The sequence below is a fragment of the Ambystoma mexicanum genome, chromosome 11, assembly GCF_040938575.1.
Source record: "Ambystoma mexicanum isolate Mex_15411 chromosome 11, UKY_AmexF1_1, whole genome shotgun sequence".
Lineage (NCBI taxonomy): Eukaryota > Metazoa > Chordata > Amphibia > Caudata > Ambystomatidae > Ambystoma > Ambystoma mexicanum.
The window spans coordinates 260,660,217-260,732,305 of NC_090934.1; positions in this window are offsets into that span (position 1 = coordinate 260,660,217).

Here is a 72,089-nt window from a genome sequence, read left to right on the forward strand (position 1 = left end):
TCTTTGCAGGTTGATTGAGGAAGTGCAAAGTCAAGAGCAAGTCAGAGCTGTGGTCTTAAAGATGGACTGGGACAAGACTGCTTGTCAGAGAGCCGCGGTTGCAAGACCAGGGAAAACCTGCGTCTAGATAATAAAGTGGAATGCCACCACCCTGTGTCTAGAGCACTTGGCAGTTCAGGGTGAGAGATTTTGTGTGGGGATCCTTGAGACTTGTTAAAATCTGACTATACATTGACTGTTCCCAACTACAAATAACTTCAATGAATAAGACTGGTATTAGCCTACTCTATAAATACACTTTATTATACGATGGGCTGTATGCAAAAACCTAAGTGCCATGTCTTGGGACCTCTACAGTATGAATAAGGTGGGCATCTCTGCGAATGCAATGCCCCTAATTACCACTGAACTATGCATGGCACTCCCAGAATGCACTTGTGGGTGCAACGCTGATCCCAAAGATGGCGTGGCTATCAGGTACGGGAAAGATGTGGGCGCTGGCATCATTGATCAGGGCTATGAGGGAACATTCAAAGCCTTTCTTTTCAATCATAGCTCCGAGAACTGTGTGAATAAGGATTGTGACCCACACACTGCAGAGCCTGAGGAGACCCCAGAGATCAAACCAACCCATAGGGACACAGCAGGGCTCAGTTCCCATAGCTCCCTGGTGACACTTATGAGGGGGTAGAGTAATGTTGATTTTATGCCACCTCTGTCATAGCGCACTGGCCCAAGTGGACCTGACGGAGCCAGCTCTAGAGATGGGTTTTCTCTGGACCAGCACAAAGACTCTTGCCTAACGTCAGCCTTTGATACTGCCATCACCACCGAAGAAGGTCACACCCGAAGAAGGTCACACCCGAACGGGTTCTTACCTTGTGTAGAAAACCAGGATGCTCTATAGGATAGTCAACCATTTAAGGGGGATGAGCAGATCCATTATCAACTTCTTCTTCCACCCCAGTTCAAAAAATGGTCCTTGATTAAGGCCGTTCTCTCCTGTCCGCCGGTACCAGGGTATTGAAATAACCCAGAACGTGTCAGCAGGTTCTTTTGGCTCAGCATACATAAGGATATTCAAAAGTTCTGTTCAGAATGCCATATTTAACGACCTCCCAACAGGATGTGCCTAAGACTCCCCTGCAATTCTTCCCTATTATAGAAGAATAGGTATGGATATCATGGGACACCTTTCCCTGCCGAAATCAAGCCACCGATATGTCTTATTTATCCTTGATTACACCACTCAGTTCCCTGAATAATCTATGAGAATCAATATTACTCAAAGCATGATCAGACACTTAGTACCCTCCTTCTCCTGAGTAGGATATCCCAAGGAAATTACAGATTAGGGAACTCCTTTCATGTCCCGAGTCATGACCAAACTGAAACGCTTATTACAGATATTGACCCGCTTTACCTCCCTATGCCACCCCCAAACTGATGGCATAGTGGAGCACTTTAACCAGACTTCCAAGAACATTTTTCAGAAGCTGGTGTTGAAGGTGTAAGAAAACATAACAAGCTTGCCTGGACTCTGTACACCGCAAGGAAATCATCATTAGCCTTGACCAGCTACTTCACTATTCAATTGGTCTATGGCTAGGAACCATTTGATGTCCTTGATACCCTGAAGGAAGGCTGTGAAGGAGGCAATGACTAATGTGGAGAGTTCGGAGAGTTCACCCAAGCAACCCAGGAGTGGTTGCAGAAAATCTGACACCTCACCCTGTAGAGTCTGCAGGTGAACCAAGCAAAACAAAAATGGTATATGACTGGGCAATAGTGCTAAGATGCGAAAGAGTTGGACATTTGGTATTTTTCCTGCTACCCAGTTCAGAAAACAAGCTTAGCACCAAATTGCAGGTGTCTTATGAAATCCCCCCGGTATTCAATGGCCACCAAGGAGACACAAGACCAGTCAAAATGACCACATGAGCTGACTAAAAGCATGAATGAAACCAGTGGAGCCTGTCTTGATGTCTCTCGTACTACCTGATACCAATTTACCAGACTCCATAGAGCTGACCAAGCTATTTCTAAAAGCTCTTTTGGCTGAACAGAAGAAACATCTCCAGGCCTATGTCCAGAACTTCGTATATGTTTTCATATTGTCCATTAAATCAAAATCACCCGAGGGAAATCCAGTCTTTTTTGCATTTCACAAGACTTCTGTAACAGGCCCCACTTAAAATGCTCATCAAGGGGCACACCCTCACATGCTACAACTATGCAGTCACCAAACAGATCTTTAAAATTGCAACCGACAATTACACAGACATCATCCTCAAAAGATTACTTGCTCTAGTGAATAAATTGATGACCAGAAGCAACCTGAAATTCAACCAAAAAAGAAACCGAAATCCTGATCTACCCATCTGCTCACACAACAATCCCATAACCTACAGAGATGGACACTTGCCGGGACACGTCAAAAGTGAAATTTAGGAATTTTGGTGCACAGCAGACTAACCATTGATCCACTAATCGAGCAGCAAGGATCCCCCATACACAGACTACAAGCCAACAGGCAAAGACATCTCAAGCCCAACCATGCCCCAGACGTTTTTCAGTCGGTAGGGACGGAATTGGACCTCCTTTTCAAACCCAACAAGGATGGATGAGAATCAATCCTGATCTGTCCAACATGGTAATTGAAATCCAACTACTATTGCCTTGATAAGGACAGAAAGAGGTCGAAACACGTGTCGGCTGACCACTTACATTACTAATTAAATAATACAAATCCTACTGGAAACCAGAATCTGTATTCTTTTGAGCGAAAAGTATCCGGGTTCAACTAGCTACGATCCACTAATCAGCGCTGTGTTTAATCCTTATCACTTAAGAGGTTAAGAAGTGTTTAAGCACCTATTCTCGGTCAGATGGAAAATGCCCTTCATCACCTTCCCACATAAGAGCCCACAATCAAACCATTAGTTGCATCAATAATCAAATACATCAACAGCATATACCTTAGCATCCAGGGACATCGTGTCATGCCTGCGCCATGGGCGCCTTCATTGGCGATTAAGATGGACAAATTGGTATTCATTTATCTGTGGAAAACTGATATTCACTTCTTGGAATTTATTTCCCATTTGCGAAACTACACTTACCACAATGCACTTGGCTATAACCATCTATTCCTGGCCATTCCTATTCGTCATCTTCGGAACTACAATCCCCAGAAGCCCTAGGGATTTGCTCTGCTTCCACTAGCTCAGGAACAGAGAGGGAGGTGGCCGATTGTCTGCAGGTGTGCTTAGCCAGGTGCAACCAATTAGCCTGCCTCTGTGCTGGGCTGGGCAGTATAAAAGCTGCTGCCTGCAGGGGCTCAGTCTCTTGCATTAAGAGCCCTTCCTACACCTTTTTGCTTCGAGCTTTGTATCTTTGCATGCGATTCCTCTGCATAGCAGCCTATCACGGTCCGCTGCTACCTTCCGCCATTGCCTTCCAGGATTCAGCCTTGCAGCAGATCACGCTCCACTGCTAACTTTCGCCATTGCCTTCCAGAATCCAGCCTTGCAGCCGATCACGCTCCGCTGCTACCTTCCGCCATTGTCTTCCAGGATTCAGCCTTGCAACCGATCACGCTCCACTGCTACGTTCCGCCATTGTCTTCCAGGATTCAGCCTTGCAGCCGATCACGGTCCGCTGCTACCTTCCGCCATTACCTTCCAGGATCCAGCCTTACAGCCGATCACGCTCCGCTGCTACCTTCCGTCCTTGCCTTCCAGGCTCCAGCCAAGCAGCCGATCACGGTCTGCTGCTACCTTCCGCCATTGCCTTCCAGGCTCCAGCCAAGCAGCCGATCACGCTCCGCTGCTACCTTCCGCCATTGCCTTCCAGGCTCCAGCCAAGCAGCCGATCACGCTCCGCTGCTACCTTCCGCCATTGCCTTCCAGGCTCCAGCCAAGCAGCCGATCACACTCCGCTGCTACCTTCCGCCATTTGCTCTGGGCTTCCTTCCTTACAGCCCTGCTCCTTTTGGGCTCACTCCTGGCTGCCCGGCCCTTCTGTGCTCCTTGCCGTGCAGCCTGTTTCACTCCGCTGCCCTAAGCCCTATTCCTCAGGGCTTCCTTCCTTACAGCCCTGCTCCTTTTGGGCTTGCCCATTGTTTTCCCTGCTTTTCTGAGTGTCTACCTTGTACCCTACCATTCCCTGCTATCCACATCAGTTTACATTCATTATTTACTTTCAGTTATTACAGTTCCTCTGTTCCCTGACTGCTACTCCCTTGCTATCTTCCTTGTTTTCAACCCTCAGTACTTTCTTCCTATCCAATCCTGTTATATGGCTTTCCCTTCATTTTCCTTCTGCTAGTTTGCTATTCGACTTCCTTTTCCCTGGATTTATCTGTTAGTGTCTTCTCTTGTACTGTTTGTAAGAGCTTGTCTGTTGGTTTCCGTCAGGCAGCCTCTGCCCCCTTCCCTTGTCTAGATTCTACTTTTCAGACACCCATAGCTGTTGTTCCAAGCCATGAGCAAACAGCGTGGGCCTCTGGTATAGCAAACTGTGCAGAAGGTTAGAGTTTTCCTAAGGTTCGTGGAATACTCTTTTCCTATATCTGCATACACCCCTAGAGGGAATCTATCCTGTACCTTTTCCCTTACTACACTTGCCTTCTCTTCGCTCTCCTTTCTTTCAGCTGTGTGTGAACTTTTCTGTCCACTTTACTTTCGCACAACCACCCAATACCTTCCTGGGTGTCCAGTGCCACTCTTAATAGAGTGCCATCCTGACCGAATGCAAGAGCCAAAAATGTCTTGTTCCATAGGCAGAAAAGGCACACACAGACCATGGCTGCTTTCCTTTCGGGTTAAGAAACCTTTGCAAAAATCTACAGTTTCCCTAAAGACAGCAAACAAGAACTTTAGTTTAAAGAACAGTCTTGCCTTAGTAAACAAAGATTTACAAGCACGGTACTACACTCACTGGCTTGCTGACCCTTCTTCCATGTATAACTATTATGACATTTGCGACTATGATCCGCAGTCCTTATCTGTTGAAGAGCTACAACAAGATAATGAATTGTTGCAACTTTGTTAGCCCAAACAGTGGAAATCACTCCTGCGCCTTCTGGCATTTCTTGTAACACTGCTATAGTCAAAGACATTGCACTCATTGTGACTGACCCTCAACCAGAGTACGTTGTTGCCCAAGTGAAATGCTTAAGATCAGTTTGGAAAGCTGCACAATCTCCCCAGACCACTGATAACACTCATTTAACAGGCCAAGACATTCAGTATCCTGAGGTTAGTGCTGCTGGTCCTGGGTACAAAAGACCAATACTGACCATTGGTTGTCTTAATGCTTCCCCAGTAACTACTAACCACGATAACACTAAGGTCAGTCTTCATATCGTTACACCTGGCCTTTCTACTATCCCAGATTCTAAAGTTGTAGAACTATCTCAAGGAACATACCAGTTACAAGAGCAGCTCTTACGCCTTAAAAGACACACCGAAGACCTCTATGATGATTTCGTCTATTTGCATTATAAGAATTTAGCAAAGGGACACAATTTACCAGACCATCTGACACTATGTCCTACACCCGACATTCTGTCTTTAGAGATCGACATGATAAGGCCTGGAATGGCAACGCAGAAAAGGATACAGACTTATACCAAGCAGATGGAAGACCTAAATTTAGCATATGCATCCCTTCTAAAGTTTGACACAGCTCATTCACTTACTAGCCACAGTAACTCAGGCTGTTGTTCAGATAGTGAAAAGTTAACTCCTTCGGTGGGCCAAATCACTCACTCTGCCATTACACCACAAATCAAGTGTAATCTTCTGACTGGAGATCCTGCTGAGTCCAAGGATAGTTCCATTCTTACCCTTGAAGACTATCCTTTACTCACACTTACAGTCTCTACTAAAGTGACCAAATCAGAGATGTACTCTGCTTCTAGGGGGTTTTGTACACCAGATCATGAGTCAGATCCTGAACAATACCCAGTACCTGTCAAGAATCCAGCTTTTCCAACAGTGTATACCTCAGACCCACCTAGCAACCTGAGCACACCAGATTTTGAAGGCCAGTCATCAGAAGGCCTACCTTATCCTGACCCCACATCTGTCATGCTACCTGTTACAGTATCTGCTAGCCCAATCTCTGCTGCTTCTCCTGCTAGTACTTCTGAATCTGCTACTGATGCAGCATCTCACATCACTCTTACTGCAGTAGAAGCATCCCCTTCCTCTCTGCCTGCAAGGACAGTACCTGTCACTAAGCCAGTTAGCAGCTCTTCGTTTAAGACTACAGCTCCGGTTGTTCCTGCTGGTGCCTCTGCAGCACTTAAACTACCAGACTCTATTCTATCAGTCTCAGGTGCGTCCCTGCTCGCTGGTTCTCCTATGGCACCTACTCTCCCAGTTGCTAAAGCACTGGAGCTACCTACTCTCCCAGTACCTACTCTACTGCCATTCATGATCTCCCTACTGCTGTGGCTTCTGAACTTCCTGCAACTCATGGAGAACCCGCCGCTGTGACTCCTGAAGTCTCTGCGGCAAATCTTGACTTTGCCATTGCGGCTTCTGACGCCTTGGAAAACCTTCCTAGAGCAACCAATCCAGCTGTATCTCTGGTTCCACCTCTCAGTACTGTACCGCTGCCAGCCCTAAGGAAGACCACTACTTTCAAAGCAATATTTGCCATGGAGCCTGCAGTAGATCTTCACAGTTCCTCTGTTCTTGAACGCACTGTTGGGTTTTGTGCTCCAAAGACTTTATCTTTTCTGAATTCTACCTCAAAGGTTCAGAACATTGGTAATGTCTCCTCCCTTCAAGACTCTCACCTTTCAGCCTTAAACAGTTTTTGGTGCTTCATGATGTGCCTCTTTGGTATGAGACTCACGGTATGACGGACATTCCTCTTGTAGGTCAGTCTTCAGGGAGCCTGGAGAGGGGCCTGGAGGGGGGCATACGGTCATGCCTGTGCCATGGGCGCCTACATTGGCGATTAAGATGGACAAATTGGTATTCATTTATCTGTGGAAAACTGATATTCACTTCTTGGACTTTATTTCCCATTTGCGAAACTACACTTACCACAATGCACTTGGCTATAACCATCTATTCCTGGCCATTCCTATTTGTCATCTTCGGAACTACAATCCCCAGTAGCCCTAGGGATTTGCTCTGCTTCCACCAACTCAGGAACAGAGAGGGAGGTGGCCGATTGTCTACAGGTGTGCTTAGCCAGGTGCGACCAATTAGCCTGCCTCTGTGCTGGGCTGGGCAGTACAAAAGCTGATGCCTGCAGGGGCTCATTCCCTTGGATTACGTGTCCTTCCTACACCTTTTTGCTTCGAGCTTCGTATCTTTGTATGCGATTCCTCTGCATAGCAGCCAATCACGCTCCGCTGCTACCTTCCACCATTGACTTCCAGGATTCAGGCTTGCAGCCGATCACGCTCCGCTGCTACCTTCCGCCATTGCTTTCCAGGATCCAGCTTTGCAGCCGATCACGCTCCGCTGCTACCTTCCGGCATTGTCTTCCAGGATTCAGCCTTGCAGCTGATCACGGTCCGCTGCTACCTTCCGCCATTGCCTTCCAGGATTCAGCCTTGCAGCCGATCACGGTGTGCTGCTACCTTCCGCCATTGCCTTCCAGGATCCAGCCTTACAGCCGATCACGCTCCGCTGCTACCTTCTGTCCTTGCCTTCCAGGCTCCAGCCAAGCAGCCGATCACGCTCCGCTGCTACCTTCCGCCATTGCCTTCCAGGCTCCAGCCAAGCAGCCGATCACGCTCCACTGCTACCTTCCGCCATTCCCTCTGGGCTTCCTTCCTTACAGCCCTGCTCCTTTTGGGCTCACTCCTTGCTGCCCGGCCCTTCTGGGCTCCCTGCCGTGCAGCCTGTTTCACTCCGCTGCCCTAAGCCCTATCCCTCGGGGCTTCCTTCCTTACAGCCCTGCTCCTTTTGGGCTTGCCCATTGTTTTCCCTGCTTTTCTGAGTTTCTACCTTGTACCCTACCATTCCCTGCTATCCACATCAGTTTACATTCATTATTTACTTTCAGTTCCTCTGTTCCCTGACTGCTACTCCCTTGATATTTTCCATGTTTTCAACCCTCAGTACTTTCTTCCTATCCAATACTGTTATACGGCTTTCCCTTCATTTTCCTTCTGCTAGTTTGCTATTCGACTTCCTTTTCCCTGGATTTATCTGTTAGTGTCTTCTCTTGTACTGTTTGTAAACCCCTTGTACAGAGCTTGTCTGTTGGTTTCCGTCAGGTAACCTCTGCCCCTTCCCTTGTCTAGTTTCTACGTTACAGACACCCATAGCGGTTGTTCCAAGCCATGAGCAAACAGTGTGGGCCTCTGGTATAGCAAACTGTGCAGAAGGTTAGAGTTTTCCTAAGGTTCGTGGAATACTCTTTTCCTATATCTGCATACACCCCTAGAGGGAATCTATCCTGTACCTTTTCCCTTACTACACTTGTCTTCTCTTCGCTCTCCTTTCTTTCAGCTGTGTGTAAACTTTTCTGTCCACTTTACTTTGGCAGAACCACCCAATTCCTTCCTGGGTGTCCAGTGCCACTCTTAATAGAGTGCCATCCTGACACATCCATCTACAAAATAATCTGCAAAGAGTTCCGAACGTAGAAACACGAATGCTACTGAGAGTGACCAGAGAGACCACATCACACCAGTATTATGAGCGCCACACTGGCTACCAGTCAAAACAAGAATACACTTCAAAGCACTTTGCATCACCCACGTGCTCACTTAGGGCCATGGAAAGGAGCTCATCCCGGGGATCTTAACCACATACTACCCAATGAGACAGCCAAGATCTAGCACAAATATACTCCTAACAAATCCACCATAAATCAGAAAGAGACATGGAAGCTCTGCTTTCTCTAACATAACACCCAAACTCTGGAGCTCACTTCCAAAGGAAAGTTGCACAATCCGGGATCACCTTTTGCAAACACTAAACTTGGTTATTTACTGAACTGTAACAGCCCAAGGTCTCTCACAACTCATATACAACTGGCATGTGGGCATTATCTCGATTTGCAATTTAAGGTACAGGTTATCGAAAAATGGAAATTGGTATCATTAACAAACTTTAAAATAATGTTTATAAGTGTTTGTTGGGGAAATGTATGCTGGGTCATATGGGGAGTTTCGAGGAAAATTCGGTATGGAATATCGGGGTTGAGACGCCAACATCTGATCCAAGCAAACCTGGGTGAGCGCTGCACCGAACTGGATGGAAGTCTCTGACATACACACTCAGATTAACTCCAATGATACGCACTCCCAGATGGCACCCAAAGCTGTGGACCTCAGTGCTCTCCAACCGCACAATAGACCCTCAGCTAGACCAGCTACTAAGAACCTGCCAAACGTTCATGTCTGGACTAACTCTTGCACCACACTTTCTCACTGGACTGCTTCCTGAGACCCCAAAGCAGGTCCACCATATAGAACCCTTGAAAATGAACCATCTCAGAACTACACTTTATTCTGCATTTTTCTTTCTTTATCTGAACTTTTATTGAGAGGCCGATTCACTGCGAGGAGCTACACCAAAGGGACGCACTGTAAGGTGTTCCCTGACTGTTTATGTTGCTCCTGTAAGGTGATCCCCACTGTGCGCCTTATTCCTAGGTTTTGTGACAAGCTCAGGTGCCTGACTCCATCCCAAGGCATGGAGGGGAACTCTGAAGATCATGTACGCCGGTGTACCAGGGCCTCTGTGTCTGAGCAATGTGGCACCTGTAAACATGTAGAGGGTGGCACCTGCTGCTGAGGCCCCCGTCCAACTACAAATCCCCTCTTTAAGTCCAACTATGTCACGCCTAAAGACCAAAACTATGCCAAGGTACCTCTGTAGTTTTCCCTCTGCCTTTTCCCTAGCTTTCATATGCCAGAGGCCACCCTTGTGGAGGATCACAAACAAAAACCAAGAAGCAAACAAGCACTGGAAAAGTTACATTTTAGTCTGGAGTTCCAGAGGTTTCGTGGAAAGATGCAGAGTGGACCAAATACATGGAAATCTATTCGGTGCACTAGACATGGGCGTAATTTTAGGGGGGACAGGGGTGTTTGTCCCCCCCAACTTTCATAGCACACCATTTTGTCCCCATTCATTTAGCTGGGGCACCTTTTCTTCAGATGTCATGTCCCCGCCCCCCACCCTCCAACATTTTCAGCAAAGTTACTCCACTGGCACCAGACACTTCCTCTGGATCCTGTATGCCAGATGGGATTGCCATAGACACTCTGACATAGAGTAGAGATCCAGAGCATGGAGGACGTCAGACCTGTGGAAGCAATGGCAATAGTTGAGGGGGCCCCAAGCAGCAGAGGCAGAGCCTAGAGGGGAAGGCAGGAGAACTGGATGGTTTAAATATGACTGCGACGGGGTGGAAAGACATGGAGAGTCACAGACACACAAGTGATAAAGCTATTGGCACAATTACGCATTTGAGCCTATTGCAAGGCTCAGCACAGCCAAACCAGGACAATCCCCAATAGGGTGTAGGTGGGAGACCGGCCATTGATGGTAGAGGCCAATATAAGGCCTGGGTTAGAGAGGTAATTGACAGCATGCATCCAAAATGCAGTGAAACAGCAGGGCAGTGAGATCACAAGCCATAATACTCAGTTAAAGGAGCTGAGAGTGGACTGAGTCGGGATACACTGGCTGGCAGGTGTGAAGGAGCTTTAACCTGAGAAGAAAAAGATGACAAGCAAAGCTATTGGACTTTTGAGAGCCAAGAGAGGCTGCAAGGCCCAATAGAGCTGAAAGGCCTGTGGCTGCTACCAGGTAAGCAGGTAAATATATCACTAAAACGTGAGCTGGGCACTATATCCCTGAAGAGTGAACCTGGCGCTATATCCATGAAAAGTGATTTGGGCACTATATACACCTGTGGAGTGAGCTGGACACTACATCCATTACAGGCACCTGGGCTCTATGCTCCTGGGAGATGAAGGAAGTGAGCCATGCACTGAAACGCTGCATGGATTACAAAATTCAAGCTGGGTGCTAAATCCCTGAGACTGGATTTTGGCAGCAAGAAGCAGGCTGCAAGCTATATCCCTGAGACTCACTGTGGCAAAGAAGCGTGCTAGCCGCTGTAGCCCCTTGAGTCTGTTTGAGAAGCATGTAACACTATGGACATCATTACACGGTATGCGGTAACCATGGCGCTATTAGTGCCATGGTTGCTGCAGGTATTTTACTGTGTCCGCCTTGGTGGATGGCGGAATTACCGCCCTACTCCAAGGTGAGCGGGGGCGGTAATTCCCCATTCACCAAGGCACTTCCCCATTCCCATTTTTGCCCCCATAGGGCTCAATGGGAATGGGGAAGGAGCTAATTATGGTACCGCAAATTGCGGTACCGTAATTAGCACCAACGTCCCTTTGCAGGCCGTTCCTTAACGGCTGCTAAAACCAGCCGTGGAGGTCGGGTCCGGCAAAGGGACCTCGTAGTAAGGCGGTAAGGGTTTACCGGTACCGGTGCCTTTACCGTTACCGGTAAACACTTACCGCATTCCGTGTAATGAGGCCCTATATGTCAGAGACTTCGTTTTGGAGCAAAGAAGTGTGCTGGGTGCTATATCAATGAGCGTGCATCAAGAATCTTTACGGGAACTATATTCCTGAGACTGTGGGCCTCATTACGACCCAGGCGGTAAGTTACCGCCTGGGCCGTGACTTTACCACCATGGCGTAAACTACGTTTACGCCATGGTGGTTGGCGGACTTACCGCCCCATTCCGAGGTCGGCGGGGCGGTAAGTCCCCAATCCCCATTTACCCTTCCCCATTCCCATTTTTGCCCCATAGGGCATAATGGGAGTGGGGAAGGCGTTAATTACGCCACCGTAAATTACGGTGGCGTAATTAACTCCATGGTCCCTTAGCGCCATGGATTTTAACACCTGCTAAAAGCAGGTGTTAAAAGCACCATGGCGCTAAGGGACCTCGTAGTTGGCGGTAAGGGGTCGGCGCAGCTAACGCTGGCGTTAACCCCTTACCGCCAGGGTCGTAATGAGGCCCTGTGAGTAGAAATGAAAACCAGAGGGACAGCAATATCCCTAGTAGATCAAACACCGTAGAAGCACTATAGATTACCCCATCCTGCTACCTTTTCCTTAAGCAGTTTCAAGATAGAAACAGCCATTTTATCTGTAGCAAAACCCATAGGTCCATAGCCACTCCAACAAGAATAAAAATGCCAAAACCACATTGTTTGTGTCACATTTTCTATTGGTCTGCCACAGTGTGCACATATTGTAATTTTCTCACAGGTGTCCCTTGCTGTAGCTTGCTCCTGGATCCCACGCACCTCAAATTGTGATTTTGCTTCTAGGTGCTTCCATACGTTAATGTTGTTCCTTGGAGACCCCCCTCCCCCAGTGGAATGTAGGTGCCCTTCCCACACCTTCGGGCCTCCATCTACAGTAGGTGGTGGCAGGTGTAGGACAGGCGTCTGTTCAGTCAGTTTCTAAACTATGGGTCTCCCGGTGACCCCTCTAAGGAAGGCGGGGTTGACAGGGCACATCTCTTTAGAAAAGATTTACGCCAGGGGATTAGGAATAAGAAGGATAGGAATGTTTAAGAAGAAAAGTTATTGTTTTCATAAATAAAGTGGGGTCCCTGTTGGGATCCCTAAAGAATCCACCTCAGTGTCTGTGTCTCAAGAAGGAGTAAGGCAATGACTCAGGGTGCCCATCTCCTGTTAAAAGCTATTTTATTTTGCAGGTGCAGCACCCGTCCCTATGCAACTGGCCTTGGGGGTAGGAGTGGTTGTTTCTATGTGGACAGTCCTGTGCCTAGGGAGAGGGAAGTATGCACTCTTTACCCCCAGCTGGGCCTGAAAACAGGAGTTTGGGCTACATATCCCAATCCATTTGTTCAAACTTTTCGCAGGCTTCTATTCCCATCTGGTTTTGGCACTGAAGGTGTCAGGGGATTTTTGCCCTTTTATGGAGCTGAAGAATGTCAATACGTTATGTGATCTCAATGAGCTTCCAAATGGAGTTGCTCCAATTCATTGATATGGTGCTAGCCTGAAGGAACTTATAGCATCCTTATGTAATGTAAAGTGGTCTCATGTAGTGCCCTTCTGCCATTTTTGTGCGCCTCACTTTATGGGGCTGTGTAAAATAAGAGGGGGTGTTATTAGTGGGATAATGGCAGAGGCAGTTGCAAAACCTGTGGTGTGGATGGGGGCAGGTCGCCAGTATCTGAATCTTGACGTCCTCCGTGATTTTATGGATTTGGCGGTGACATTTGGGAATATATTTATCTGAAAGTGAAAGTCCAAGATCGTATAAGTTAAAACACTCTGGATCTGGGTAAGTCACTGATGTGGGCGGTTTGATAGCACTAAAGAGGTGAACTTCCTCAAAGTGTGTGTGCATAGTGTTAGGTGTTAGGAGATTTTAGAGGGGAGCTAGCTAGTCAAGCAGGAAAGAGGGGTTAGGCAAATGAGGGGGTACATGTAACGGGGAGAAGCGTTGTGCACCATCTTGTAGCGAGGAGTTAGTTACCTTCCGGACAGATGAATAGGGCAGTCTGCTGGATGTTTCATTCGATTCACTTTCAGTTTCATGGCGTCTGATCCAAATGGGCCCATTTTCCAGTCGTCTTTCATGGACAGATATGTTTTTGTTCCTGGTATGTTCACATCTTCTTATGGAGTGGGTTGAGGTTGGCAAGTGTAAATATACAGTTAGTTGGTTTTCGGTGCTGGTCTCATGCTGTCATTTGAGTAGGTTTAAGTGCTAGTTACGTGCTGGTGTTAGTTGAATAACTGGGGGTTCAGCTGTTTCCTGAATGTCAGGTGGTTTTCCTCTGTAAGCTGTTTGGGCAGAGAGTGCTAGATGTTGGGTGAAAGGAAGGCAAAGGAAGATCCCTCTGTCCCAATTCGAGTAGGCCTTCTACAGTTAGTAGTGCATCATTGCTGGATCAAAGCTCTATATCCCCACCTGTGTTAGGAAGAGACTCACCTAACTTCACACAGGAGTGGATGCTAAGGCTGGCCGGACCTCCAAGCAGGACTGCTACGATCTATGTGTTTATTGCAACCCCCATAATTACGACGACGGCCGAAAATTGTAACTTTAAAAAAAAGAAGCTTTACTCCACATACATATGCGGGGGGAGACCCCCCGCAACCCTTCTATATTACCATTATATCACATCCCCCCCATGTATATATATGGTGTAAGGGTGGTCTTAAAAAAAGTCTGCATTTTCAGCCGTCGTAATTGTAAGGGTGACATTTTGGGCCATTACCGACTGCACCTCTCCAGAATTGAGAAGTGAAGTCTACCCAATGGCCAACAGGAACATCCCAAGATCCTGAAGTGAAGCAGATGGCAGCCTATTGGTGGACAACAATAAAATGCAGTGGGAGAAGCTGTTTGGAAGACGCCTGTGGAATGGAGTGTAGTTAGTAGGGCTGTGGGAACATGAGAGTGATCATTAGTAACAGGCCCTATGCGATGGAAAGCCCCTCTTTCATCCCCAAGACTTGAGGAGACCTTAAACCACAGTACCTTCCAAAGAGGATGGTTCCAGCAGACAGCACCAGTAACAGGAGAGTGGAGCAAGCTTCCAAGCTGATGGCCTCTTAGGGTCTTGAGAAGGAAGTTTGCTATAATGGCAAAGCACAGGCAAGGGAAGAAGGAGAGAAACAGACAGTGTTACCATGGTCGAAGAGAAGTAGGCTCACAGAGGGAGAGGGGCAGCACATACACGTATCTGCTGTTCTGTGCACACAAACATATGACCTCATACAGCAAGGAGAAGGTCTGTGATGAGGGACTGTGCCAAAAGAGATGAACTATGATGAAGGAGGAGGATTCTGATGAAGGAGAAAGACTGTGAAAAAGGAAGAGGACTGTGACTAAGGAGGAGTACTGTGATGAATGGGAAAGACTGATGACGAAGAAGGACTGAAGGAGAAAGACTGGGTTAACGGACTGTGATGAAAGTGAAAATGTGTGATGAAGATGAAGGGCTGTAATGAAGGATTATGACAAAGAAGAAGGACTGTGATGAAGTGGAATTAATGTAACAAAAGAGTAGGACTGTGACTGATGAAGCAGAAGGACTGGGATGAAGGAGCAGGATTGGCATGAAGGTCAAGGCTGTGACCAAGGATTGTGAGTAAGAAAAAGGACTTTAATGAATTGGGAGGACTATGACAAAGAATAGAGATGAAGGAGAAGTACTTTGAAGAAGTAGGACTATGATAAAGGAGAATGACTGCAATGAAGGAGAAATACTGTGGCATCAGACTGTGACAAATGAGGACTGTGATGAAGAAGGACTGTGAAAAACACGAATGACTATGACAATAGGGCAGTACTATAATGGAAGAGAAAGTATGTGAAAAAGCAGAGACTGTGATGAGAACTATGATGAAGATGGACCAATGACTATGACGAAGAAGAAGGACTAGAATGAAGGAGAAGGACCAAGAAAAAGGACTATGAAGAAGCAGGACTGTGATGAAAGAGAAGGACTGTGGTGGAGGACTACGACGAAACGGAAGGACTAGGACCAAGGACAATACAAAAATATGATAAGTGGAAGGACAGAAGAAATCAAAATGTATGATGGAGTCAGCATTGCCAGTTGCTCTGCTAACCAAATATTCTGCTTTTTAACACCCTTTTTCTTCTTTCTTTTATATGTAGCATTGTTTTGGTCACTAGGTGGCCTAGCGCCTCCTTATGCACCTAAATAAAATACAACAAGATCGGTTGTGTAAAAAAAAAAGCTTGGATGCATGAACACCAGGAAAAAAAAAAGAGAGATGAATTACAATGGATTCTCACACTGATCCAAAAGACCATATCCACAAGAATACTTTGTGAAAGTAAAATTTGCCAATGTGCAGCCAAAACTAAAAACTGTTCATAAGGGTTGGGGGGATTTAAGTGGAATGCATTGTAATGAGGGAAGACGTTGCGAGGATTCAAGACACACAAAGTCATCTTGGCACACAAAATAAATGGGCCCTCATTCCGAGATCAGAAGTAAGTACCGGTATTTTCAAGCATGACGTAAAGTACAACACCGCCCTGGCGTCAGACCGCTAATTCCGACCTCGCGGACACGCGCTTTTCGCCATGCCGGAAAAGAACCGAGTGGCCTGCCGCTAAACGACCCGCAAACCCCCTACCGGCATGCTGCGACACATAAATAACAACACCGCCTTGGAAGCAGTAGCGTCAGTACATAACGGTGACCATAATTTACGGATACCGTAAATTACGGTCACCGCAAAAAAAGGAACCAGAAATTACGTCATTGCACAGGAACGGGAAGGAGAGCGGCGGCCATCTTTAAAAACACAATCCATTGCCATCCTCATCCGCCAGCACCCTTGGGAGCAAACTAAAGTTCGGAAAAGGACCAGACTACTACCAACATGCCAAAAGCTCCAAAGAAGGCTGCGGACCACATCCGCAAGAGGAGATTCAGCCCAGAGGAACTCCAAGCCATGGTGGACTTCCTGGCTGAGCATGCAGATATCGTTTTCAGCAACGACATGCGGAGGGAGTCTATCCTCCGCAAAAAGAACATCTGGGCTGAACTTGCCCAGAGGGTGAGCGCTGTAGGCAACACCCCCGCACCTCTAGGGACTGCCGCAAACGGTGGGATGACCTGCGGGTGCGGGGCCTCCTCTCCAGCAACCGGAGTCAGGCCATGCAGACGGGAGGCGGTCCAAGTACCCCTGTGCAACTAGAGCCGTGGGAGGTGACATGTGCAGCTCTGGTTGGCCCAGAATCGATCGAGGGCGTGGGGAACATGGAGTGCGGGGCAATGACTTCTGCCGAAGGAGGTGAGTGTCCACAGTGTACGCTGCCAATGTCCATTGCATGATTCAAACTGCCCCAAAGGCCATTGAAGGCACCTTCTCGTGTTGCCCTCCCCCCATCCCACTCACCCCCCATCCAACTAATGCAACGGCAAGTCCCACGCAATCAAAGGCCAAGTGCGAGTACATAACGCACATCAACCATAGTGCATTAACTTGCACATCCCATCATGCACACTGTACAGCCGTCTCGGCATTGTGCCAGCCAAACTGCACATAACCAGGCCATGATGAGTCACTCCTAAACATGCGTACATGACATACTCATGCACATGTACAACTGCTGTAGCTACACCCAAAAGGCCACAAACCGCAATTGACTGAAATGTGAATGCAGCCATGTATGCAAATAGGACATCTTACAATCACTCATGTTGTCCCTCTCTTCTACCCCCACAGGCACTGACCATGACAGCGCTGAGCCACAATCAAGCGGGCCAAGCACCTCCATGGGTAGTGGCAGGGTCAGGCGAATCCCTGCACCAAAAAAAACAGCCCCCCCCCGGCTCCAGAAAGGCCAATGGATGCTGCCCCACCACAATCCATCCCAGCATTGGCGCCAGCCACAATGCTAACCACAACATCGGCACAGTCGAGCATCTCTGGGGAGGCTGCTGCTACCGGCCCTGACGAGCGTGTGGACAGCCCGTCACCCATCTGTGGGGCGTCCGAGGATGAGGGCCAACACACAGTCCACACCCCGGAGCCCTGCATTGTACCCCTGGCCTCATGTAGTGACTGTGGAGATGCACCAACACCTGTCCATAGTCCTCAAATAGACCCGCAGGGGTATGATGATGATGTCCCAAGTCCACCAGTACAGCCCTCGCCCGAGCATGCAGGGGCAAGTGGTTTCAGCGATGGTTTTCCATCATTCGGCACACGTCGAGTGAATTCAGCTGGCAGACCTCATAACAGAGTTCATGGAGGACAACCGCCAGGCCAGGGTTCAATGGCATGATGGAGTAACGGAAATGCGGCAGGCACTCACCAACTGCACCAACCTGTTGTGTGACACTGTCACTGACAGCACAACCCGTCTGTGTCACATCCTTGGCCGCATAGCCAATGCCCTTGAGGCAGGCCATTCCAATACCCAGCCAGAGCAGGCGGACACGCCCGCATCCAGTAAGGCCACACAAGGCAGCCCAGCAAGACGCACTCTGCGTTCCATGCAGCGCAGGGATATGCCTCCCCCGGGCCAGGGGAACAAGAAACAATAGTCATTGCTGCCACATGTGGCCTTTACGTCCTACATGGGACCACTGCTGTGGAGTTGGGGGGGAGGGGGTTGGGAGGTGGGGGTTTGTTGTGGTGTTGGGGTTTAGGGGGGTGATGGTTTGTTGCGGAGTCGGGGGTGAGGGGGGGCTGCAGATAATGTTCTCACTAATACCTTTTTCACAATACACTATTGGTGTTGCAAAGTTCAACCGTTGTGGACATTCATCATTGAGCATGTGTATAATGACATCTGACAGTGCATGCTGTACAAGTATACACACATCCAGTGCCCTGTGTGCCCATGTTATGCCACCCTCTGCTGACTTGTGTTCTGGACATCTTGTCCACTCTTTTTTTGGCGCATTACATGTCCCTCAAGTGCACTGCCTCCATGATGCTTTCTTGCCACTTCCTCCTCCACCTTCAGCACATCGTCATGTGGTAGTAGCAGTACCATGTCGGGGGAGAGAGACGCAATTGTAGGGATGCACATTTTGTTCAGCTAAACATATGACATGGGGTTTTTGGACACCAGATAGCAGTGGATGGGTCACCCACCAGTCCTGCTTCGGCAACTAATATGTGCCTTACGCAAGCCAGGTGAGTGCTTCATCTGCACGCATGCACGGGTATGGCCAGTGTTTTAGTGCTGCCTGGGCCTGTTCTGTGGGTTACTGACAGGGGTCATGTACCATGGTGTCAAAGGACAGCCACCAACAGCTGCATGTCTAGCCAAATAAGGTGAGTGTTTGAACTGTCATGGTGGAGGACTGAACTTAGCTTACATGGCAGGGTTTCACTGATGGCCATATGCACATGTCCATGGATGCATTCCGCACATTCATGGACACAATATGTGTCCAATACAATGGAATGCTGTGGGGGGTTGCGTCTTCAAGATGGTCCGTGAACGATGGCATGGACATCTCGTGGTACATGTTCCGTTGATGCATGCTGCTGTCCTGATGTTAGATCCATGTGGTGCTGTGTACTGTGTAGAATCGTATTTGGGTGTGATGGCTGTAGTCAGTGGCTCATGGTCATCATCCTGCTCTGATACATACTATGGTGAATCCCAACACTCCTATGGGTGTGCCATGCCGGTGGCATGGTGTGGTATCCCTGCTGCCCTCAGTTCAATCCACTCCCAGGGATGGGTCTCCGATGTGGTGCCATGCTGGGGGCAGCCACATTGTGCATATGCAGTGTGTCTTCCTATATGCGCTTACAGTTGTGGTGGCCGCCAATGAGTGGTGCAAGTGTAGTGGGATTTGCCCTTGTCAGATGGTGGAGATGTAGTGTATTGTGAGTGCCTTATTCCATCGATGTGGTGATCTGTTCTCATGTGCCGTTGCACTGGTTCTGTGGCAGGTTGGTTGTTGGGGTGAAGATCGTACGATGGCTTCATCATTTCAATGCAGGCACCCACCTCATGGCACCAATGCACTTGCATGACACAGTCAGACGACTCAACAGGCAGCCAGGCATGTCATCCTGCATGTTGCACCATGTGGCACGCTAGCGTGGTGAACTGCTGGCCCTTTGAGTCATGTGTAGTTCTTTGATGTCGGGCCCACCCATGTGTGCGGTTCTTGGTTGCGTTGCATTCCATCTGCACGTAGGGGGAGTGGTATTGTTTGCAGTTGCTGTCCGCCACCTGCATGCCATGCTTGTCCACATACGACATGTGGGTGCTGTCAGGGGCAAGAATGTCATTTGGCATGCCTCCATATGCATGAGGTCCAGTTTTACTGTTGTGTATCTCCTGGGTGGTCCATGTTGGGGTTTGGTAGGCCCTTGTGTGCTTGGGGAGGTGAAACAGCACTTGTTTATGTGTCCGTTTAATGGACAGTTGTGACATGCCATGCATGGGCACCCCTGTGTGCTGGTAGGTGCCTGTGGCATGGGTGTGGGGAACAGGCAACACCGTCACTTGTGCCAGGTTAGCAGTGTATATTTGTATGCTGCTCGCTTATCTCGTTATGTCTCAGGCCAAATATGGTGGTGACGGTGTCACAGTCAAGGTGGTCAGGGGTGTCTATCTGTTAAGGGTTTTCCTTGAGTGGCCGGACATGCTGCGTGTGCATGGGGGCTGCTGGGGTGGTGACGGAGGCTGCACTGATGCTGCATGCAGGGCCTGTCTCCCCCCCCTTCTTCCCCTGTGTCTCCTCAAAGGGGGGGTCTGGTGTTGTTGCTGAAGTTTTTGTGGTTGTGCCCTTGCTGGTTCTATTGGTGTCATCTTGGTGTGGGAGGGGGTGTGGTGTGTGGGTGTGTTCGTTTTCTGCTGTGGCAGACTCCATTGCCTCCACCTGTGCTGATTGTGTGCACCTGTGGCTCTGGGAACCACTGCTCAGGGTTCTTTACTCCTTCTCTGAGATGCCTGTATGTACTCCGTGCCGGTAAGGTACTTTACGGGTTTGAGGAGGCTGTTATTTACGTGTGCTCCTTACTTGCGATCAGCTCCGGTTTACGCCATGCCGCTAATTTCGGCATGGCGTGGCGCGTGCAAGACCCAACACCGATAATTACGGCATTGTAGTTTACGGTACCATAATTAGCGGTCTGAGGGGACAGAATAGCATGTAGCGGTAAACAATGCCGGTAAATCATTACCGGCATGGTTTTAAGCTTACCTTCATGCTCGGAATGACCCCCACGGACTTTTATGTTCCTGAACTTCTCATGTTCTAGCAACATCATTAAAGCAGACACTAACCATCACCCAATGACATGAGGTTGTATAGACATGCTATGCAACTTTCGCTAATGAATATGTGATGCACACAGTATAGGACCCTTGTGGACTATTATATATGGGTGTAAACTACCAGAAATTGCAAAGTGTTTACTTGAACATAAATGTGACATACAGAACTTTAATTCAAAATCAAGCATTGCGAGACATTTTTATGAAAATAGCCATTCAGTTGCACAGCTAGAAGGTTACTTTTGGAAGTGGAAAAGACACAGGCAAGAAGACGTGATCGTGAACTGGGATTGGTGAAGCAAGAGACCTTTCGAATGCATTACCTGGAGTGTGAATCCTAGGATTAGAATATAACCATGCGGACTGGCACATTTTCATTTCTTGCTTTGTATGCACTTGGAACTGTGCATTGCCTAGGTCAATTTTTCCGTTTTTGGATAATTCCCAAACGAAATTTAATATGGTAAGGCTACTCTTTGTGTCTATGAGTCGGGCAAAATAAACTGTGACTTGCTACAATGTATCTTCTGTTGAGTATTCTTTTCACGGGATTTGTATGCCGATACCACAGGCTTGCTTAGGTTTAAACCGCGCATTGATGCTACCAGCAACGTAGTTGCAAAGAATTTCTGAGAGAACACACAAACGTCCTGGCTGAGCTCTTTTCTCTGCATTTTACAAGAAATATTTCTCTTAGGTTTACTTTCTCAATATAGTAGGCTGATGACTGCAATGATGTTCATTTGTTGCTTTGTTTTAGCATGTGGAAAGGATATTTTATGCCAAAACATTTAGTGGGGCAGGACAAGATAAATAATTGATAATTGGAGCACTGAGTCTGAGTTAAATATGGAATAATATACTATATAAATAATTCTCGGAGGCTGTCCGCGCATTAGCGACTGGGCATGCATTCAGTGGATAGATTTCAGGGCTGGAGAGATGCGGTCCCTGGGCTTGAGGCCAAGGATAAGTCTTACATTCCTTTTCTGAATAGATTGTAGAGGGCGAAGGGAGGAAAGAGGCAGATTGAAGAAGAGGCTGTTGCAATAGTCCAGCCTGGAAAGAACCAGAGTTCTGGAGACATTGGGTTTCTGGGGGCAGGTGAGGAAAGGTAGAATGCCTCAGAAGAGGTGAAGCTGATAGTGGGTCTTCTTGGCAAGGTCAGCGATATGAGGTGAAAAGGAGAGAGAGGAGTCGAAGATGACACCCAGGTTTTTTGCCTCACAGAACGGTGAGGGAAGGGGGTCCTAGGAGGGCAGCCAGAGACCCGGATGGAAGGAGGGGGCTGGAGTCCCACTGAAGAGGATCTCTGTCTTACTGGCATTAAGGCAGAGATCATTAACAGCACACCATGCCTGAATAACAGAGAGGAAGTAGAGTAAGGGAGCTTAAAGGAGAGCTGTCTGTCAGCAGCATAACACTGGAAACGAGGGGCAAGGTAAATGTTGAAGAATGAGGGACGCCACAGGCAGGGAGTGAGGTGGAAGAGATAAAGGGGCCCAGTTGAACCTGAGAGGGTTGATCAGAAAGGAAAGAGGTCAACCAGTCCAGTGCCCAGTTCATGATGCCAAGGATATCACTGAGCCGATTTATGAGGATGGCATGATTTCCAGTTTCGAAGGCAGAGGAAAGATCGAGGAGGATGAGAACAGAAGGAGAGTTTGAGTCCGGATAGAGAGCAAGTCTTCACAGGTGTTTGGGAGAGCAGCTTCCGTGCCTCTGGCTTCTCTAAAGCCAAACTGGTGGTGGTGGAGACAGCCAACAGATTCAGTATGGTGGATTAGTTGGGAGGTGGCCAACCTCTCCAAGAGTTTGCCCAAGAAAGGGGCAGTAGAGATGGGGCGGGAATTAGGAGGGGGTGCAAAAGAGAGTGCTTGAGGGGTAGTGGGAAGGAGCCAGTGGAAACGGAATGGTCGCAGAACTCAGCCAAGGAGGGAGCGAGGGAAGCAATGTTGTCCTTGATAGTTCTGGAGGAGACGTTCACAGAGCAGTCTGTCTTGGTGACCCCCTCAGGTATTGTGGGTGAGAAGGTGGAGAGTAGAGGGGAAGGAGGGAAAGGGGCCAAGGGAGGCCTGAGAACAGGTGGTGAGGAGGAGAGTGAGGACAGGATGTCCTGAGTTTTGGATGTAAAATGGCAGGCTAAGCCATGCAAAGGGCCTGGGAAGGAAGAGGAGAAGTGGAGACTGCAGTAGGATTGGCAAGTTCCTTACAAAATCTTTTGAAAAGTTCAGCCGTGTTGTTGGTGGCCCCAGAAATGCAGGCTTGGATATTGGCCCGCTTCTTGGAGCGGATGGAGAATCTGTATTGCCTTTGGACCAGGCGACAGGCCAGTTTGTCAGAGGATGTGCTAGAAGCCCACCACTTCCATTCCGCAACTCTACACTTGCTTTTCTGTGAGGCAAGGTCGGAATCATACCAAATACTGCACTTGGAAGCAGGTTTTACGCAGATCCTCATGGCAAGGGCAAGGGTGTCAAGATGTAGAGGTGAAGGTTAGCAAAGAATGAGTCAGTGCGAGAGTCTATAGCAGGGCTGGGAAGGGGAATGACAGAGGCAGCTAAAGCAGCTACTGACACTCGCTTCATTGGTCGAATGGTGGAGAAGGAGACTGGCAGTGCAGGAAGAGGCTTAGCCAGGGAGCCCAAGAGCTCCAGATGAGAGGAGAGGAGAGCATGGTGAGACCAGGTGAGAGGTGTAGTGAGAGGGTTACAAAAAGGTATGTCTGCTGAGATGAGTGCATCCAGGGTGTGCCTGGCTGAGTGGGTCGGTCCAGAAGAAAGAATGGTGAGGGAAAGAGATTCACAGAGGTTGCGGAAGAGTAAGGTGGCAGGGTCAGGAGAGTCAACATGAATATTGAAGTGTCCGAGGAGGAGAAGCTTAGAGGTGGAAGTCAGGAGAGAGGAGGCAACGTCGGCCCACTCTGAGAGGAAGAGGGAGGCCGGCCCAGGGGGCCTGTAGATAGTGGCGAGAGTGAGCGAGAAGGTAGGAGAGACACAAAGCTTGCAGACAAGGTTCTAAAGGAGAGGTAGGATCAAGTGGGTATGATGGAAGCAGGGACCCATTCAGAGAAGGGTCACTCCCCCGCCAGACAAGTTAGGCCTGGCCGAGGAGAGGATCTTGTAGCCCTTGAGAAGGAGAGTGTTAAAGCAGTGACAGCTGGCATTGAACCATGTCTCCAAGAGGGCGAGGGAGTCAGGGTAAAAGTCTTGAAGGAGATGACAGATGTTAGAGGAGTGTTTAACAGCAGAGCGAGTATTGAGGGTAGCTAAGTGAAGCTGGTTGCCGCCTTCAAAGGTCTTCCGAGGAGGGGTACAGGGACGAGGTACACCTGCCGGGAGGAGCGAACAGGCCAGAGGGGCAGGAGAAGGGAGGAAGTTAATGAGAGATGGAAAATGCCTGTTGACAAGGAGGAGGTTGGACTGAGAACCCTGGGCCATGATAGTGCCATTCCGGTAGACATTAATGATGCACCGGGGCAATGGGAAGTGTGCTAGAGCTCTTCCCATCTGTTTCCACCATTAATGTGCGAAGAAGAGAAAGGGGCGAGGACTGAGACCATATGGGGAGTCCATAGGTCTGGAGAGGGAACGAAAAAGAGGATGTCAGTAATAGTCTGTCTAGAGGAAGCATTAACATAGGTGTCAGCAAAGGGCAGGTCTGGGTTAGAGACTAGGAGACCCTTATTAAACATTTTCCTTCCAGGCTTCGAAAGAGCAGCGGCCGAAGTGTACGAAAAGAAGTAGTGGAGCTATGTTCCCTACTGGCCTGCACCCACTCCCCACAAGCCCAATTATCACGTCCCCTCCCACCCACAATACACACCACCAAACACGTGCACCTGCTGTTTAAGGGAACGTTCAGTGCAGAGCACTGAAAGGGCAAGTTTCAACTGCTTCCTACACTTTTATTTTAAAATGAAACCATTCCGGAACGGTTTCTTTTTAAAATAAAAGTATAGGAGCTGTAAAAGGTAATTTAAAAAAGTAGAGGAGCACAACTCCCGACCGCTCCCGCTCACTTCGACCACTGCGAAAGAGTGGGAGGATGGGTAATAGAGTAGCAATCAGAGTAGATCGGGGAGATGGAGAGCAACATATTGGGGTTGAGGGAGAAGGATACCGCATAGGAGTGAGAGAGCTAGAGAACTGCACAGTGCAAAAAATAACTCAACATGCGGCCTAGCAGCCAAACAGGCACAGGTGAATTTGGTCCTTCGAACAGAGTATAAACAAGCGCAGCAGATCTAAAAACACCTAGATTTGAAGTTCAAAATTTCAGGAAAATATCAACATTTCATCAAGGGCAGCAGATTTACTAACACCCAGATATGTAATTCCGAGATTCAGGAAAAATGCCAGCATTTATACCCGGCCAGCAGATTTAAGTATCAAATATGGAATTAAGGCATGGGTAGCAGAATTCTGAACAGCCAAGTAGATTGTCAAGAATGAAGAGTTCAGCGTTAGTTCTAGAATGCAGGCAAGGTGAAAGTCAAATGCCTGGCATAGATAAAGTTTGGTGCAGGCCAGTATACATATGGAGTTGGGCAGGTCCAGGCAAATCACACACACGAGGAATGCTAGAAGGTGAAAGAGCTGTTTAGAGTTGATTGATCCATGAGAACCAGTGGATAATAATCTGCTTGTGTCAGGCCGATCCAGAAGAGCACAACAAAACAGTCTCAGAAGAGGTTTGGAGCTGCAAGCATGATGTGAATAAAAGAGTGCAAGCGGTGGGCCAGACACGAAGAGGGGGGGAAGCGCTCACCTTCATGGCCAGGAGCGCTGAACTGCCAAAGGGCAGAGCTTCAGATTAAGCTTGGAGGCAGTCAGAAATAAAGCAAGCCAGAGATCCAAAATGCTGTGCATGGGCCACGGCTGGACAGGCCAGACAGGGGCCTTGAAGTGGGCCTTGAGGAGGGGCTGGCTTCGCCTGGCGGCTCCCTTGACTGGTCCTGATGAACACAGTGCAGCCCAATCAGGGTTGCGAGGCGGGCTCACGGCCCCAAGTGAGGCAGTGGCCCCCCAACAAAGGCGGTGGCCATCTTAAAGAGAATACACTTTCCTTGCTGGATACTGATCGGTTGGTAGGGCTCACAAACCTGCACATTTGTTACAGTATGCACAAATAATAATAGTTAACAAAATAATAGAACATTTATTTCAAACACAATTTTAGACCCTGCAGCTTTGTTCTCTGGTCCCTTTCAAGGTATGCTTGAACCCCGGAAAACCTATATAGAGGCTATATGCATCCCATTCATTTCCCACTTATGGAAATGCATTCTCAGTGTGATGGTGACATTTCTACAGGACAAACGGAATAACATTGTATTTCTGCAAATAGCACACAAGTAGCTGAGCTGGGGAATGCTGTTGTTAATGCTAATCTCATTCTACATATAACCATAAAACAAGAGCACACACCTCTTCATGATATCCATGTTTTTTTTCCTCATCACACTATTGTCAGCAACAGGTGGAATGGCTATAGCAAATGTGCACTCTAAAATGCAACTTTTGCCCATTCTATTTATAACCAATAAAAACACAGCAGCCGCCCCTTTAGGATAACTGTGTTTTATCTCTGGCTGCGATGCTGTCAACAAGAGCTTGGATGGCTATAGTAAATGTGCACCCAACAATGGAACTCTCGCTTACAGGAGAGACAGAAAGAGAAGAAAGAAAGAAAGAAAGAAAGAAAGAAAGAAAGAAAGAAAGAAAGAAAGAAAGAAAGAAAGAAAGAAAGAAAGAAAGAAAGAAAGAAAAAAAAAGAAAGAAAGAAAGGAGAGTATGAGAGAGAGAGAAAGAGAGAGAGCTAGATCAGCCTAGGATACACCAGGTGGAGCTGGTATGTTTACTAATTCCCAAACGTAGAACTACTACTATTATTTGCTCTATGTGAAAGTGAAATAGTACAGTGTGAAGTAAAGAGTCAATTTTAAACCAATTACATAGACATCAGCAATGTAAACCTAGCATAACAATATTTAGAAACAAGAATTATAATTTGTTTAATTGTGGCAAAACTGACTAGCCATTGTTTCAGTGGCGGCTGGTGAATTTTTTAAGTGGAGCGGAATACATATTTCTCACAGAAAAGCCATAGTGACTGAATAGCACAGGAGCCCAAACCAATCAAGTGGGGATTGCGGTGTTTCTCCCCCAAGAATTGTTTTAAAATAATGGGTTTTTTCACTTAGGAGCACACTGTTTTCTTTTAGAAAAATTGGGCCAAAAGCCAAACAGTTTACAATTGGTTTTGTAGGGTAACTCTTGAAAACATCCAATAGATGCAAGCCACCAACAGTGCGCAGGAACATTTCTCCAACACATTTTCATGATGCCTTTGCCCACAATATGCACCATTATACAGCATTTTCACACTGGCTGTGCCCATAGATTTCCATGCTAACTGCACCATTATACTCTAGTGTTCCCATATAATAACATACTCATGTTTGCTTTGTGCATAATGGCAATAATGCTACTATAAGAAAACATGTCAATGTTTGTTCTGCCAATATATGGCAGTATACCCACATAAGAACATACTGCAGTTGGTTTATCATTAAAAATGCATTCCACAATATAAAAACATGTCCAATCTGGCTGCACCAAAATGCCAGTCTAGCTACATTATAACACTTATCATGCTTGTTTTATCAAAGATGCCCAATACAAAATGGCATACCACAATAAGAAATGGCTAGACTGGCTGCATTGAAATGCTAGTCTAGTTACATAATAACACTTAGCACGCTTGTTTTATCAAAGATGCTCAATATAAAATGTCATGCATAGTAAGAATAATACCACTGATCATGCTTGCTTTATCAAAGATGCCCAATTCAAAATGTCATGCCATAGTAAGAAATGGCTAGACTGGTTGCATCAACATGCCAGTCTTGCTTCACAATAACACGTATCATGCTTGCTTTGCCAAAGATGCCCAATACAATATGTCATGCCACAATAAGAAATGGCTGCAATGGCTGCATTGAAATGCCAGTCTAGCTAGATAATAGCACGTATCATGCTTGTTTTATCAAAGACGCCCAATGCAAAATGTCATGCCGCAGTAAGAATAATGCCACTGATCATGCTTGCTTTATCCAAAAAGCCCAATACAAAATGGAATGCCACCGTAAGAAATGGCTAGACTGGCTGCATTAAAATCATAGTCTAGCTACATAATAACACTTATCATGCTTGCTTTATCATCCATTCCCAGTAAAAAAAAAAATTATGAATGTGACTATGCGCGAGTGTGAGGTGCTAGGGGTCCAGGGAGAAAATGTGTGTCAGGCGCTGGGGTCCTAGAGTACAACCATGGCATTTTTTACTGGGCATAAAGGCCCAGTAGAAATTGCCATGCCTGTCCCTTGGGGACTCATGTGCATCGCAGGCACAAAATCAATTGTGTGCATGTGAGGTGCTGGGCGGCCTAGGCATGGCATTTTTTACTGTGCATCTATCACAGATGCCCATTAATAAATGGCATGTCTTCTCCCTGGGCCCTCCAGAGTCTCACATGCAAAGATAATCAATGATATGTACATGCAAGCTGCTGGAAGGCTTAGGGGTCAGGCATAACATTGCATGTGAGGCACCAGGAAACCCAGCGGAATGGGCTGGAATTCCTTACTGGGCATACCCAGTAAGAAATGCCTCTCTGCCCCCTGGGCCCTAGTGCCTCACACGCACACAATGAATGTGATTGTGAATATGCGAGGCGCTGGAGAGCACAGGGGTCAGGCATGATATTCTTTCTATACATCTATCATAGATGGCCAGTAAAAAATACCTTCCCTATCCCCTTGGCCCCACAGTGCCTGACACACACACACACACACACACACAATCAACATGATTATGGCTGTATGCAATGTGCTGGGGGGTACTTTTTACTAGACATCTGTTAAGGGGGTGCCGAGGATCACTCAATCAGTCAGGAACAATACTCAATGATGGAGGATTCAGGTGCACGTCAAAACCCAGTTTTATTCAACAACGAATCCAAGCTGGGACAGCATACACATGTCATCTCGTAACTCTCGACTTTCTAACAATTACAAGCTGGTTTTGTTATGAAATTGCAACATCAATGTTGCCAAATTACATTATCAGTTTACAAAACCTATGGGAACTTGGTGTTGGTTAATAGGTTGAGCTACATATAGAATGTTTAGGGCTTAGTCAGGTGGATACCTATCTGATGGCTCCACCTGGGCCCATCCCACCTATAGACATTATTTCTAATACATCACTATAGTGCTAATTGATTGGATGGCACTATCCATCATAGGTGGTGTGGCAAGGGGATTTCCTATTGGTTGCCATCTAACTTATCAACCATGGACACATTGACAGGACATCAAGATACAAGTGAGACACAAGTGGGAGAAGACTTCCATGCACTGCCATATTTTCATGAAGCCATCCCATATTCTCTGAACTTGGCCCTGCGTGCCGTCTGGTGGCTGTGTGCATATTGAGGGAGTTCTGCATGTGTCCTATTTAAGTTTGACACATAATGAATAGGACACTGTTTTGCATATCTAGATCCCAGTTTGGGATACCGTGTTTGAGTGGATTTCCTTCTACTTATTACGGTTTTATTTAATTCTGCCATGCATGTTGTGTTCTTTGCAGCCACTCATGGTGCTGGTCAGTTACTTTCTATAAAGGATTTGGGCAGGCTGATCTCGCGCACCTGGACATCAAGGGTTGTTTTTGTGCTCTTATTAAACCTGATTAACTGGGATGTCCACCACATCTCATCCTGGGAAATGTTATCTCATGCCTGCATTTCATTCATCCACTACTTCCTTCCTAGCTTCTGACCTTGGCTCCAACTCATGAGCTACTGCTTGAGCTCTGCACGAGTTTCTATAATATATTTAACATCTTGGGTTCGGAGGCCTTGCTAGATTTTGAACCCTGCTGGGGCCTCTGCATTTAGGAATTGCTGTGCTTTGGTTCATTCTTCATCATGTTATGCCCTGCATCTTTTTACATGTTAATGGTTACAGGGTCTGCACCTATATGTGTATATGTTCATCGTACCAACGTGCACATATCTTTCGTGTCTGCTATGTGTACTTTGTGTATAGGTGTGTAGCCAATACCTGTCATTCTACTGGTCACACCATCTATTCTATTTATAATGACACTTGATGGTCCTAGTTAGTTTTCCCTTTCACCCAAGACTCATGGGGCAATAGGGCTGTCTCAACTGGTATTGTTTTTCATGTAGAAGATACTGGCGAGGGGTAGGAATAGGAAGTGGTACTTGTATACTCATCTGAGTTGGGGCAGTAAATATTAATTGAGCATTCATCTGCCTCATTACACCCTCCCTCCCTCTGATCCTGTCATGGACAATCTCAATATTTCTGCCTGTTCAGGGATAGTTCTCTTTGGGTATTCATATTTTGCTCTCCCACTTCAAGCTGCCTCCTTGTGCCATATATTCTTCAGGACCACAAGTCATGAAGCAGAAATCCCCATCAGCTTCACAATCCACCCATTGTCCGGTATAATTGTGGGGTCAACGGGACATTGAGGCACTATCTTAGGAGATCCAATAAGGCGGTCTATAAGGTAAATTCTGGATAGTTCATCTGTTTGTGTATACTTATGCACTTGAGTATCCACGTTTATTGTTATGGTCATTTCCAGTGCCTTTTGCCCACCTTTTTACATTGGTTCAGTGCTATTTTCAGGACACAAATAGCTATCAGGACCAGTGTCAGGGCTGATGTATGGAGCATTGATTTTGGAACCCTCGGAAATCTAGATATTGTGCTACCCCTGTGTGACTTACAACCCAGGGCAGGAGTGCTACTTAACACACCCCCTCGGGTATCAAGAACTGATGGAATCAGGAGCTACAGATGAGACAGGATACATAAATTGTAAAAGCCATATAAAGGTAAGGCAAGAGAGAACACTAAGTTTGTACACACAGAAAGATAGCAATTTTCTTACCTATGAGTGTGCGACTCCTAACCAGGCATACCAATGAATAATCCAGGCCCTAATCTAATTACTTAACATAAATACCTGAAATCTAGAATCAATGGATGCATGTGTTCAGGTCCATAAGATATCCAACTGTAGTGAGAACGGTGCTACTATGAATTCCCTTGCTTTTTATAGTGCCGCGTCAGAATGTGACATTAGAGAAAAGGACCCTGTAGCTCTGATAGGTCGCATGCCCTACATCATGACCGCTCATGTGGAAACGTAAAGTATTCATAGATGCCATCCGGCGTCTCGCAGCTGCAAAGGTGGGTGTATCTGTCCATGAAGGCACCCAGGGCCTGAACTCGGCGACAGAAAGCCGTCGCAGGGGCCGGTAAGAACGAAACTGGGGACAGGCGCTGTGAGTGCCTGCCTCCAGTCCTAACAACCAGTACCAGTATGGATAGTAATATTTTAAATGTGTTTATCAACCAGGTGGGTACCCATCAGAATAGGTAATCGAGCTAGTCATCATCTTCAATGTCTTCTACCTCTGTGTCAGAATCCATGGTAGTTTTATTTTATTTGGATTTATAGAGCGCACTGCAGCCCACAGGCAACAATGCGCTATGAGGAACGTAAGAAGGCTTGATTCAGGGTTACAAAAATGCGGCCCAACAGGGAAATGTTTGGTACAAAAGATTACGTTGCATAATACATTTGATGATGGTTAATTACAGAGATACATACAGACGATAAAAAGCCCATTCAAACAAAGAGCATAGTTTTAATGGCTTTCCGGTAGGCTGCATGGGAGTCAATCAACCTAATCTGTGGCGGGAGCGTATTCCAGAAGGTGGTGGCCATGGTTGGGAAGCTGGAGCCACCCACCCGAATTCTGCGGGTCAGAGAAATGGTGATTCTGTTAGAATAGGCCACCCTAGAAGGTCTAGATGGCGTGTGTCTGATAATCTTTTGTGCTAGATAGGGGGGAGCCAGGCCGTGGAGACATTTGTGTGTCAAGGCAAGGATTTTGAAGACAATCCTTTCCTTGACAGGTAGCCAATGGACCTGCTCCCTGACCTCCGAGATGTGGTTCCTTTCACGAGATGCCTGTTACGGCCCTCAAGGCGTTGTTCTAAGCTAGTTGAAGTTTTGCCAGATTCTTGCAGGAGGTCCCAACAAAGAGGGCATTACGTTAGTCCAGCCTAGACCCAATGATTGCGCTAGCAATGGTGAGGCAATTCTGTTGGGGGAGAAAGGGTCTGGCTGCATTTAGGAGTTTGGAATGGTAGGCTGAGGAGGAACCAATCGCATTTACCTGTCTGTCCATGATCAGGTTGGGTTCAAGATAGACGCTCAATGTCTTGATGAGTGGTGAGACAGCGATAGGGATGTTATCAACGGTGAAGGAGCAGTATTGTTTGTCCAATTTACCCAATGTGGAAGGGGACCCAATTAGCAGAAGTTCGGTTTTCTCACTGTTGAGACATAACCAGTTCTCTGTCATCCAGGATTGGATCGTTGAATAAATGGAGTTGAGGGTGTTCAAGTCCGAGAGGGAATCACCCGAGAGGGGGATGAGCACCTGAGTATCATCAGCATAGTTGGTGTATGAGATGCCCAGGGCATCTAGGATTTTAAACAGGGGCCTCGTGACAAGGTTGTAGAGGGTAGGAGCTATGCAGGAACCCTATGGGACCCCACATTTAATGAGACTAGGGTTGGCACATGAGGATTCAGAGAAAACCTTCATCACTCTTTCCTGTAGGAACAAAGTTATCCATGCACAGGCTCTCGGGGAGAAGTTAGCTGCGGAAGAAAGATGATGGCAGAGGGCCTTGTGATCCACCAAATCAAAGGCAGCGGAGAGGTCTAGTTGAAGGAGGAGTGCAGGTTTGCCTCTGTCTCTGAGGTCATCCATTTGATTTTTTAGATCAAGCAGTGCCATTTCAGTGCCATGACGTGGCCGGAAACCGGACTGCCGTAGACCAAGAAGGTGGTTGTCTTCAAGGAATTTTTGGACTTGCAGGTAGGCTGCTTTGTCCAAAATTCTGAGCAGAAAGGGGACAGTGGTAATGTTCCTGTAATTCCCTGGGACCAGTGGGTCAAGGGAGGGCTTTTTTAGAAGCAGTCAGACCCATGCTTCCTTGAGTCCAGTTGGGTCATGGCCAGACTGGAAGGATGAATTAATGAAGGCGTTGATGAATGGGGCGAGGTAGGGGGCACAGTTTTTGATGACCTGAGCAGGGCAGGCGTCACCTTTACAATTAGACGGCTTGATGGATTTGAGGAGAGCAAGGACTTCTGGTTCGCTCATATCCTTGAACTCAAACACCGGCGATTGGCTGTGATGGGTCACTGGGGCGGAGGTAACGTGACTGTTGGCCAGTATGTTAGACATAGCCTTTTGGTGGGCTAAAATTTTGGAGTGCAAGGTATCAAGTTTGTCGAGCATGACAGCTTGAATGGTATTACACCAGGTCACATCCTTAAGGAGAGTAGGAGGCGGGGTGAGGGAGACTCCAATTCTCAAAAGATAGAAAAGATTTCCTTTGTTTCAGATTTCGCATTTTAAATCCTAGAGTTGAAAGAGGCAGCTTTGGCCTGAATGATAGCAGTTTTGTTCTCTTTGGAGATTATCTTGAAGGCTGCTTTAGAGGCGTCATTGGGGTTGTTTTTCCACGTAGCAAGCACTGCCCTTTTTTTCGTCTGAAGTTGAAGGAGCTCCTGGGTGAACCAGGCATTAGAATGCTTTGCTTTCTTTGTTTTTTTTAGGGTGAGCGGAGCAATAGAATCTACAGCTTGGGTAATGACCCTATTGAAAGCTGTTGTCAGAAGCTCTGGGTCATTAGGGAAGGGGGGCAGGAGGGCGGGTACCAGGAGGTAGGGGACTAGATTCTCCATATTAAGCTTCCGTGAACTCCTCGCGAGGGCAGCAGGAAGAGGGATGGTAACCTTAGTAGGTTGAAGTCACCAGGGGTATGACGTTGGATGATTTTTTGAGGTTATCAGATAAAGCATGGATTAGGGCCTCATGGAAGTCAGAGGAGGGGCCTGCGGGAGGTAGACAAGATGAAGGGCAATAGTACAATTCGGGGAGAACTTCAGTTTGAGTAAGAGGTAGTCAGAGTTCGGATCCAATTACCCTTGGATCCTTCTAATGATGAGCGTGTCCTTGGTGATGTCCGCTACTCCACCGCCTCTTTGACCAAACCTATCTTTTCTAAATATAGTGTAACCGCATAGGATGTCAAGAGACAGGGCCGGAGGTTTCATTTAACCAGGTCTCGCAGAGAAAGAGGATGTCAAGATTGTCTTTGATGATAAGGTCATGCACATCCAGGGTATGTGCTGGCAGAGAGCGGGAGTTGACCAACTCACATTTAAGTGTGAAATCCGAAACAGGAGAGGGGGTGGCGGATTTTGGCACAGTGGCCTTGGATTGGGGGGAAACCTGACTTGTGGTGGGAGACGCTGCATTGGTAGCAATGCAGGGCAGGGGAGGTGGGTGAGCTGGATGCATGCTTACATGAGTAGTGGCATTACTAACATTACTTGACAGTATAGGTAGATGGGCTGCAGGCCTGGCATCATTAACATCAGATAACCATATAGGCAGATGGCACCATTAACATCAGATAACAATATAGGCAGATGGGCTGCAGGCATAGCATCAGGGCTGGTGGCATCATTAACATCAGATAATAATATAGGCAGATGGGCTGCAGGCATAGCATCAGGGCTGGTGGCATCATTAACATCAGATAACAATATAGGCAGATGGGCTGCAGGCATAGCATCAGGGCTGGTGGCATCATTAACATCAGATAACAATATAGGCAGATGGGCTGCAGGCATAGCATAAGGGCTGTTGGCACCATTAACATCAGATAACAATATAGGCAAATGGGCTGCAGGCCTATCATCAGGGCTAGTGGCATCATTAACATCAGATAACAATATAGGCAGATGAGCTGCAAGCATAGCATAAGGGCTGGTGGCAACACAGAGTAAATGTGGCACAGGCTGCCAAGCAGCAGTAGATATAGTGTACCTTGAGGCCAGAGGTATATCCACACAGTTTGGAGCAGAGTGTGCAGTGGGCTGGTGCTTGGCCAAGCTTGTGGAGCCGAGACTGGGTGCGGCGCCATGATCAGTGGAGTGGGCACAGGACCAGATAGTGAGCGGGTGTTGCAGGCTGTGCCAGCAATATACGGATCTGGGCGCATGCACCCAAAAGTAGAGTCGTTTCAGCATGGAGTGCCCAGGCAGCCGGTGATTATAGCATCTTCCTGAGTGTTGCAGGCAGCGTATCATCGTGGAGGAGGAAGGTGCTGGCCTGTCGGGATTTGGTCGAGGGACGCAGAGGGAGATGCAATGCGCACGTGCTCATCAATGAGTGGGTGGAAAGGGAACAAGACATATCAGATGGGCAAATAAATGGGAGTGGGGGCCTGAGTGCTCCTGGCTCCTAGGCATGCGCTTCTATGGGCTAGGGACGGTGTGAGTCATATGCAGCGCCCCGGGATGAAGAGCGAGCGGAGGCGCTTCTTTCTGATGGCTGCTGGGCATGCCTTGGAAGCTACAGGAAGGGGCCAGCTGACGTGACCCTCACCTTGAGTGGGACAGCGGAAGGCAGCAGGCGGCAGCTCCGAGCAGCGGAGAGCTGCAGAGAGGAGATCAAGCCAGGATGTTGCCACCGCGTCCCCGGCGGCGGCCATCTCACGGGCTACTGCTTCCTCGTGGCCTTCCCTTTGCGGCTTCGCCTCGCGGCGCGCCTCCCCTCCATTTAAAGCACGTGGGGAGGGCCGTGCAAGGTGTGGGACCCAATCTGGCAGCTGGGCTTGTATTTTGTTTGATCTTGCAACCGCGATCCCGGCGGCGGCCATCTTACGGGCTACTGCTTCCTCGTGGCCCGTAATGGAGACGGGTGCAGTCTTCTGGGTCAGATGTGCATCAGGAATGATTACAATCATTCCAGCAGCTGAGAGGGGTATCAGCTGATTCTTCTCTCACATCGGGGCTGCAGAGAGAGGAGCAGGCCTTTTCTCCTGGCGTTCCCTCCGTGGCTTTGCCTCACGGCGTGCCTCCCCTCCATTTAAAGCAGGAGGGGAGGGCTGTGCGAGTTGTGGGGCCCAATCCGGCCACTGGGCTTGTATTTTGTTTGATATTGCCACAGCGTTGAATCCGAAATGTAGCCGTTGAGTTCCTTCTACCTATGTACCCCTCTGGACAAAACAAACTAAGTGCAGAGGAGTCAATTAGACGAAAGTTGGAAAAACCACACAAAAACCCCAGCACTGTGAGGAAATAACAAGGTAAGGTTACTTGACTTATTGGTTCCAAGACACAAAGAATCAAAACATGAGGTGGAAGACTAAACAGCGGAAAATGTGTTCTTTTCTTTAACCAGGGATTACCAGGTTACTCACCGTAGTGACCACCTTACTCCTAGTCCATAGTCCCCTTTCCTCCATACTTATGGGACATCTCTCCGTCCTGTGGGACCGGAGCACTTTGTAAAAAGCATCCAAATGTTTTTCAAATATTTGTCCCTCCTCTTTCCTGCACGGGGCCCGGCATGCGGCCGTAACCCTGCCCACCTTGGCTCCGCCCCGCGCATCGCCCATCAGTCCTTTTCTATCGCAGGGTCATGCCCCATTAGCAATAACAGAGGAACCTTATTAGGAGTAAGGTGGTCACTACGGTGATTAACCTGGTAATACTCCTACGTCCCGTCCCCTTTCCTCCATACTTATGGGAGATTCCCAAGCACTCCTTACAGGAACTATGGGTGGATGGAAATACCCCTTACTGAAACAGGTTCTTCAGCACAGCCTGGCCGAACTGAGCGTCAGCTCTAGAGCTCATATCGAGGCAATAATGCTTACAGAAAGCAGATGAGGAGGCCCAAGTAGCTGCTTTAGCGATGGACTCCCAGGAAACATACTTCTGAAAAGCAACCGCGGCTGCCTTGCCTCGCACCTCATGTGCATGGATACCTTTAGGAGATTTCAGCTTTTGGACGGTGAAAGATTCTGTGATACAGGCGGTAATCCATCTGGAAATGGATGCCTTAGACGCCGGCCTGCCCTGAGGTTTACCGAAGGTCACAAACAGTTGGGAAGAGCTCCGAAGCTCGGAAGTCCTGTCCAGGTAGAACTTAAGAGCTCTTCGGACATCCAGGCAGTGTGGAACAGTGTGGAACCCTTTTCGCCTCCGAGACAGGGTTCGGAAAAAAGACCGGAAGGGAAATCGATTGATTCTGATGGAATTCGGTCACTACCTTTGGTAGGAAAGCTGGGTTTGTCCGAAGGACTACCTTGTCCTTGTGAAAGACCAAGAAAGGATGCTCCACCGACAATGCCTGGAGCTCACTCACTCTCCTCGCTGACGTAACAGCTACCAGAAAGGACACTTTCCAGGACACGTACTTGAGGTCAACCGTAGCCATTGGCTCAAAGGGTTTATGGTACAGCGCCGTCAGGACTATATTTAGATCCCAAGGCGGGTGCAGACTACGAACCGGAGGATAGATGCGTGTCAAGCCAGCAAAATGTCTCTTCACCACCCGGTTAGTTAAATAATAAGAACACCGGTCTGTAGAGAGGTAAGCGGAAATCGCCGAGAGATAAGTCCTGCAAGACAGAACATGAACCCCTGACTCTGCTAGGGAGGATACGAAGGACATCACCTTGTCAATCGTTGCCACCCTCGGGTCCAATTCTTTTTCCTAAAACCAATGACAGAACCTGAGCCATTTACTCTTGTATTGGGATCTGGTCGAGGGTTTCCTGGGTGCCTGGATAATGCGCATGTTATCCGCAGACAAACCCAAATGCTCTAGAGACGCGAACTCAGGCACCATGCCGCCAAGTTGAGCGATTGTGGGGAGGGGTGCCACATCTGCTGTTCCCCTTGGTGAAGAAGATCGGGAGTTACTGGTAACCTGATCCGCGGACACACCGCCAGGTGTTAAATTTCTGAGAACCAAAACCTGGCCAGCCACCACAGAGCTATCAGTAGAAGAGAACAGTTGACAGAGCTCTTCAACTTCCAAATTGCTCGATGAACTAGGGGAAGAGGCGGGAAGGCGTAAGCTCTCATGTTGTGCCATTGGATCTCGAGTGCGTCCCCCAGAGAGGAGGCTCCCAGCCCCCCTCTGGAGGCGTACTGAGGAAGCTTCTTGTTTACAGCCGTGGCGAAGAGGTCCACCTCTGGTGTGCCCCAACGCGAGAAAATCCATGAGAGGCTCTCTGCCTTCAACTCCCACTCGTACCTGACCACTGTCCGCTGGCTGAGGGCATCCGCAGTGACATTCAGCTGGCCCGGGATGTGCACTGTAAGCAGCCAGACCCCATGAAGCACGGCCCACTCCCAAATCTGGATGGACAGGTCCACGAGCGGGGGAGACTTTGTTCCCCTTGCTTGTTTATGTAATGAATTGATACCACATTGTCCGTTCTTATGCGGACCACCTTGTTGACAATGAGAGATCTAAACGCCTTGAGCGCCAGAAAAATCGCCAGAAGCTCCAAATGATTTATGTGCAGGAGCTTGTCCTGAGGTGACCAGAGGTCCGAGACCTGCAGAAGATCTAACGTCGCACCCCACCGCAAAAGGGAGGAGTCTGTCGTGATCGTCACCATGGGGGCTGGGTCCTGGAACCCCGCGCCCACTGACAGGTTGCTGAGAGACGACCACCAGTCCAGGTCCTCTCTCATGGAATCCGGAATCATTATCCGCTTGGAATCCGGGTCCACAGCCTGACACCAGGAACTCCGAAGAGCCATCTGGGTCCGTCTCATTTTGAGACGAGCAAGAGGAAGAGCCAGTACACACGAGGCCATGAGGCCCAGAAGCCTCTGGAACCACCAGGCCGACATGCTCTCCAACTGTGCAAACATCTGACACGTGGCCAACAGATCCACCATTCTGTCCCCGGTCAGATACACTCGGCAGTCTATCGTGCTCCAACGAAAACCCAGGAAAGTCAGGTCCTGTGAGAACGTCATGGAGGATTTCCGCCAGTTCACCGACACCCCAAGATGGAACAGGAGCTGAAGGAGAGACTGGAGGCTGTCCGCTGCTGCCAACGGACAAGGGCTGCGCAGGAGCCAGTCGTCTAAATAGGGATACACATGGATACCCTGGAGACTAAGATAGGCCGCCATCACCGACATCATCTTCGTGAAGACACGCGGCACCGAACTGAGGCCAAAAGGAAGCACCCGAAACTGGAAGTGCTCCTCTCCCAAAGAGAAGCGGAGGTATCTCCTGTGTGGATTCCAAATCAGGATATGCATGTACGCATCCTGAAGATCCACCACGCTGAGCCAATCGCCCATCTGTAAAGAGGAGCGAATCTGGCCAGGCGTGATCATCTTGAATTTCTCTTGGGGTAGGAAAAGATTGAACTGGGAAAGGTCTAGGATGGAGTGCAGGCCAGCCTGGTTGGGTTTGGGCACCGTACACAGCCGGGAATAGAAGCCCTTCCCTCGCTCCCCAAGGGGAACGGGTTCCACAGCTCTGAGGTGCAGAAGTTTCTGAACCTCGGCCGTGAGGGAGGGTGAGCCCGACAGCTGAAAAGGAGGTTTGAGGGGTGGGGTAGGGGGCAAAGGTAAGCGGAGCCCGCTCGAGCGACTGACAAGACGCATCTGTCTTCTGTGATGGCCTGCCAAGCCTCCCAATGAGACGCAATGCGTCCTCCCACCGGGGTCTCGTGCGAGCGCAGAAAACCCTCATTTGGCAGGCTTATCGGTGGCGGTGCCACCTGAACCTGTCGAGGAGGCTTAGGAGTGGGAGAAATACCACGTACGCTGTTGTCTACTGAGGTTATTCCCCACAGGAGTATCCACTCTGCGAGATTTGCGGTCGAGGAAGCCCCTAAAACCAGAGGAAGGTCGACCTTGCGACAACGGCCCTTGGGACTTGAAGGGAGCTTTAACCAGAACAGACAATGATTTAGCCGTCTGAATGCTGTCTTTGGTTTTGGTGAGCTCTACATCAGTAGAAGAGTGAAAAAGCTCCTTACCATCAAATGGAAGGTCCAGAACCTTGTCTTGCACCTCCTTCGAAAACTTAGTGGCATGCAGCCACGCTTGCCGTGAGGTATCAACCCCAAGCATCAGTCCCCGAGCCGAGGTGTCTACGTGATGAGCCGCAGCCTCCAGGAGATCCTGGGCCATGACCCTGGCATCGGAAAGGCCTCCTCTGAAATCCTCCAACTTCTCAACCGGAATGTGCTCCTCAAACTCCGACAGCCCTCTCCACATCCGCATGTTAGCTCCCGCCAAAATCAATTCTGCATTGGCCTGCCTGAGCTGTAAGGCTGAATTGGCAAAGATTTTCCTCCCTAGGGAGTCCAGGAGCTTGTCCTCCTTTCCCAAGACCTGAGTAGCCATCGCTGAGGAGGATGCTGCAGGCCTGGATTGCAACATAGCCGCAGCCACCACTGTGGAGGAGGGAGGCGGACAAGACGACAAGGCCACTTCTTCCGAAGAATGCAGCCTGTACCTCGCGTCAATCTTTTTATTGACAAAAAGTCCCGAGTGTGGCTTTTCCCAAACTCTTTGGACCTCGGCAAGAACATCCTTCTGCAAGAACAGGCCGGTACGCTCCAAAGGAGACAAGGTGAACGCCCCAGAAAGCACGTCCTCCTGCAGAGCAGGTGCCTCGGGCACCGGAACATCTAAGAAACTCATCATGTCCAGCACCCGGTCATGGAAAGCTCTGATAGAGAGGGGAGGTCCTTGTTGTCCTGATCGCCTTGAGGGTCATCTGACAGGTCAGGATCCTGCTGAGCCGTGTCAGGCACTGCCTTGTCCACTGGGGACAATGGTGGCACAGGCGGAAGCGCAGGGGGAGGCACCACGGGCCAGGGAGGCCCCGGCGGGACCACCGTCGGAACGGGTGGAGCCGGAGGCGGGGGTGGACATATTTTCTTGAAAAGCCCTTTGAAATATTCCCTCATGGGGTCGGTGCGCATAAGCACTTGAAATTTGCAGAAGAAAGCGTCCTCAGGAGATTGTTTCTGAACCTGAGGAGGCCTCTCATGAGTTGGACAAATCCAGGGAAGTAACGGAGAAGGGTGCCACACCGGCCCCTCCACCGACAAATCCACATAAATCAAGGGAGCCGCCCCCACAGGCAACGAAACATTGTGCGGAAGAGGCATCCGGGCGTTCCAATCATAAACCGGCCGGTAAGGATGCGCACAAGGGACCTTAGATTCACCCGAAGGACCAAACCCTACACCAGGGGCCGATGGCGTAGTTGTAGGGGTAGTACCTAAAATGGCTGCCGTGGTTGTGGCGGGAACGGCCGTCATTTTGTCCTCATCTGAGGGGAACTGCGGCACGTGAGGAAGTGAGGCAGGGGTCCCCGTTGATGGGTCAGGGGTCTTAATTTTAGCCTTAACGTAAGGAATCTCGGCAGAGCCGCTACTATGAGGCCTGGAATGTTTCTGCGACATACCAACAACCAACTGAGCCTTCGAAGGAATGGCCTCGGCACTGCCGGTAAAAGAAGAAACGTTCTTCTTTGCCCCCTCAACAGATCTGGTGTCACCACAAGAGCGGGAACGGTGCGCTTTCACCGACAGGGCCTTGCCCGGCCCCTCAGAACTGTTGGTATCCTTAGCCTCCGTACGAGGGACCTCGGACCTAGGCCCGGTAGAAGCCTTATCGGCACGGGCCTCGAACATGTGTTGGGTAACCTCAAGCCCGGCCAAGACCTCGGGGCGCACCCCGGTTTTGTTTTTGAGGGAAGCCGAAAGAGCGGCCTCAGAGAAAGCTCCGGTACTCCACGACTCAGTAGAACTGGGTCTACAAACAGCCCCCACAGGAGGAGCCCCGGAGCGTACTCCGGTGGACACAGGCCCCTTACGGAGACCCTCGGAGAAAACTCTGGTAGAATTATTAGACCCGACAGGCACCTCAGGGCGAACCCCAGTAACAGAGCGATCAACGCCCCTACCGGCTCGAGAGGAATCCGGAAAGGTATCCCCCGGCCGGGGTGCTCTGAAAAGTAAAGAACTTACCGTTTTTTCTTCTCGTCGATGAACGCCTGAAAATGCGAAGGAGGAGTCCGTCCGAACACCTCCTCCCACCGCTCCAACTGACGTTGAAGTGCCCGGACCGAAAGGGAGTCACAGTAAAAACAGGAGTCCCAACGGTGTTCCGGACCCAAACACTCTAAACAAAGAGGATGGGGATCCGCCCTCATGAAGCGACGGTGACACGATGAACAGTCTGGAAAATCTAGACATAGACACACTAGTAAATGAACGCTAGCGAGAGCCAGAGAGGGAAAAAGGGAAGAAAGTCTTCTGAGGATGCAAGTGCGTCCGGCCCCGATCGTGTGGAGAAAAGGACTGATGGGCGATGCACGGGGCGGAGCCAAGGTGGGCGGGGTTATGGCTGCGTGCCGGGCCCCGCACAGGAAAGAGAGGAGGAACACATTTTTGAAAAAAATGTTGATGCTTTTTACAAAGTGCTCCGGTCCCGTCCCACAGGACGGAGAGATGTCCCATAAGTATGGAGGAAAGGGGATGGGACTTAGGAGTATCGGGTGCAATAGTATGCTTGTTAAGAGAGTTTGTGACAGGATCTAAGGGCACAGAGCAAGAAAAGATAAGACCGAGAAACAGCACTGAAAATACCGAGATAGTATAGAGCAGACAGGAAAGGGACTTACCAAGATGGACAGGAGGCAGGAGTGGAAACCAATGGGGCACCTGTGTATTCCATTTCTATCCCTAAGCACGAGGGCACGAGCACGGCTAAATGGCAAACAGGATCTCTCTAGTCCCAAATCCTGTCCTGACGGAATGAGGACGCCTAATGTCCTAAGCATCAGCAGTGGAAGCCTCAAATCTCTGTGCACTGTTTTAGGAATAGAGAGGTGCTGTGTTAGGTTCTCGTGTTCACCTGGGAAAATGCGAGTCCGGACTGAGTGGTGTTGGTATCCGAGTGCCAGGGAGCAATCCAGACGTTCCTTATGATGCAGTGCATGTTGTTTCCAGTTGAGTTGTAGTGCGAATTAATTACAAAGTTAGAAAATAATGAGCGGAGGATTCGTCAGGTAGCGGTCCGGGTTCGCCGTTGTGCTGGCAGGGATCAAGGTTATAAATGTTGAGCAAAAGAATATCCAAGTAACGTTCCAGTTCGTTGTTGTGAGAGCATTCGCTTAATTGTGTGCTAGTATGTACATACAGCAAGATGGTCTTATTTTTGCACAAATGCCTCCCTCCATGGGCATTCTCAGATCAAGGAAATATCTGTTTTGGAGGGTCATTAGTCTCACTGCTCTCAACTCTTCTCTGATCGCATTAAATCCTTTTATATTTACATTTATTGTTTGCAACAACTCCCACCTGGTTATCTGCAACCACTTGACATTTGCAGCCGTTTGCATGCCAGGGGCAAGGAAGGATGTCAAAATCATTCCTGCTTTGCCATGCAGTTTATGTTCATCGGGTATTTCATCATATGCTTTTACTGATTTTACTGCCAAGTAATTTTCCCTTTTTGTGCGTTTTAGAGTGATAGACTTTTTGTTGCAGACGTTTTTCGTCATCAGGGGAAAGCCACCCATCTGCACCTTACTGTGTGGTACCACTAGTGCTGGTGAACCTATGATCACTAGTGAGGAGTGTGTGGCAGGAGTAGTTTTGTGAATACTTTTGAGGTAAGGCTGAACAGTCTGTGTTCGTATGGGATAGCATGGAATGCCTCTTCTGATTTGGCAGAAAAATAATGTTCCCTCTTCATCCTCAGGATACCAGTTCCACAGATGTCCTTTTTCTTAGATGAGCATCTGCTTTTGGGAAGCTGTTCAAATTCAGGTCATTTTTAGGGATCACTAGTGCGGGAACGTGGACGTTCACCAGTGTACATATGCCTCCCCAGTTCTTTGGTAGTCTTATGTATGCCTTGGATCCACACGCCCAGTAATGGTCCATAATGACTGCGGTACCTTGTGTCATTCCTGGGGCTTCAAAGATTCGTCTGCAGTTTTGGTTCTCCCCCATCTTTCTCGTGCCGTTGCTTCTGAAGCATAGTTTTGGGCTTTCCAGTGGTACTATTTGCAGGGGTCCTCCTCTGTCTTCGACCCATGTCAGCAGTTTTACCAATTTCGGCAATAGAGGTTTGCCTAACCTCTGCAAATTCTCTATTGCTTCTTGGCAGGCTCCAAGGACCATCCAAGCTCAGCAGATCACTACTCCTTCTTCCTATCCATTAGGGGAAACCACTGTACCCCAGATCTGCATTTGGCCTCTGTTCTTCCAGATTTGTGCCTCTTTTGCAGTTTTTCCTTGAACGTTCAGTCTCGGGTTTATTACCCATCGTGTTCCTGATCCTTTGACGTCAGGATTCTCATATCTGATCACGTGGTTCCTGGTGTTCGCCCTGTTTCTTGTTTTAATGTCCTGGACGTAGCCATCTTCATCTGGGTAAACCTTTTCAGTGGCCCATATCAATGAGGTGTCTCTCCTCATAAATTGTCCTCTGGTGTTGCACATTGCTACGTGTGACATGCAGTGTGCGGTGGGGACATCAATTTCTACAGCCACGAAAATCTTGGACTTTCCCATGCTGTACGGTAGAAGTGCACAGACAAAGCATTCTCCTTCTGCCTTCTTCGTCCTACTTCCTTCATGTGCTGGTACCATATGTTGTTTCCGAGGTGGGCTGTACTGTCCAGCGAATCATTGAGTTCATTGTTGTCTTTGTGCGGGCTTCTCTTGATTCTCAGCATTTTTCTATAGTTTGCTATAACTATGTCCTTGAATGTGTCTGTGCTGCTTTTCCACTCTGGGCGTCTTGGTGGAGCAGGTTGCCTTGGCTGTATCGCTGTGGTAGGAGAAGGTTTTGTGTTTCCTTTCCTTCCCTTTTGTAGTCTTTCATAGGCTTCCTCTAACCACCATTGGCTCACCAACATCCCAACGCGTGGCTGTGTCGGGGGCCTGGTGTTTGTTCCTTGCGGTGGAGCTGCTGTGCTTGCTGCTATAGTCTATGGAGTTCTAATTTTCAGCTCCTGATGCAGTTTCTTTGCTCTAACTATGAATGGGAACAAATGATCTATCAGCGTCTGTGTTTTCTCTGTGAGTTCCTTTGTTGTTACGTCTGTTCTTTTGAGGGATTTTGCTGTTCCCTCTCTCTTTGGTTTCTCACTTGGCTCCTCTTGGTTACTTTCACTATTTTCTGGGGCTGTTCGTTCGGTTAGCAGTTTCTTCTTCTCCATTGCCCTTGTTTGAGGCCCTGTTGCCATTGACACTTGCCCTTGTTTGTGTGCATTCAGTGTGTGCGTGCGTGCAGTGGTCAGCACCACATTCTCTCTCACTCCTTGCTGACTCTGCCTCCAGCTTCTCTTTTCATTCATCACCTCAAGTGCGTATGTGTCACTGCTAATTACAGTTAACTTTAGTTTGTTAACTTTGCCATCAGTTTTTCTTGGAACTGGGATAACTATTTGGGGTCTGGGTGCTCTCGTGGGACCCTGGCGTTCATTATCAGGCGGGTGCACTGAAATTGGGACGCTTTGCGCAACGATAAAAAATGCAATTCTGATAGTCCAAGACAGAAACATAATGATAATTAATACACATATACACAATATAGACTTGTAGGACAGCTGGCAGCATTTCCTTCCAGAGAAACGGGGGCGCCCCTCTGTCGGCAGTAAACCGAAATTACTGTTCCGGGCCCCCATCTCGAACATAAGTCTATTTTCGGCGTTTACTTCTTTTCTTACTCCGATTAGTTGCTCAAGAGTTCGTGAATTACTAAAGTGACGAGTGCTTCTCAAGTGTCCCCCCCTCTTGTGGGTGGTGACGGTAGTCTCTGGGTACGAGTACAGTTCTGTTGCTAGACTATGGAAAAAGGTTAGGCTAGCATCTTTGGCATGTCACATTCAGTATGCATATCTATAGTAGGTAAAGTCCCAGTGCACTCCTTGAATTTGCTTTGGTCCTGAGGACATACTGGAACCTGTTCAATGCGAAGGAATGAAAAGATGGAACTGCTAAAAATCACACAAAAATAAAATGTCGTAAAAATAAAAACAAAAATAAAAATAAAAGTAAACATGGAAAAATAAGAATAATAATAGGAAAAAATAGGAAAAGTAAAAAGAAAAATAAGATGGTGAACTTTCTTGTTTCTGCTCTTCTCGATCTGTCCTTCGGTGGAAAATAAGGCACTGTGTCTCTTTCTCTCGGTCTGTCCCACGGCAGAAAGTCTCACTGGAACATCCTTAGGTATTCTCGCTGGAAGTTAGATAGCTCCACCTGGAGCATTATGCCGTAGAGGAATGTGCCCATGTGTGAGATATTGGCTGAATCTCTGAGGAAGGTGATGACGTCAACATCTGCAGGCCTTCCCACTATTTCTGGATAATCTGTGACTAGTCTGACCAGGACGTTGTGCGCCAGCTGGGTGTCCTCGGGTGATAGGGACATTTGTCCTGTTTGGCTGGGTCCTGTTCACAAGCTTTTCTTTTGATTTGAACAGTCTCTGCACTTGTGCTAGGTTTCTTGGGTCTCTGATGAAAGTGCGTGTATCAGTTGTTCTCCCGACGAGTCCTGGGCATTTCTCGATTATTTGAAAGAACAAAGTGAAAGTGAGTTCATCAATGTCTACCGGTGCTGAAAGCATTTGTGTCCTTTTCGCTGTGCTCGGGTAGCTCGGCGAAGGCTTCCGCGATGACAGTCAGCAGTTGCCAGATTACTTTCTTGTTAGCAGGATCTTGGATAAAGTCTGTTACACTGGTTTCTCTCCCTACGAGTGACGGATATGATATCACCACCAATTGAAAATAAGTGAGCACATCCCACTTGAGGCTTCTGCTGTGAGATACCATAAGTTCTGTAAACGAAGTCTTGACACTGGTTGCTTCAGGATGCTGTGTTACGCTTTCAGAAAATATCTTATTTGCAGTCTATCAGAGTCTTGATTCTTTATACTACTTGGGCGACGTGATTTCAAAAGTTCGTTTCATCAACGTTGTTGTGGCTTTGTATGTGTAGTTCTCTTCTTCATCCTGCAACTGTGGTGTCCGTATTATTGTTCTTTATCACCTTTCTCTGGTTTGAGGAAATGTCTTGTTTAAAAGCCACAATTTAAAACAGAGTTCTTTTGCCTTTATTTTGCTGCTCATGCGTCCTTCTTCCTCGCCATGGATCTTGTCTGCACGTGCTGAGGTTCTTCCCCGTTGTCTGTGGTTTCTCCGTGGTTAGATGCGGTTGGAGGGCTCTCCCCTATATAAGGGTTAATGTCATTCAGGAAGAGCCATGCCCTTCTGCCCTGGACCTTGACGGCTGACGGAGTGCAGTCCTCCACGATGAAAGGGCCATTGAACCATGGCTCATCCCACCTCTTTCTTGTAAAGTTCCTTATAAGCACAGCATCACCAGGGTAGATGAGAGGCGCAAATAGACTTTGCGCTGTGTCTGTTTCAGCGCTTCCTGTTGTGTTAGGTGCGGCACCCTTTTTGCCGTCGCTGCAGCTGGCCTGAAATGACAGAGACGCTGGATGTCATACAGTTCAAGTAATCCTGCATCTCTGCCCCCAAGACCTCCTTTGTTGGCTGGGCATCACATCTAGCTCTATCTCGGGAGGTAAGAGGGGTCCACATTCTTCTGCCCATGACTATCTCGTGCAGCGTGAGATGATGGTCAGAGCCGGGTTGATTCCGTAGTGCATACAATGCCAGTGGTAGACAGTGCAACCATCCCTTTCTTAATGTGAATTTCAGCTTGGCTATCCTCTCCTTTAACAGGCCGTTGAGCCGCTCACATATGCCATTCCCCCCTGGATTATACGCCGACGAGAACTTATGCTTTATACCAAGTAACAAGCTGATCTGCTCGAACACTGAATTGACAAAGTGAGCCCCATTATCTGACCTCATTACCTCGCACACCCCCCATCTAGGCAACACTTCCCCCACCAGAAATTTGGCAGCACATGTTGAGTCTGGGGGTTTACAGGGACCTGCTTCTATCCATCTAGAGAATGGACACACCACCACAATTAAATACCTGTACCCATTGCATACTTGGATCATGTCGACGTAATCGAAATGCAAATGCTGAAAAGGCCCATTTGGCCGGGGGATTACTCCTCTCATTACCTTTAATGTGTGCCCAGCGGTGAACTGCTGGCAGATAATGTAGTTCACCATGAAAAATGCAACATGCTCTGCTAAATTCGGTGTAAACCAGTCTTCTGCGAGCGTTGCAGCAAGATTTTCTTTTGTCATATCTATAGGGTAGTGTAATTGCTCCAATGCTACCTTCAGTAGGGCGACAGGCATTACTGGTTTACCAGTGCTGTCTTGTCTCCACAATCCGTCAGAGGGGCTTAAAGAGCACCCACGATGCTTCCATAAATTCTTCTCCTCCTGAGGTGCCTCGCCCTGGCGCTCCATTACCTGAGTCTGCCCCATGTTGCTATAGGCCTCGGGTGTGGCTCGTGCTGCCATCATACGTTCATGGGTACGTGCCACCTCCACGTTTCATTCTTGGATGCCATCCGTTTGGCTTCCATGTCCGCTTCATTGTTTCCACGTGACACGAAATCCGTCCCTTTGGTGTGGGCGGCGCATTTCACGACCGCTATGCCCACTGGGAGCTGTAGTGCTTTTATCAACCTGTCCAATAAGGCTGCATGTTGCACTGGCGTGCCGTTCGCTCGCAGGTAGCCCCTCCTTTTCCAGCGTGCTAAACCTGCGTGCACCGTTGATGTCACATAGGCGGAGTCACTGTACACCGTTACTTCCAGGTCTGCATGATTCTCAATGGCGAGTATTAACGCCAATAATTCTGCAGCCTGTGCTGAATAATGAGATGGTATTCGTGCACTAACGAGTACTTGAAACTCCCTGTTTGCCATGTGTTTTATTACGGCGACGCCTGTATATCTTTGTCCGTCTTCTTGGTCGATTTTCGAAGAACCTTCAATGAACACTACCTCACCACCAGCCAGGGCATTTTCTTTGACCCTGGGGATTTCATCATAGAATTCCTCATAATTCGCACAGTCATGTATGGGTTCTCCCTCTGCGACTGGCTCAGCTATGAACGTAGCTGGATTTACAGTTTTACATCGAACTATTTTGATCGATGGGTTAGAGAAAATCACCTCATAGGCGGATGCTCTCTGAGGTGTCAGCGTGCCCTTTGGTTTTTCTAGTATGGCGAATGAGTGCTCGACATACAAGGTCATAGAGCACCCCATCACTATGGATGATGTCTTCTCGATGGCAAATACGGCAGAAGTGAGATTTTGTTTGCATGGGAAGTGGCCTCTCATGACCGGGTCCAGACTCCCGCTGTAATATGCTAGGGGCTTGTACCCCAGCGAGGTTTGCTGAGCGAGCACTGCCGTCATAAAATTGCCATCGGTATGTGAGAACAGGTAGAATTCCTCTGCATAATTAGGAATCCCGAGAACTGGGGCCTTACAAATCGCCCCCTTGAGTTATGCAAACCCCTTCTCCGTTGCCTCAGTCCATTCAATTTTTTCTTTTGTCTTCTGAGCCTTTTTTAGGGCCTGAAGCAGGGGGTTGGTATATGAGCTGTAATCGAAGACCCATGCTCTGACATAATTGCACAGGCCTAAGAAGCTTTGCATTTTTTTTTCATGAGCGGCTTAGCCGTGTTCATGATAGCTTCAGCCCTTTCCGTGGTTACCTTTTTCCCCTCGTGTGAGATTAGCTGGCCTTTGTACAGCGCCCCTTATTGACAGTATTGTAACTTTTCCTTATCAACTTTATATCCTTTCTCAGCCAAGATAGTTAGTAGCTGGACAGAATCATGCCTGCATTGTTCCTCAGTGATGCTGCAGATCAGAATGTCATCCACATACTGCAAAACAACACTGTCTAACGCAATATTGCTTAGGTCCATCTGCAGGACTCTGTTGAAGATGGATGGGGATTCACAATATCCCTGTGGCAACCTAGTGCTTTTCAGGCACATTTGTCTGAAGATAAATGACATCAGGTCTTGTAGTCACGATGCAACAGGATTGAAAAAAACACATTTTTCAAGTCAATCACCATGAAATATTTTGCCTGAGTGGGTATGTTACATAGGATTGTAGATGGATTCGGGACTAGGGGGAACTCGGCTTCAACGCTATCGTTTAATGCTCTTAAATCTTGGATTAAACGCCAAGACCCTCCCTTCAATTTCTTGACAGGATAAATCACTGTGTTGCTAGGTGATTCTGACGTCACTAGGATGCCCTGCACCATCATGGCGGAAATTGTCTTCGCGATCCCTTCATCCGCTTCTCTGGACATGGGATATTGTCGCGCTCTCTGTAAAATTGCTCCTGGTTTCAATTTAATTTTTACTTCACCTGCCCCCTTAAGGAGGCCTACGTCATAGGGCCCCGTAGTCCATACTGTGACAGGTACTTGGGCCATGTCATCTTCAAAGTATTCTGGACGTATCAGTGCCAACATCATTCTCTGTGGTACCTCTCTTTTGATCATTTTGACCCAAAATATGAGACTCACTTCCACCCTTGTCTCTTCTAGGTCATGGTGCTCTTCGAACAGATTGTCATCGGTGATGTCAGTCACTCGATACCTTTCTTCGATGGTGATAACCGTGCACCATTGTCTACCTTCGTCATCGTATCCTTCAACCAATACCACTTTCCCTCGCACTGCGGCAGATTGTATCATTAAGGGAAATACTTGTCCCTCTTCTTAATGCATCGGTATTCTGGGTCTGAATAGGAAATCATCCGGTGTCCTCAAAGTTCTATCTGCGAGGCCTGTCAATCCTGCCATGAGCACCCGCACTCCATATGCAAAGACTTCTGGCTCTAACGGTATAGCTCTCATGGATATACGTCCTGAGTATACTCTGATCATTTCGCACACGTTTGAATAATGCATTCCTGGAGTGGAGCACAATATACCATCCTCGGTAAACGAGATTGTCATATTCAACTTGGTCATCAAGTCCCGGCCCAGGCTGTTTACTGGGGTCTGACGGGAATACAATAAGGGTACATTCATTTCGCACTCTCCTACAGAGACAGGGAGCGCCTCTGTAAAGGGAACTCTACTTTGAGCTCCTGTGAAACTCTGAGTATCTATGGCCTTGCCGGACAAGGAAAACTTACCTTCTCATCTGCACGAGCGCGTTGCACCTGTGTCAACTAAGAAGGAATATTCCTTGCCCCCTATGATGACATTCACCCTAGGTTCCCTATTTGGGTCTGGTGTCACTGATAGGATAGAACACATCAGAGTCCCCTGTGAGCTGTCCTACTTTATATATAGGTCCAGCCCACTGTATACTTGTGGATTTCCCCCATTTCCAGGGTTGACTCCCCCTCCGGAGTTAGTGCCCTGAGGCATTTACGGCGGTGCCTGCAGGATTGTCCCTGTGGCAAGTTCCCCATGTTCGAGGGTTGAACCACTTGCTGTGATTCTGACGCCTGCTGCTGCATTGCGTGATTTTGTGCACCGCCCTGTTGTGGGACGGCAGGCTGGTTCACCATGCCTGCCGAACTTCCTTGGCCATTTTGCCACATGCCTTGGCTTTTGCACACGCACGCCACATGTCCTGTCATTCCACACAGCCAACACACTGGCGGTGGTCGGACCATCTGTCCATCTGGTGCAGCTGGACTGCCCATCTGCACATTTTGAAATCCACCATGGTTAGCCTGAAAACATCCCTGGTTACCTCGAAGAACACCCTGGTTACTCTGCCATCCTCTTCCTCTGAAACCCCTACCCCTCGGGTAAAATCCTGCACTACCCTGGTTATTCTGTGATGGGTTAGTCGCTTGTTGTGCGCTTGGTTCAGCTGGGCTTGTCAGCATCGCTCCTTCGAGAGCATGCTTTGAGAGTTTCTTTTGCACCAGCTTCGCCTCCTCACCCTTACGAGTTGCCTCCTTTTTTCGGTTCTTTTCTTGCAACAATCTACAGTAGTGTGCAATTGTCAACTGTATTTCGGCCCATGGTTTAGCTTCTACTCCTACCAATTTCTTGAGTTGCTTCTGCACCGGTTCAGGCAACCCCTGGCATAAAATGTGGTAGAATACAGGGATAGATTTCGTCCAAGACTCATACGTTTCGAGCACCCACGCGTCTTGAAAATTCTGGATATAAATCAACGGATCCTCTGACTCTTTCATTTTCCGAGTCATTATAGCTCCCATATCTGAAGTGTCTGGATATAGCATTCGTAGCGCTTTCCACACTGCTGCTCTACAATTATTAAATGGTGCTCCATCATGGGAGGTGTTAATTATGGTTACCCTAGGGTAGCCTGCCCGTTTCCATACATCGTCTGCTCTTTCACCAAGTATGGCGATTAGGAGGTCCTTAATGTCCCCTATAACTAAGGTGACACCCCCCGTCATCTTGTCTAACTCATGTATCCACTTGCCGGCTCCCTATGTGAGCATTGGAAGCTTATTTTTTAGGTTCTCTCGGTCCATGTGTGGCCATGGAATATATTGCGGTCTTGCTCCCCCTTTTTCTAGCAGTGGGAATTGGAATCCGCAGTCTCCCTTCTCTCTTCCCATAGTTCTCTTATCCTCCGCTGGGGTAGCATTCCCGCCTTGCCGTCTACCTGGCAATGCCTTTTATCTATCTGCATAGGCAGATGCTGACGCCCCCCTCTGACCGTGGGGTGTTCCTTCATGTCGGCCGGACTGCGCGGCAGACTTTGATGTCCTAGTTGTAGATTTCCTGGCGTCTGACCATCGCACCCCTCAGTCCCTTGGGAGCCGTTCTTCGCACCGTCTCCCTTCCTCGTGTGCCTCATCCTCCGTTTCCCCACCGGAGTCAGATTCTGAATACTCCCAGTTTACACAACTCCTTGCATCTTCTTTGTTCTGCCCAAACCCCAGCCTGTCTAGGGACAATCCTCTGCTCCCACTACTTCGGGTGGCATCCTCAGTGTCAAATATCTGAGTGCTCTCCAAGCGCTCGTCTTCCCTTCCCCCTTGGGAGTTTTGCTCCAGTCCCATCTCATCATATATTTTATCAATCGTTTCCCCAATGCTTCTGGTGTCGAAGTCGTCTTCAATATTTGTCCCACTTATACTTTGCGCTGACTCGTTCGCAGGAAAGAATTCTTCTATGTCTTCCCATTCTACAACAGGATTGGGTTTTTTAACTTCCCGCTCCAAATATTCAAGATCCCGTGCCCTCTGTCTGCGCTTATATTCTGCTTCCTCATCTACTTCCTTGTGCTTTCTCGCTTCTTCTCCTTGTCTACTTCCCTCATCCTTTCGTTTCTACATTCCTTTGCCCTTCTAATTTTCTCATCCTTTCTTCTCTTCACTCTCTTCTCACGTACCCTTTGCTCTTCTTCCAACATTTGCTTATTCTGTTTGTATTGGTCGTAGGCTGCCTTCTGTTTGCGATCGAGCTGTTTCTCTTGCTGTTCGCGATATAGTTGTTCTCGCTTCAGCCTATCCTTCCTTCTTATCCTTTCGTCCCTTATTTCCATCTCTTTTTCTCTCTCTCCTTTGCATCTCATCAGACCTCTCTCTCTGTCTGACATCATCGCTTCCTTTTCCATCTAGTTTCAACATTATCTGTCCTCCCATCCATTCGTCTTTTGCGAATGTTATCTCATCAGTTCTACCTTCGTTTCCCTTTCGTTTCGTTCCCTCTCTCTCCTTATCACGAGGTGCACTAATCGGTGTCTGGTGCTTCCTTTCATCTTTGCGTCTCCCCTTGTCCCTCGGGACTGCAGAGGCAAGATTGTTTTCCTGTTCCTTTCCCTTATTGTCGTCACTACTGTATGTGGGCGACTCATATGCGGGATTGCTGCCTTAAGTTCTCTTAGCGGGTAGAGTCCCTCTGACTTACTTCCCTCAATGACTGGCTCAGGCGGGGCTGGTGGCGCGGTAGGCGTCTCACCCCCTCCGTGCATACATCTAATACCCAGTCTGCGGGCGGTTCTTCCTCCTTCGTCTGTTCGAACATCTTCCAAAGTTCGAGAACAGCGAGGCGTTTCTCTAATTTTTTGCCTGTGTACGTGGCATGTAGGTAAGTCGTCATATGTTGTAAGATGGCTTTAGATAGGGAGCCATTCTGTGGCCAAGGCATAAACATCTTGTGGGCGGTACCCTTAACCCACTCGGTGCTGTACTTTTTCAGTTTAGGTGCATGCTTAGGTAGCTGCTTGCACAGATGCGCAAGTGGGGTAACTTCCTCCATTCTTAATTTCGTCACTGACAATATTTATACAGTTTTTTATCCTACCAACAGTATGAGCGAGCACCAAATATGCAAGCTCCAATCCACTCTTTTCCCGCCAAAATGTATACTACCAATTTACTCAAGACCATCAATTCCTTGGCGATTCCCCCTTAGATACGGAATAGCGTAAACCAAAATTTAATTTCAAACTATCAACGATATAGTTCTTTTAAATTTGACATACAACAGAACACATATGACAGACACTTGACAGACTAGACGGAAACCAGCTGGTCATACATATACCTGCCTTCTAATCAATACACCGTCATGGAGTTTAAACAAACTCCTTTGATGCGTCTTTAAACGTCACCGTAGTCTAATTGTCCCCCATTATGTGGGCTATGAGTTCACGTTTCTTCTGACCGCTGTATTAAAGCGCAGGAACAAGGCGAATCCTTATGTTTTTCTCTCAGGTGCCGCCCCCGGTAACCTTACGTTTTTCTCTCGGGTGCCCCCCCGGGAACCTTACGTTTTTCTCTCGGGTGCCCCCCCCCCACCCGGTAACATTACGTTTTTCTCTCGGGTACCCTCCCCCGGTAACTTTATGTTTTTCTCTTATACTTGAGTCATTACCCCCTTATATATATACACATTCTTCTCTACTTCTGACTATTTTACTTTTCCTCCGCCACCCTCCGTTACCTTTCCCTTACTTGTTTTAATGCCTACAAGACATTTGCCAAAGTAACAAGTTTATTGTTTCACTCACCGATCGCATCTTTTTCCTCTCTGGAGCTTCGGGATCACCGCCCCTTCCTCTTCAGCCTCTTGCGGTCTTTTCTTCCGTTTGGCTGCCCGTGGGAATGAGAAGGGTTACGCTTGGAAAGGCGGGTTCCTTCAGACCCACTGCAGATTTTTATGGACTTATACTATCATTGTCCACGGGAAGCTTCTCAGCCTACTCAGCCGAAATGGTGAAAGGACTTGTGATATTGCCGAAGGCCTAGAGTAACTTTGTGCCGTCGGTCTATAGATGTCTTAAAATTATATATATACAAAAGTTAATGGCCGAAACCATCCTCTGCTACCAAGTGTACAAGTGGGTGGGATATCCACTGAGGGGCCTATAGATCAAGGCTCACCTTCTAGTACCTGTAAGACATGATAGCTGCACCATGTGAGGGATGGGGGTGCAGGATTCACTTACTCGAACATGACTCAATAATGAGGACTCAGTAATTTGGCAAAGGGAAGTCTGTTTAATGACGTGTACATCAAACAGGGAAACAATTGGAAATCAGCATTGTTGCGATCACCTGTCTCGCTCCAACTTCCTCGAATTTCAGTTGAACAGCAGCTTTTATGCATAAAACTCATCATCATTGACGTCTAACTCTACAAAAACTCGTCATGCAATATAATTGGTTAGGAAAGGTAACTTAAGTATAGGTGCTATATCTGTATATGATAATAGAACATGCGGATTGGATAACTCTTACTGGGTGGGCGTCTACACTCCTCCATCTACATCACACGTAATAGACGTCACTACAAGTACGACACCTTATTGGTTCTACTATCTATAGGACCCTAGATTACATGGTCCATTGAGATTGGGCAGGTTACACCCCTAGAGATAAATCCCCATTTTAATTAGCAGCATGCAGAATGGACACCCAGGTGCCTGCTGTCCCAAGATTCCCCCTCTCTCCCTTCCATCAATCAGTATCTTAGGGCTATGTGTCAATTAGTTGGCTGGGTATGGCCTCGAAACTGTAGCCTTTTATCAGGAAATGTTATGGCATCCTCGGGTTCTGGATGACATCAGTCGGTGGTACCTCTTCGCGCCTGGCTGGTCACATGTTAGTTCACCATGAATCTGCTTCAGTTTCCAGATTTGAGTGTATTTAATTCTGCTTCAGCCCTGCCAACTGCATGGGCCTCCCTTATCTTGACCTTCACGGGGCAGGCTGGTATGCTCTGAAGTTTCGATTCCTGTTAGCTGACGCTCTCCTCCCCTTCTCTGGTTGACCTCGATTTCCCAGGCATGAGCTGCTCTTTGTTGAGTTTCGATTCCGCTCCTTTTCCTGGCCTTGGCTTAGATATGAAACCAGGCCTGTTAGGCCTCTGGCCGGCTGGGCATACTTCTGTTTATACAAAATGGAGTCGCACTTGTATAGCGTGCCTTATTGAGGTAGATAGAGTTGGCGCTTGCCGCTCTATTCTTCTACTAAGCATTGCAAGCAGTATCGTTTTCTTAGCTTCTTGCGTTCCAAGCCTATTTACATACGTTTAACTCATTGGTTACTTCCATCTTATCTCATAGCAACGTTTCCTTATGTTTTAACATTGTCTCTTTCCTGTGTCCATTACATCTATTTTCATAGCTACTCGCACGGGCGTGCTAACTTCGTTAGCTGTTTTCGTTCATTAGCGAGTCTGTCCAGGCCCTTGTGTCATTTCCACTGGCTTCCATTAAGGCTCTTTGGGTCTCTTCATGGACCGTCTGTAGGTACTCTTCATTTCGTCTCAGTGGCTGGTACGGCTGTCTGTAGGGTACTGTGCTGCATAGGGCTGTCTGGTTATGGGCGCTTCAACAGGTATGGCTCTTTTGATGTACACTGGGCAGAGTCCCAGTGCAGCTCTCTGTTGGTTCATTTGCTCCTCATACATCACATACTTGGCGAATACGCTCCTGGTACCCCGAAATGGGGGGCAGGGGTGCAGGCCATGCCCGGGACCTCCTCTACAGCTGCATGCAGGCTTTTGAACCACAAGCCCAATAGTGGTCCATTAGTACAGCTGTGCCTACTTTCATGCCTGGCATATCAAAAACACATCCGCATCCTGTGTTTCTTTCTGCTTTCACTGTGCCATTATTTCTGAAGCACAGGATAGCATTTTTCACTGATATTATGGGTACTGGTTCTCATCTTCTGCCCAGGTAAGCAATTTTGTGTATTTGGGCCATTCTCTAAGGCACTCTTTATTTGCATTCTGTACAACCTCCTTAGGCTACACTAGCACAGTTAATGTGTTCTATCCTGTCAGTCCATCTTCCCACCCGTCGGTGGTCAATACACTGCCTTTTATTTGTCATTGGCCCCGATTCCAGAAACCAAAGATTTCCTTTCCTCGTGCGTCATTGCACTTCAGCATTTTGTGGTATTATATTCTAACCTCTCCCCTATTTCATTACTTTGTGCTGTATTTTACCATGATCATTGGGGGCATTTGTTTTATAAAAGTGTCCTCACGTGGCGAGTTAGCCTTCGTTACCCACTCTATAGCAGCTGTTTGGCCCTGGAATTGCCCTTGTGTCATGCATAGTGAAAGATGTGTCAGGCGATTTGCTGTGTTCATAGGAACTTCTGTTGCTGTGAATACTCTAGAGGCACTCATGGCCTATGGATGAGGGAACAGACAAAACAGCTCTCATCAGACTTCTCTCTCCCAACTTCGCTCATGTGCTTGTACCACATGTTGTTGGTAATGTGGAGGGAATATTTCAAAATACTTGCTCAAGTGGTTGCTGTCATGTGGCACACTTCTCTTTCATCTCTTAATTAGTGTGCTAGCTTCAGGGAATGATTCAGGGAATGCTTTGAGTGTCATTTGGCTTGCCATTCTTTCAGTCATTATACTTATGTTAGTTTCACTGAATACTGGTTTTGCTATAATGTTAGCAACCAGTTCTTTTACTGCAATGCAAATGATAAAATACAAACAACAAAATGAGAAAAAAGTGGCTATATTCAGGATAGCTAATGTGTCTGTCTTTTGTAGATATTTATGTGTGTACACTCTTCTAGGCGGTAAGACAGAATATCTAATATCATTTAAGAACTGCATTTCTCTGCCAGAGGGAATGTCCCCCTTATTTGATAAAAAAATAAATATTCACAAGAAAATCCGTGTTAAAAGTGAGAGGAAATTTCTTTCTAGGACAATATAAGTTTTCAAGTTAAGCAGTAGAACCGTAAGGCAGATGTGGCTCCTAAAAACGGATAAGTGTTCACAAAGAATGAAAGGAGCTGAAAAAATAGGATGGCTATGGTGAACATTTGATGCTTCTCCTGCAATGGAAAAGGCCACAATCTGGCTCTAAGAAAATAGGCCTCATTATAAGTTTGCCGGTCTGGTAACAACGGTACCGGTAGCTTACTGGTACGGCTGTTACTGGACCGGCAAACTATGAGTTCTGCTCGCGGGTGCCTTCCCACCTGCCAGGTCTGACCTGGTGGGCGTACCGGCACCCGCGAGCAGAGCATGTCGGATGCACCAGCACCATTCACAAATGGTGCCGGTGCATCCGACCTCCCCTTTCCCATTGAGCCATATGGGGCTCGAATGGGAATGAGGAGCATTTTTTTCCGGCACCCGCAAATGGGCAATTACCGGGTCTGGCGGGGCGGTAATGACCTGGTTATTGCACCGGGCAAAATATTATACCGGCGGTAGCCATGCCGGTTTTACCAGCACGGCTACCACGAGTATCATAATGAGGCCCAATGTCTTTAAAAATGGTTATAATTTATATTAATTTGAATTACATTTTTTTATTTTTTAGAAGCCAGTCTATAGGTTCTATCCTTGCCTATGCTGCTGATTGGCTCTGGTCATCGCTCACGTTTGAGGTCTTCTGACGTCTTCTTCACCTTTGACCTCTGAAACATTGGACGGGGGATCACAGCAGTACTGTTTCACGTCGCTTAAATGGATCCAGGCCCTTCTCCCCTCTACTTTGACAGCAGACGCTGTTACTGCTTCTACTACATAGGGTCCATCAAACCAGGGTTTATGCCTTCTACGGATGACATTTTGACACAATAGTTTGTGCCTGGCATACAAATGAAGAAGCTATGATAGTTTCTCTATATTAATATATCCACTTGCTTCTTCTGTTCCTCTCGAGGCCCCCCAAGCTTGTATGAATCCGTTTTGAGACACATTTCAGAGATTTAGTCATAGCCATCAAATAGTATTCTTTTCTTGCCTGAGCACATTAGCTAAATTCACATCAGTTCGAGCCCAGTGAGAGGAGCAATTGGGGCAATCATTCTGCGTCTGTCATCAGCTCATCAGGTGTCAGGTGGTGTTCAGAGCCTGGCTGATTGTGTAAGGCAAACAAGGCCAGGGGGGGGAGTTCAGCCAATTCCTGTGCTTTTATTTTTGCTTTTATTTTTGGTTCCTTCGAAAGGCTGTGGAGGAGCTGTGAGAAACTTTAAGGTGTCTCACCTGCTAGTCCCCAGGGATCTGTCATCCAAGTGGTCAGGACACGGACATCACTTTTGGATCCAGTTACTGGGGGTGGACCAGTGCGGGAAGATCACCTGGGCGAGGGGCCTTTGGGGAGTGGGAGGGGACACTGGGTGGCGAGACGTGGGATCCCCTTCCCTGTAATACCTTTAGCCCATCCTACCAGGTAGGATACTTAGGAACTCAACCCCCCCTTTCTCAACACGGCAATTACTGACCATTACACACACCCGACTTCCATTACAATTCCCCACACGGATAAAAGGCGGAGCACGAGAGCACACTCTGAGCAAGGCAAAGCACACGAGGAAGCAGCAGCTCCAAGATGGCAGGTTAATACAAGGCAAAAGACGGTAAAAACCTAAGAGGATTCCGAGGAGGGAAGTGCCTTTAACCTTTTTAATGAAAGACTGTGGGCCTCATTACGACCCTGGCGGTAAGGGGTTAGCGCCATCGTTAGCTGCGCCGACCCCTTACCGCCAATCACGAGTTCCCTTTCCGCCATGGCGGATTTTACACCTGCTTCTAGCGGGTGTAAAAATCCATGGCGGTAAGGGAACTTGGTGTTAATTACGCCACCGTAATTTACGGTGGCGTAATTAACGCCTTCCCCACTCCCATTATGCCCTATGGGGCAAAAATGGGAATGGGGAAGGGTAAATGGGGATTGGGGATTTACCGCCCCGCCAAGGTCGGAATGGGGCGGTAAATCCCCTTACCGCCATGGTGTTAACGTAGTTAGCACCATGGCGGTAAAGTCACGGCCCTGGCGGTAACTTTCCGCCAGGGTCGTAATGAGGCCCTGTTACTTTGATGAAACTTCGAGAATAGGAAATGTAAAACCAGGAATCAAGGCTGAAGAATCCTGCATTGTGTGTATGATTTACCCTGGGCTCTCTCGCATCGATAGTCAAGGCGTGGAGAATCATTTGCTTCCATGGTACCGTCCTTGGCTCCTACAACAAAGCAACGCCAGTGAAGTCAGCACAGCCGGTGAGTTGGGGAGACTGATACCAGAATGGTCTGTGTTGAAGCCAAGATTTCAAGCGGCAACAATGTATAGTGAAAGCTGAAAAGAACAGTATATGAAGCATATGTGGCAAATGACGCGTACAAGATTAAACAACAGATGAGTGATTGAACTTTGAAACCAAGATACAATACCTTAGACAGAGTGGTCCGGCACCACGTGTGTGCTCATTCAAAAGTCTCTGTTAGGTATTGAACTGAAAGGTGGCAAATGTGAAGAGTGATAAAGAATTGGGAAATCGAAGTGGTCCTGCAACGGGTCAAGCAAAACCCTGTGTACATTCAAAAGTCTTTGATAGTAATAGCATAAAGAAAATTGGTGGCAAAGTAGATGAAGCTGGTCCGAGCCCGGTGGAGGGACATCAGCTAAGAGCTTTTGGTTAAAGCAAGTTTGTGTTAAAAGTTATATTGGAAAGTTAGATTGGTCCAAGCCCGGCAGAGGGAGATTCATTGAACATTGTGTTGGAAAAGAATCTGAGCCTGGCTGAGGGGGATCCAAGGTGAATAGTGAATCGCCTAAGAAATTGAGTACTTGTGAAAATCGAAAAGAGGAAAAGAACTTATTGTTGGTTTGTCACATCAGAGCCTTTGAAAGGCAAAGAGACTTGGGCACGAAAGGCCCTGATGCTAATGATTTAACTGTATCCTCGTGCCGCCTTGTCCCGTGCTGAAAACGTGGGGAAGGGAGGCCAAGGGCCTGAACATCCTGACATATCGTTTTGTGAACACTTCTTTCTTTTTTGTAACACTGTTTCACACACTGTTTGTATTTAAAAGTAATGATTGGCAATAGGTTTATTAGTATAGGCCCTTTTATTTTGACAAGACACCACTAGGACGGCATTATTATTATTTGATGGTCGTAGCTTGCTCCCATCTGTAGATTTAGGATTAGATAGGCGGTTTTCAAACCCTTTTTGAAGTTCAATAAACACCCTTGAACTGTGGTCACTTGTGTCTGTTTTACTGTTGATACCATGCCTTCCTTACAGTGCTCACAAATTTCATTTGCTTGCGGGTGGTAGTCAGATGAGAATGTATGTCTTATTCCCAGTAGGGACGTTATGTGCTCAAACACTTCACTTACAAAGTGGGATTCATTTTCGGAGCATAGCACTTTGCATACGCCGATCTCAGAAACGCCTCTCATACGAGGAGTTTTGCAGCCAATATGGCAACTGGATGTGTGTATGGAACTGCTTTGATCCAGTGGGAAAAAGGGCATACAACTACAATCATATATTTGTAGCCGTTGAAATTTTGAAGCATATCTACATAATCGATATGCAAATACCATAATGGTCTAGTAGTTCGGGTTATCACTCCTCTCACCCTTCTCAGAATATGGCCAGCAGTAAACTTCTAACACGTCATGCAGTTTATGATAACATTTGTCACATGCTCATTAAGATTTAGGATAAACCAGTCATCCAAAATCGTTGCTGCAAGGCATTCTTTGGTGATGTGTGCTGGGTAATAGAGCTGTTCCAGTGCTATTGTGAGCAGCTCAATGGGCATAATGGGTTTTCCTGTGCTATCTTGGTGCAGCACTAATTCAGAGGGGGACAATGTACACCCCATCTTTCACCATAAATCCTGTTCTCCTTGCAGGGTGCATCCCTGCAACTCTGCAACCTGTGTAATAGGCAGTGTGTTGAAACCTTCTGTCATCACCACGTTACGTGTGCGCATTTATTTGTTCGGGGCAGTTGTGATGTCTAATATCTCTGGAAAATATGCCACCCTTTTGGCTTCTGTGTCTGCTGCTTCGTTGCCACAAGAAATCACGTCTGTGCCTCTCGTATGTGGTGCACACTTGACCATTGCTATCGCAGATGGAAGTTCAAGGGCTTCTAACAGTCTCTTTAACAACGGTGCATGCTGTTCTTGTGTGGCTCGCTGGAAGGCACTCTTTTTCCACCTGGACAACCACAAATGTATTTAACAATTTTTCTGAATATATGGTTGTCGTCATGTAGGCAGAGTCTGAATACAGTGTCACCGCCTCATCTTCTTGTTCCTTAAGAGCTACTAATTCTGCTGCCAGGTGCTGCAAAATGTGCTGGCAATCTTGCGCTTTTCACAACCTCAAACGTTCCATGCTCTATTACCTTCACCACTGCTGTCCCCCTAATGGCAATCCACTGCTCTGGCCAATCGTTGATGACCCTTCAATGAAAACAATCACCCACCTCCTAGGGTGTTTTAACAGCACATTGTAATAGTCGCTGACTTCTCAATTTGCAACGGGTGCTGTAGCCAATGCTTGTCCACAAGGGTAATGTCCTCTCATTACTGGATCTAAGATTCTGCTGTAATATGCCAGGGGTTTGTGTCCCAATTATTTTTTTGTGCGAGGAAAGCTAACATCACAACTTCATTTGAATGGGAGAACAAGAACAATCCATCATTATAATCTGAGATCCCTAACACGGGAGCAATGCTGATTGTTCTTTTTAATTTATCAAATGTGTTTACCATCTCACTTGTCCATGCCAAATTGCTCCAATCTTTCTGTGCTTCTTTTAGTTTATCTAAAAGTGGCCTAACATATGTGCTGTAGTCAAAGACCGACGTCCTGCAATAATTGCAGAGTCCCAAAAACTGCTGCATCTCCCTTACAGTATTTGGTCTGGCTGTTTTGCTGATGGTCTCTGCTCTTTCAGGTGTCACTTTCCTCCCTTCGTTTGATATTATCTGACCTATGTGCAACACCCCCTCCTGACAATATTGCCTTTTCTCCTTGTCTACGTTGTATCTGTCACTGAGTCCATTCTGCACTCTTCCTGTTTTGCGCTGCAAACTAATAAGTCATCCACATACTTTATGACTGTGCTGTTGGTTTGGACATTTCCCAAGTCCATTTACAGAACTCGATTGAAGACACGACACAGTACTGGAGACTGCGTTGCAATCTGATTCCACGATAAGTAAACACTGTCAAATATTGGGAATCCTCATGCAGGGGAATGGAAAATAAAGCATTTTTCAAGTCAATGGCCCTCATTCCGACTTTGTAGGTAACCAATGCCGCTATTTGCGGCAGGGCTGCCTCCAAAATCGTTCCGACTCCAGCCTGGTGAATGGAGTAATTACCGGTCCATTCTGAGGTCGGAGGGACTGGTAATTCCCCATTCACCAGGGCCATTCCCCATTCCCATTTGAGCCCCCATAGGGCTCAATGGGAAGGGGGAAGGTGGCAATAACGGTACCGCAAATTATGGTACCGTTATTGACCCCGGTGTTTCTTTGCGGGTCCCGTCCTTAACGCCTGCTCAAAGCAGGCGTTAAGGAAGGACCCGCAAAGGGAACTCGTAGTAGGGCGCTTACCGGTGCCTGGTATCTCTTTGCGCCCTACTTATAATGACCCCCAATCACTGTGAAATAGTGGGCTGTGGACAATATGTTACATAATATGGTTGCTGGATTTGACACTAATGGGAATTCAGCCTCAACAATGTTATTCAGAGGGTGTAAATCTTGTATAAATCACCAAGACCCTCCTGGTGCTTTTTTTACTGGGTACACTGCCGTATTGCATGATTCTGAAGGCACCAATATACTTTGCTGCATCATGGCAGTAATGGTCTCATAACTGCCCTTGTGAGTTTCCTTGGACATGGGATACTGTTTTACTCGTGGTACAATGGCCTTTTTCTTCAGTTTTATTTTCACTGCTCCTACTCCTTTTAATAGACCAACATCATATGGATTGTTGGTCCACAATGAACTCGGCACCTCTGCAAAATCTTCCTGCATAAATGATGGTATTTTCAGTACCAATATTAAATGGAGAACCTCGCTGTACTCAATTTGCAAATGATATGTGAGGCAAATATCAAAAATCACATTGTCATCTGAGTCATCATATTCAAATAGGTCTTCATCAGTCAAGTCAGTTAGTCTGTGTGTTGAGTCAAGTGCTACCGCCGTGCGCCAGGTCACACCTGCATCAGCAACTCCATGTAATATTACTCTGTCCTCCCTTACTATTGCTGCTTCTAATTCAATTGTGATGATCTGCCCTTCCTCCACTACTGTGGGTATCTCTGGTCTAAACAAAAAGTCTGCAGGTAATCTCAATAGTTTATCTTTTATTGGTGAAAGCCATGCCAATAAGATCTGTACTCCATAAAGGAATACTTCTGGGTTTGGTGGCACCCCTCTCTGTGCTTTCTGACCATAACATTGCCTAATAAACTCACAAGCATTCACATAATGGATGCCCTGTGTAGAACAAAGTATTCCCTCTTCAGTGAAAGAAATTGTCTCGGTCTAAAACCTGATTGTCGCAGACCAAGAAGATTATTGGTTTCAAGATGTTCGCAAATCTGTAGATATGCTGCCCTATCTAATATTTTCAGCAGGAACCGTACTGTGGTTATTGGTCTATAATTAGTGGGAATATCAAGGCTAGGTTTTTTTAATAATGGGAGGACCCAAGCATCTTTCAGATTAGATGGGACCATACTAGTTTCAAAGGATGAGTTTATTAATGTGGTGATGAAAGGTGCAAAGTCCTTAGCTACCTCTTTGATAATAGTTGCAGGGCAAATGTCCCCCTGGCATCTAGATGGTTTGAGGCTCGTTATTATACCCTCTACATCCTTGATGGTGAGAGGGGAGAACTGTAATAGGTTGCAGGGTTTAGAAGAGGAAGGTTGGGAGTCATGTGGATAGGAGTTGGAGAAGAGACTATGGGCCTCATTAAACGGAAGGCAGTAGGGGATTACTGGCACCGGTAAGGGCACCGGTGCCGGTAATCTGCACTGCCCTACTACGAGGTCCCTCGGCGTGTGGTCAGACCACATGTTAAGGACAGGACCCGCTGAGGGACTTCAGTGCAAATAACGGTACTGCTAATTGCGGTACCGTTATTTGCTCCTTCCCCATTCCCATTGAGCCCTATGGGGGCTCAAATGGGAGTGGGGAATGGTTCCCGGAATGGGGAGTTACCGGTCCCGCAAAGGTCGGAGTAGGCCGGTAAGTCCCTATTCCGGGAACCCGGCCTCCGACGGCAGTAAGGGGGTAGCTATGGCGCTAATAGCGCCATGGTTATCGCCTTCCGTGTAATGAGGCCCTATGTTTTTTAGTTTCAATTTTAGATTGTAAAAGTGCTATTTTATCAACCAGCGCTTTTTGTGTGTTGGTGCACCAAGTCATATCTTTGGTGCACGTTTCTGGAGGTGGTATAGGGGACTCTAATTCTCAAAGGATGGTAAATAGTTATCTGGTACTTGATTTGGCTTTATTGGTTCTGTCATTGTAGGTGTCACTTTTAGTCTTGTTAATGGCAGTTTGTAGGTGTTGGAGGCTTTTAAGAATTTATATTTATTCTGTACTGATGGGTGATTTTTCCATTAAGTTTCAGCACTTCTTTTGTTGTTGCGTAAGGTTTTGAGGTTAGGCGTAAGAACTTAGGTGAGCATGTGGCTTAGCTTTACGCATTTTCAAAGACGCTACTGAGTCAATGGTATGGTGTAACGTTCGGTTGTAGAGCTATACTTAAGATGAAGGGTCTTTGTTGAGGCTGGGATGGTTGAGAATAGGTTGTAATAGTGGCAGCAATTTTTCTATTGTAATATTACGGTTGTTTCTGATGGTACCAAAAATTTGTTATGGTTAGGTCGAGTGCTGTTCTGTAAGGTGAATGATATGCTATGGTATGATATGATGTTCAGACCAGGCACAAGGTGTGTTAGATAGGATATTAATGGCGCAATTGAGGTCTGCAATCCAGTCTAAGGTTCTCCCTTTATTGTGTGTGGGCTTGGAGATAAGATGTATGAAGCCTAGATCTGTGATCGTGTTGGCAAGGGCTAAGGCATTGTCATCATTTGTATCATGGAGGCTTAGATTGAGGTTTCCGAGCAGCATAATTTGGGAGCTGGGTTTGGTATTAGTGGTAAGTAGTAGTGTGATATCTTCCTTGAAGGGGGATAGTGGGCCTGGGCATCTGTACATGAGGTGGATTGTTACTGTGTGTGATGCTGTGAGTGGTAATTTAATGGATAGGAGTTCTCCTGAAGGGAATGTTTGGTTAGGTAAAGCCCTTAGGCCAAGTTAGGTCTTGGTGATAAAGGCGACTCTAACACCTCTTGAGGATTCTCCATCTAGTCTAATGATGGTATGATTGACAGGTATGGCTAGAGAGAGTGTGGGGCCTGCAGCGGTGTGGAGCCATGTCTCAGTTATAGCTAAGAAATCAAGGTTGTTCAAGATTATAAGGTCAGAGAGCATGTGCTGTCAAGGATCTTGCATTTATAAGCGCTCCCTTGATGAGTGAGGTGTTGCTGTCATGGCTGCCTAGTTGTAGGGTGGTATTGATTAGCAGGGTTGAGTCATTGTTATCTAAGCTGTTGTTTAGATTGATCCGATTACTCCTCTTAGGCAGGGTCTTGGTATTGGTTTTGCTTCTGCAGTTAGTCAGTGGTAGATAGGCGTTCTTAAGTCTTCAGCCTAGCCTGAAGTTCCTGATTTTAGTGGTTGGTTCGGTATAGGTTGAGTGGCGTATCGCTGGATCCATTGAAGTGGTGAAAGTGGGTACCTGTTAGTTGATGAGGTATTTACAGTGGAGTTATGTTTAGTTGACGCTGATTGGAATGAGGGCAGGAAATTAGTTGGCAATACATTATTAGAATGTGGTACTGTCTTGGACATCGTTAGCGAAATACTATGTTTACTAGGTTTGGAGTAGTGGACATTGGTAGGCTGCTGGGAGTCATGTCTCTCCGCATTGGCTGTGGCGATTGGGGCGTGTAGTATCATTGTAAGCTTGGAGAAAATCCCTAGTACAAACAGTATATGCAAGGTTGTGACGTTGTTCAGATGCAGGACTAGCCAAGTTGTAGCCAGTATAAATTGTCAGGCGTGTTGTTGGTTAATCCAAGTATGGAGGCTAATGCTAGATTATTCATAGTCACTATAACAAATGCTATACTAGAATCTAGACGAAGGCAATTGCGCAAATTCAAAGGAAGAGGTGCCAATCAGTGGTCAATTTTGGCATCATAGATCAAACTAAATACCACATGTGAATTTGGCTGGCATAGTATGGATTAACTATGCCAGAGGGGGATGGGGGTGGGCAGCTTAGCAACAAGGGTCAGGCTGGGTAAAAGCAGCTATGCATATCAAATAAAGGTAAAGGTGACATTGCATTTCAAGTGGGGTAAATCGTATAATGCCAATTTGTATTCCACAAAGGTGCTAAGCAACGATCAATGTATGCACAGGTAATTGACAGCTAACATGAATCAAAATGGTATTGCAGAGGAACAGTAGACAGTTAGCAGCAGGGGGATCGTAGCTAGATAACAAACAAATCCATAATTTTAAATATGGTGACAAACAGTGGCATTGTGACAAATAGCACACATAGCGATGTGCTGCATAACAGTTAATGCAAAACAAGTTTAAGGCAGTGCATACAAGTCATTAACATTACGCCATACGGGGGAGTTGATGGCGGAAGCAGTGGCAATAACTGCGGTGTTGTAAACACTAGAGAGCTTTGCTAGCACATATAAAGTATGCCTTAAGTAGCGTGGGCAGCAGTTAGGTGGAATCAAGAGCAGAACGTTTTGTGGAGTTGAGTAAAGACTTTGGTTAAGATGCTTTTAAGTCAGATGCCAGGTTGCGAAGGAACTGGCAAGATAACGTGTAAGTAGAGCATAACACTTCGGGCTGAGGCTATTTGGAGGAGATGCCTTGGGCAATGCTCAATCAATAAAGCAAATTGTGTGCAGGGATGACGGTGGCGAGAAAAGGCTTGTATGCTCCCAGTTCTCACCCCTTATTGTCGGAGCTACTGGGCTCACTTCTCCTGAAGCTGATGTGTCGGTTTAGCGGGAGAGGGCTCCAGCCCTCTCGCGTTTAGGTCATCAGTGAAGTGATGCCGTAGTGTAACAGGCACAGACAGGCCTTTGTGAAGAGGACCTTTGGATGCAGGACCGGTTTCCGCCTGCTGGTGGATCTTATTGGGCAATGTAGAATAGCCATATTTCCAATTAAAGAATACACCTAATCCGCCCTAGGCGATGAATCATTTCCTTATTCTTTGAACTTGGCCTTGTGCCCCATCTGGTGTCTGTGAGCATATTGAGGGAGTCCCATCTATGTTTGGCACATAATGAATAGGCAGTGTTTTTCATATCTGGATTATGAGCTGGGAGACCGTGTTTGAGAGTCTATTTCATTCTATTTGTTAGGGTTCTAGCCAATTCTACCATGCATGTTATGTTCTTTGTGGCCACCCATGGTGCTGGTCAGTTACTTTTTATAAAGTCTTTGGGCAGACTCATCTCGGGCACCTGGACATCAAGGGTTGTTTTTTGTGCTCCTATTAAACTTGATTAACTGGGGTGTCTACCACGTCTCATCCTGGGAAATGTTATCTGATGCCTGCATTTCGTTCATTCACTACTTCCTTCCTAGCTTCTGACCTTGGCTCCAACTCATGAGCTATGTAACGCTCACCTGATTTCCACGGAGGCGCTGGGCTGGACTGAGCTGTCGCCGTGTCTTCTAGTGTGACTCGTAGATCTCGGCCTTCTCCTAGGGCTGGTCCCCTTCTCACGATGTACCAGACGTGTAGAGTGAGATGTCTGCAGACGGAAGAACAAGGATTTAGGAACTGGATTGACTGAACTTCTCCTTCCTCAGTCCTCTTATTCGAACCAAGGGCGTGGCTTGCTCACCTTAGATATATTAAGGTCGGGCTCTCCATCCTGCGTCTTTGCAGGGGCGCAAGTACCAGTTACTTCACTGGTTCACTGACAATCCTCTTGATTGCAGAGGTTGATGTTGGAAGATACCGCCGTTTACCGCACGAGCGGTTTCTTGATAGTTATTGGAGCACCCTTAATTTAGTCCCTTGCTCAGTCTCAGGGTGTCAAGATTGAAATTATAGAGGAATGATGCGGCGAGCAGGTGAGTAGGAAAGATGACCGGTTGCTGTCTCCCTTTCTAATGTCTCTCTTTGTCCTTCAGGTTTAGGTGCAATGGACGCTGATGAATAAGTGCCCAGGATCGTGCAAGCGCGTATGTACGAAGAAGATGAAGCGCGGTGCACGTAAGTAAAATGACTGCTGTTTGTTTCAAAAGCACGCCTTAATGTCTCTTTTGTCCTTGCAGATCGTGGATGCAGAGAGCGTTGCTAGATGGATGCCGGCGAACGTGCGAGCGCGTAAGTAGAAAGTTTATGGTTGGTTTAGAATGCGCCTTAAAATGTCTCCCTTTGTTTTGCAGATGCCGGCATGCAGCGCTTCTTGAAGTTCAGAACGTGCGGAGCGCAGGTAAGCAATTCAAGAATGCAATGCTTAATCAAGTCCTTTTCTTTGCAGATGTCGATGGGGAGCCGAAGAAAGTGGCGGAAGGCTTTGGAAGATGCCGCTGTATTTGGTAAGTAAGAGCGCTGCTCTCTAATTGAATTCTGCTAACCTGTTGCTTTGTCTTGGCAGGTGCAGCTGAGGATCGGATCTCTAGCAGGTAAGGAATTCGTTTTCACAGGAACTGGAGCTGAAGAATCTCAGGAAGACTGGAGCTGACACGGTGAGCGTCCTGCTGCAGATGCAGAATAACGCGAAGCACGTTTCATCAATCGGGTGTGGTTTAAATAGCCTTCTGTAGTGCTTAGGCATCTTCTTCCACAGCCTCGCCCAGGTAAGAAAAGAGTTCCTGTGTTCTGATTCCAGGGAGTGGCTCCTGCCCCACCCAGACAGGAAAAGTAGTTCCAGGCAGAGAAGGATCAGAAGACCATCGAGCTGGTAAGTAAGCAGCATGGTCTGCTGCAGGTAGGTCCACCCAAGCACTCTTAAGCATTATGAGCCCGGCGCTTCCAGCGCCGGGACCGGTCATCTTTATGAGCCTGGTGCCACTGGCGCCAGGACAAGGTCCAAAAGGTCCCGATAGGGACTGGCTGGTACCCAGGATCAAGGTTATGGGCCTGCTTCCAAGGATGTGAGGCAAGTCCTGACCCCTTGGAAGCAGGGATCATGACAAGCTACTGCTTGAGCTCTGCACAAGTTTCTATAATATATTTAATATCTTGGGTTCAGAGACCTTGCTAAATTCTGAACCCTGCTGTGGCCTCTGCGTTTAGGAAAATTGCTCTGCTTTGATTCATTTTTCATCATGTTATGCCCTGCATTTTTTACATGTTAACGGTTACAGGAGCTGCACCTATATGTGTATATGTTCTTTGTGCCTATGTGCAAATATCCTTCATGTTTGCGTGCATATGTATTTCATGTCTGTGTGCGAATATCCTTCGTGTGTATGTGGTCTTCGTATCTATAGGTACTCGTGTCTGCTATGTGTACTTCGTGTATATGTGTGTAGCCCTCTAGTTATTCTCTATTTCTATATACATGAATACTAGCAACTACCTGTAATTTTACTGGTCGTACCATCTATTCTATTTATAACAGCACTTTGTGGTCCTAGTTAGTTTCGTCTTTTACCCCAGACTCTTGGGGCGGTAGGGCTATCTCAGCTAGTCTCGTTTCTCACCTAGATGAAACTGGTGAGGGGTAGGAATAGGAAGTGGTACTTGTATACTCATCTGAGTTGGGGCAGTAAGTATTACTTGAGCATTCACCTGCCCCATTACATATTTATTAAATGCCTTTGTTGCACAATCCCCCACCCCACTGGCCAAAATCAGCTCTCCTTCTGAAGCGCTCTGGGGCCCAGGGGACAGTGATGATATTGTTTTACTGGACATCTATGATAGATGTCTAGTAAAAATAGCATGCCTACCCCATGGGTCCCGTAGAGCCTTGCATAACCACTTTGATTGTGTATGTGTGTTAGGCGCTGTGGGCCCGGGGGGCAGGGATGGTATTTTTTACTGGACAACTATGACAGATGTCCAGTAAAAAATAGCATGCCTGCCCCCTTGGTCCCGCATATCCTTGCATAACCACTTTGAATGTGTGAGTGTGTTAGGCGCTGTGGGGCCCAGGGGACAGGGATGCTATTTTATTACTTTATTACTGGACATCTATGATAGATGTCTAGTCAAATGTACCATGCCTACACCCTGAGTCTCCCAGTGCCTTGCATACATACAATCACATTCAGGGGGCAGGTATAGCATCTTACTGGCATTTTTATGCAACCAGTCTAGCCATTTCTTACTGTGGTATGACATTTTGCATTGAACATCTTTGATAAAGCAAGGATGATCAGTGGTATCATTCTTACTGTGGCATGACATGTTGTATTGACATCTTTGTAAAAGCAAGCATGATACATGTTATTATGTAGCTAGACTGGCATTTCAATGCAACCAGTCTAGCCATTTCTTATTGTGGTATAACATTTTCCATTGGGCATCTTTGGTAAAGCAAGCATGATAAGTGTTATTACTAAGAAAGACTGCCATTTTTATGCAACCAGTCAAGCCATTTCTTACTGTGGCATGGCATTTTGTATTGAGCATCTTGAATAAAGCAAGCATAGCCAGTGGCATTATTCTCACTGAGGCATGACGTTTTGTATTGGGCTGTCAGATATGTCTTCTGTAGAATCACTATGCCCAACAGGTACTCCCTCCTCCTTCTCCTCACCTGACTCTTCAGTATTAGATGAATGCTTCTTTTCTTTCCTCCTGCGTGATATCTTCTTCTTTTGGAAGAGATACAGCCTTCGCCGGATGGAAGCCACAGTGTCACCGTACTAAGCACAGCTGACAGAAGTCCCCCGCCCGGTAATGCGTGGGGCAAGAGGAAAAAGCCAAAGGCTCCAAAAAACCTCTTTTATGGTCAGTTCTCAGTTGGAAAGGGTGTATGGCGCCTTGCAGCAAGTGCTGCCACTCTTC